The sequence below is a fragment of the Falco rusticolus genome, chromosome 13 (genome assembly GCF_015220075.1).
Source record: "Falco rusticolus isolate bFalRus1 chromosome 13, bFalRus1.pri, whole genome shotgun sequence".
Taxonomy (NCBI): Eukaryota; Metazoa; Chordata; class Aves; order Falconiformes; family Falconidae; genus Falco; species Falco rusticolus.
The window spans coordinates 21,423,282-21,495,370 of record NC_051199.1 but is presented as its reverse complement, the minus strand read 5'-3'; the positions used below and the strand labels follow the sequence as shown (position 1 = coordinate 21,495,370).

The 72,089-nt window shown below is 39.0% G+C and overlaps 2 protein-coding genes and 1 long non-coding RNA gene across 5 annotated transcripts; 2 read left to right on the top strand and 1 right to left on the bottom strand.

The window, feature by feature from the left end:
* Positions 1–11,368: 11,368 nt before the first annotated feature.
* Positions 11,369–20,850, top strand: TTC14 (tetratricopeptide repeat domain 14). Its single transcript, XM_037406202.1, is given in 11 exon segments — positions 11,369–11,787; positions 11,980–12,179; positions 12,569–12,653; positions 12,735–12,864; positions 13,551–13,703; positions 14,374–14,445; positions 15,715–15,834; positions 15,919–16,041; positions 16,736–16,853; positions 18,829–18,938; positions 19,387–20,850. Coding segments are annotated over 11 exon segments (2,460 nt in total). The 5' UTR covers positions 11,369–11,429; the 3' UTR covers positions 20,378–20,850.
* Positions 20,851–21,044: 194 nt separating this feature from the next.
* CCDC39 (coiled-coil domain containing 39) lies at positions 21,045–44,740 on the bottom strand. The gene is made up of 20 exons (XM_037406192.1): positions 44,606–44,740; positions 44,055–44,174; positions 41,849–41,995; positions 40,710–40,868; positions 39,645–39,737; positions 39,431–39,559; positions 38,066–38,257; positions 36,288–36,391; positions 35,817–35,949; positions 32,510–32,704; positions 31,647–31,811; positions 30,221–30,358; positions 28,677–28,885; positions 27,306–27,429; positions 25,876–26,035; positions 24,694–24,800; positions 23,300–23,440; positions 22,963–23,139; positions 22,633–22,721; positions 21,045–22,003 (listed from the first exon to the last, which is right to left on the bottom strand). The coding sequence occupies exons 1-20, from the start codon at positions 44,714–44,716 to the stop codon at positions 21,838–21,840; spliced, it is 2,859 nt and encodes a 952-aa protein (XP_037262089.1). The 5' UTR covers positions 44,717–44,740; the 3' UTR covers positions 21,045–21,837.
* On the top strand, positions 21,998–51,919 carry LOC119156464. 3 transcript variants are annotated; one of them, XR_005107151.1, is made up of 8 exons: positions 21,998–22,111; positions 33,492–33,548; positions 36,968–37,052; positions 46,339–46,441; positions 48,035–48,256; positions 48,342–48,410; positions 49,962–50,027; positions 51,881–51,919. It is a non-coding gene; the product is annotated as an uncharacterized LOC119156464 (long non-coding RNA). The 3 variants fall into 3 exon arrangements; XR_005107150.1 differs by having other exon boundaries at positions 48,035–48,410; XR_005107152.1 differs by lacking the exon at positions 48,342–48,410 and having other exon boundaries at positions 51,881–51,913.
* The last annotated feature ends 20,170 nt before the right edge of the window (positions 51,920–72,089 follow it).

Below are 72,089 nucleotides of genomic sequence, written 5' to 3'. Positions count from 1 at the left end.
CTGGGAAAATAGAGTCACTAATAACCTAGACAAAGAAGTAAGTCACACGTTAGTGAAACCTCCCGACTGTGCTTTGGACGTACTCTGGATGAGTTATGAAAAAAAGGATAGAAAGCAACTGGGAAACAAATCGTCTGTTTCTTGGAGATCTTAAAAGCTTGATGAAATGCAAGAAAAATTTGATTCAACATGGAAAAATGCCAGCTAATCTATCTCAAGAAAAATAATTCAAGTTGTACGTACTTACTGTGATGGACAAATCTGGAAAGCAGTAATGTGAAGGACTGAGAAATTATTGGAGTGCTTGTGCTGATGCAACGTGAATAAAGAGGTAATTGTTCTTCTCCATACAAGTCTGACAGAAGAATACATGCATTTCTAGGTAGCTCATTACAATAAACAAATTGAAGGTCATTCAGGACAGAAGAGAGAAGATTGATCAATATTTATAGGCTGGTGAAAGGAAGGTTAAGTGGCTGAGAATCAAACTTGCCAACAATTTACAAATGGGATAAGCAGCAAGAAGAAAGAGGAATTATTTAGGATGTTCTGAGGCAGAAGGAAGGGAGAAATTAAAATTTAGGCTGAATACTAAGATAAAAACTCTGCTACCAAGATGAACTATACAGTGTAAAATTCTCCCAGGGAGCTATTTAAACCTCATTGCTTGAAGATTTGGACAAAGTCTTGACTAAACATATTTCAGCAAATAATTTATTTCCATTAGCATCAGGCCGTGACCTTCTCACAAACTCCCATTAACTTGGGTGCATTTTGTATGTGCCTTACAAAGTGGCAGCAAGGACCGACCAGGCTGGCTGCTAACACTTGGCTGGGGTACAGCAAACTCCAAACAAATGCAGTTCAGACCCATGACAAGACCTGGGACCAGTCCAACCTCTGTGTAGTTCTACATTGAGTGAGTACTTCCAAAAGACTTTCAAACTTGTAAGTCAGGTTATATTAGAATATAAACTACAGTAATTAACTTCTTTATCTATAACCAACTCTGAAGTGAACACAAATCTAAAAAAAAGTCTGTCTTCACTGTTTGTGAGTTTGCAGGTTGTGTCTTTCCTTCCAGATTTACGTTTTGACAGCTCAATGACTTTCAGTTCTGGTCCTTAGGAATTTTTTTCATTGGAGCACTAAGTGTCTCTGCCTTTGCAGGCAAAGCTCCTTACTGCAATTTTCTCATTCTTCTTTTTCCCGATTGCGCCAGTGAGACATCTTCACCAAGCAGGCTCTGTTGCTTCATGGGAAGGAGCAGTCTTACCATGGGCTAGATGGATCCATAGAACTCGACACACTTTTAAGGAATATTTGCAGACAGAGAATGCCCAAATCAAACTCTTACTGTCCATTGCAACCTCTCACAGTACTCATATCCCACCTGTAATTCTGACAGGTTCAGACAAAATTAAAAGCCTCTTGACTGTTTGGTAGCATACCTGAAAGTAATGTGACCTCAAATCACAGATGATCCAGATAATGCCAAAAGCTACTGCTGCACCTGGCAATGACAACTCTGTTGGAAGTCACAGGTATGTTACACAAAAATGAACCAAAGACAGATTCCCTACAGAAGGTTTTCCAACCCAGTAAGATACTGGTGTTGGGGAAGTTTTTGCTGATGCTACCACAGTGTGCTCATATGATGCCAAGACTAAGTTATACCCTTACATTCACATTATTATTAAATTCAGTAAATAAAAGTCTATGGAACTATATCCCAAAAGATTTGGGGTGACCAGTATGAAGTAGCACAAAATTACACTACCTTTCTAGCACAAAATTACACTGCCTTTCTGCTGGTTTTGTGTTCTAGGACAGATGAAGAGACCGTTTTCAAATGTGTTTTGCCCTGTAGAAATGTCCTCTGGTGTAGTTTGTTGCTGGGGTTTTTTAATGCCAATATGGGAATACAGTCTGTCTGGGAGCGAATAATGACTCTAAGATGATTAACATATTATTAAACTACATGATAATTGCTATCCTGTCAAGTCTTAGTGCATGCATTTCATCAGCCCCCACATGATGTGGCTTCTGCTCTGAACTCCCAGTAGCTTTCCTTGATCCAAGGAGAATATTTTTCATGGTCAGCTGCTGAATGTGACCACTTTGGAACTGAAAACAGCATAAAGAAAACAAAGGTGGATAAACACTACTAACATACCCAAAAAACCAATACTTTTTTGTACCATTTGAAGTAAGCCAAAGCTGACTTTTCAGACGGTAACATACTGCTGGGACCAGTAACAGTGTCAAGAAATATAAATAATTCTGCTTTTCAGACTGGCAGATGAGTCACGTACAAGGAGGCCACCTGCATGATGAAATGGACCTGTACCATATGCTACAGCTGCTTTTGCAGTGGTCAAAACGCAAAGCCTGAGTTTGTGCCAGTGCCTTGAGAGCATGCCCCTCTGGAGTTTAGTTGGCTGAACTAAGGAGTTTAGGGGGCTAAGACCAGCTCCTTCGCTGACAAGAACTACTGTGAAGAAAAGGAGAAGTGAGGGCCTGCCCTTCATTTCCCTCAGAAGCTGCTTTTAAACTGAGGGTTTACTATTGCTTTCCCTGTGTTACTTCACAGCCGTGTTGCAGCTGTCTGCACCAAGCTCTGACCTCCAAACTTGGACCTAGACCCAAAGCCACTGGCTGGTCTTCCCAGCTTGGAGCTGCCTCGTCACCGGGAACTCACTGGGCAATCACTGGGCTGTGTCTGACCCTGATCACTGTCCCCAGCCCTGATGCCGACACTGACTTGCTGATCTACATCCTGGCTCCTTGGTGGGGTCACTGCTCCCACTGGCCTCCTTGTGCTCACCACCCAGCTCACCTTCCCTTCCATGTGCTGGTGGCCCTTGCTGCTCTCTGATAGTTTTGTCACTTTACTGATTTCATGTACCTGAGTAACTGAGTTAACTCTCTTCAGTTTGGGGGTTCAAAATAAAGTATGTGGACTGCCATAGTAATTGCTTTCTAAGGTCCAGCACGTTGCATAGTCAACAACTGAAGTACAATTTTTAAGTACTTCTGTATTTTACCCAAACAGATGAATGAGACTGAAGGCAGCTAGAGATACCCTGTTCAGTGGTATGTTCAAACGACACTTCACCTGCTGAGAGACTTTAATGTCTACCATCCTGCAGCTGTGTCTTTTCAGCTGTGAGCCACCATACAAGATAAGAGAACAGTGGCTTTCTCCACTGAAAAAAACTCATTTATTTTGTTTTTTGGGTTTTGCAAGGGAGCCAGCATTTAATCACTAAGATGTGTCATGCTGCTAAGCTGCATGACAGCTTGATGCACCAAAGGATGCTCCCCACTGAAAATGTAAACTATTTATGCTGTATATTTTCCTACCTAAGTAATCTACAGATTTTTGCTACTAATGGCTTTCCTTCTTTCCAGTTAAACTACAAAAAAGCGTCTGCACTTCCATTCTGGTATCAGTGAAGCTAAACAGCTCTTGTACTCTTATCTTACTTAACAATATATTTTTCTTCTCTATGATTGTTATTTTAAAGCATGAAGGCAATAATATATTTTCCCTGTGAAAAAAAGATTTGAGTATCACACTAGCCAAGCTGCCGCTTTCTCCTGCTCTTTCTGGCTTCCAACATAGCTCTTAAAGAGACCAAATGATTGTTTCATCTCCCAGCTGTGCAAGACGCAATTTCTGAAGTAGAATACAGAGGATTATGGCCCATTTTTGGTACCAACAGAAACCTACTACTGCTCAGAGTCTGCAATTACATCCTAGACTTCTCATTATAGCCCTAGTTACATTTTGATACCTCTGTTTGGCCCTATGGCAGATACTATGTATATTAATCTACTTTTCCCCTATAATTTCCCTGTCCTACATCCTCCCTTGTTGTTGGATTTTGGGGGGGGTTGACAGCACTTTGCAACAAATGACTTGTCAAAGACTCTAGATGGTTTCTATTGTTTCTCTGCTGCCCACGCCTTACAAGATAACACTGCTAGCTCTGGTTGTATCTTGGCACTCAGTGCCAAATAACCCTTGCACTCTGAGGAAAACCCCTTCTGACATTTTAGATTTTCTAAAATTTGTCTGGATTGCAGGACCCACAATGCTTTTGGATGCTGTACGTTATTTGAATTCACTGATTTTGAAGAAAAACTGTTCCTTGTATTTTTCAGATATACTTTGTGATCAATCTTAAAACAAGGCAGTCTTTTCCAGTTTTAGAGAAGCAAAGCGCTAAATTTGCATTATAAGATTAAAAACCAAGTTAGAGAAGTGAAAGATAAAAAATGATGGAACACTGCATTTAAGGACCTGACAATAATCTATTTCCCTAGCTGTCACTTAAATTTCTCAGAGGCACATTCTGGCAGTGGGAGCCGACAAGACAGTTCAGCCACATCTGCTTGAAGTGTTCCTTTTCAGGACCAATCTTCTCCTGGACTATTAACCTTCTGTTTAAACTTTTGATTGTACATATGCTATCTAGCATTAACCAAGCCTTATAGAATTTTTGAAAGTGCTACATCATTTCCTTCCAGCTTCTGAAGGAAACATTGTATTGGAGCTTTCATTAACCTCTCACTGTCAGTGAAGCTGCAGGTGAGGACAGACTAGAACTTGACCAAACTGAATTGTGTTTATAAGGATTTTGTTGACCATTTTTAACCGGCAGTATGTTGACATTTTGTACAGATGGAAAAATCTGGATTTCTTTCTCCCACTTGCTGTTCTCCTACACATGTACACACAGTCCCTCATGTATATATTTGCCAGTTTTAGAAGGATCAGATCATCTCAATTACAAGAGGGGAGTTTTAAACACCAGTGTTTTAAATTTGTGTGTTTATTCCTCTCTCACAATCAACTCAGCACAGAGCTACCTCTCTAATTAGTTGTGACAGCAAACAATTTCATTTGCATATGTAAGAACTTCATTTGTGGTACTAATTATCATCCTTTCTTAGGGCAGAATTTGCAAAGGTATTTACATGCCTAACCTATGCCTTTTTTTTTGAAACCTTCTTATGCACTCATCCTGTGACTTTAGCTGCCAATACCTTTAAAAACAGAATTTGCTATCATTGTCATAGAATATGCTACAAAAGAGCGTGAATGAAATGCATACTTTTCATTTCAGTTTGTTTCTGTATTTGGTTTGGGACACAATATTAGAGGCTGTACTATTTTTTTTTAAGATAATTTAATTTTTAAGAGAATTTTTAAAGAGCTACTGGCTCTTGACGTACTTTTGACATGGGTCCCTTCTACTCTATGTCCATGATTGTTACCTGCTCACATACACATCTTTCTTTCCACAGAAGTACTGGTTTTTTCACATTTCAAGCTACCTCCTCTTTTCTCATTTCTGCTTTAGATTTTCATTTGTTTCAGAGCTTCTGTTCCCTGTGATTATGTATTTGAGTTCAACTGCCTCAGTAAGACAAGAACCTAGAGAAAATCAACAGATGTGTATTACTTACATTTCAACAGCCCCAGCCAAACAGTGTCTGGACTCTGACACTTGGTTGCACTGATGTGTTGTGATTAATGCTTTCCTAATTGTAGACAGCAGTGCAAGCACAGAAAGTTTAATGACTGATTTCTGACTTTCACGCTTGACCCGAAATCTGCTGAAGTCAATAGAAGCCCTCAAAAGCCTCCATCCAAAATCCATCAGAGGCACCACATTTCTCACTGAAAACAGTGGCATTTGTTTCTGGCTCAGCCTTTGTAACTTGTTCACTGAGCCAAAAGGCAGACTGGAACACTAGGCAACAGATTTTACTTACAGATTTTATAAGTTTTATGATACAAATTAGAAACTTCCAATAATACATTATAAACCTCTAAGGATATCATAACATGCAGAGCAGATTTTTTTTCCCTTTTTTTTTTTGCCTTTTTTTTTTTTTATGGCTTGTTAATTTACTTGCAAATCAGTCCAGCTTTCTGGATTTAACTCTGTCAGGAATTCACCAAATGTTTAAACAAACAAATACCAGATACATACATCAGTTTGGCATTTCACTATTCCATTTGGCCTCTTCTTTTGGTTGCTGATTATGTAATGAAAACAAACCTGATCTGTCAGGAGAGTAATGAATGTCTACACATGAGGGTCCCTACTTATAGTTATTAGTTATTGGAATTATACCATCCAGATAATACTGGAATTAACTTCTCTATTTGCAAAAGTTTTTGTTAATCAGTGTATTTCCAGGCAATTCTTATTGAGATAAAAATTAATTGGAAATCATATCACACCAACTCAGCTTGTCAACTTTAATGGGAGTTGCACCTGCTTAGGACAAAACTAATTTTTTTATATGTTTTATTTGGTTTAAATAAAGGTATGTTCATGCATTAAATGGGAACAAACATGAGACAATTAATCTTTATTGTGAAGTTGCCAACTATTTTAACTTCTGTGAGTTAATTAAAAGAGTTTCAACTTTTTAATTTTAGTCTAGTTTAAACAGTGACAAATTTTAGAGAAATTAAGAGGATGCTAATTAGTTTGTGACAATGGTTACATGCCTGGTTCATTGCAAGCAATTAAAAAAACAACTTCTGATATTTTTAAGCGCTCTTTAGCCAGTATTTATTACATATGCTGCACAATGGAATGTTAGAGCAACCACCCATGAGATACAAAAATAATTAGCTTGTTTTACCAGGAATAGAAGAACTCCAACCAGTCTATAGATATTCAAAACACTTTAGAGATTTCTTTGAACATGTTTGGAAAGTTCACATATGTGACATGAAAATTTAGAAAGATGACAATTGCTGGAAAAAGAATTTTACAATGAAAACATGAATACTGCTCTGCTATGGATAAGAGACAATAATTGAGAGGAGTTGGATGCTTAAAGTTAAACATCATCTGGTAGTGCTTGCAGACTTGAGATCAAATATTCTTACTGTATTTTGCTATACACTGGAAGTAGAATTTTAGGTTGTAAGCAGTGATCTGCTCTGCTGACTGGGAAGTTGTGGTGCTGACTCTAAGTTGGCATGACTTACTCTAAAACTCAGAAACCAGGATGACCGTCCCTTGCTATAAAGCAGTAGATACTTTCAGTCTGTGGAGTGTTAGAAACTGGAATATTCATAAAAAAACTACAAAACCCTGCCTTGCCAGCATGCCTTCTGCTGGGTCCCTCATGTATCTCAGGAATTTGTTCTGTACGCAGGATTTCTAGATCTGTTGCAAGCTGTACAGGTGGGTGTACACATATTGTCTGTGTCATGTTTACCACTAAGTTGCCTGACTGGTGTTCCTGTTAAATAAGCAAACTTTCATTCACAACAGCCTGTTTTTTTCACATTTAGGAAAGAAAAAGTCAATGCCAGTGTTTCCTCCAGTAACGTTTTTGGTCTCACCTGAAGCCTTCACACATTTGTCACTAATCTGCAAGCAAAAAATGCTGCACTAAGAGCACAAGCAGTAATCCTTATAGCCATACAAAGGCTCAGCAGTGCCACTGCCTGCAGTTTGACAGAAATCACCAGAAGTCAGAGGGGGTTCTCAGCTGACATTTCTTAACCATTATTGCTGTTGTATTCCAACAGGGTCTAATTGCTGATTCAGAGCCTGGGCAGTTTCCACAGTTTGTCTTTGCGTATTTATTACATGCAACCGACTGTTCTTTGTCTACACATTTCCAGAAATCTGAGAAGTACAAAGGTCCATAACACCAGAAGCAGGTGCTCAGCGTATCTCCAGGTGAGTCTACATGTCACTGAAACCGTAACTCTCTCACAGTTTCTTAGTTGGACTTAATGATGAACTTGTTAAAAAGGGAACTGCTTGAACGGACACAGCCTGGGTTGTTCCATCACTCAAGAGCTTGTTGTTTCCATACCTCCTTCATCATATTTGCTGATTATGCCTGCAGACATGTTTTCCTCAAAGTAAAGCTACTAACTGGCTAGCAATTATTTTGTGCTGAACTTCCCTCTCATTACTCTTGAGCTAAAATAATATCTTGAATATCATGTCATCTTTGAACAATCCCTTTGCTGCTTAGTAAATTAACAGGAAGCTTGGGCAGCAGGGCTGCTTTTGACAGAATTTGTCAAAAATCTGACAACACAGCTAGAAGTACAGCTCCTCATATTAATTCTCATTAGTACTATTAGTTTTATCTTTCTTTGTCCAAAGAATGAATTTAGTTGAACATTTCACTCCTGTCTGCAATAGGCTAAAATTTATCTCAAATCTGCCCAAACTTTGCAGAAAACAGTGATTTGACAGACATGATCTTGGAGGATCTAATCTTTTTGTCAGCGAAAAAATGTGGGTTTTGTGACAAAATCCTTTCCTCCATAGGATTTTCTTGTAAGCTTTATCACTGATACTGGATACTTGGGAACATTTGAAAAGCAGCTTGACCTTGTTGCATTCAAACTGTGCTTACTGGAGTTTGATGAAAATCTGCTTAGTATTTCACATATCCGCTTTGAAATTCCATCATGCCTATCAGTTTTTTGGGTTGTTCAGCGGCCCTATCACTGTGAGTTTGACCCTGGGTTCAAAGCCAGCTTGGTGTAAATTCATAAGCTTTGAATTGTGGGAGTTACAGCTGCATGATGGATTTGGGGAGCTGCCTTTTTACCATGTATTGACCTAAACTGTCGGAAAACTTACATCAAACTCATTCAGACGTGTCTGGTTTCAGAGTATCTGCAATGCTCCTCTTGGAGTAGTGCGATGTGTTGACATGTATCACTTTCTCCTGCAGAACCAGGACAATTCCTGCCCACCCTCTTTGTTTATTTAGCATATGGGATGAAGCACTATTCATCCAGGAAGTTCCTAATTCAATGGATCAGAGGATTAATGACATCGTAGCATGCGGAGCATGCCCTCTCCTCAGGCCTGGGGTCTCTTAAGCTGTATATATACCTCAGGGTTTATTCTATACTGTTGTATTTAGCACTATCCCTGCCTGAACTGTGGTGGCTGCTATATCCTTTTATCAAAAATATTTCCTATTCGGTAACTGAAGGAAAAGCAAGCAAAAATTGAAAAGAAAGAAAAAAAATCTGCCACTGAAAACACGCAGAGTCATTTTTAAAAGCACAGTGGCTATCCAGGCAGTATCCCATGAAAGAAAAGGATGGGAAAGGCTTTTGTGTGCCCTGAGTGACGTGGAACAATGCCCAGTATGCCATAGTCTTGCTTTGCTTCTGAGTTCATCACTACATCCTAAAAAATAGGACAGAAAACTACAAGTTCATGCTCACATACCCTGCTCTGGCAAAGTTTTTTCTGAAGGTGGAATTATTTGGAGTACTTTGTTTGACTAAGATAACTTCAGAATCTGTTGGGCCCAATTAAAGAAAGGATCACTTTAAATAGGAAGTTAACCCTCACATTCAGGGGCAACTGATCTACATTCTGTGTGTTGATGTGATATGAACCACTGAATTTCCTAAAATGCAATTCATTTCCACTCATAGAAGAAAATGTGTGTAAGAAGTGTTCATAATTATAGGTGGTTCAGCTTTTGCCATGATTCTTTGCTGGTATATTAAGTCCAGAAGCTACAGCACATTTAAAGTATTTATTCATAATGTCTTACTTCTTGTACATTGTGTGTGTGTGTATCTGCATATTAGACTGGAGAAATGCTTACACAAGCAGAGATTGTGCTTCAAACAATTTTTTTATTGCTAGCTCCTTCTACTTGCTAAGCAACACAAATTAACTCTTCCCCAAAATACCATTTCCTCAAATAAAACTGTCGTTATTTACAATTGTGCAACACAGTTCAGGACAGGGCACTTGCAGTGTGATTCATCCAGGAAAGGCCCCCTTTCTGCACTGGGGCTTTGCGGGTGCATTAACCTTTCCATGGCAATCTGTCTCTGATCAGTCCTAATGTTCAGAAATTTTTGTCTTGCATTCTTTTTTTTTTTTTTTTTCCACCATGGTAACCAGAAATCTAAGCACATACCTGATCTTATACAGATCAGGGAGACTTTAAATCAAAATCCTGACAGCTGTTTGGTGCATCGCAAGTGTTATGCCTCCTTTATCTTCTGTTATATTAAAACAGGGGAACATGAAATGAAAATAAATTTGCCCTTCTAGTGTCTTCCCCAAGTCTGCTAGACTAGCGATATCCCTGCCGGCTTTGAAGTGAGCTTCTGAGACCTGTGTCTTTGATACGATCCGTGCCCTCTCAGTCATGCTGCTTCCTAGAGGAGTTGTGTCACTGCTCTGCTGACAGCAGATTGCTATTTTTTCTTCAACGTTGTACTGAGGGTGGATGTGACATTATGCCGTTTGCAGTGGGGCTGTGGGCTGTTTTTTTCCTTCCCTCTCCCTTTCAAAATGAATTATTAGATGTGATGCCAGGGACAAATTATTCTTAGGGACTGAAGAACTGTGATCTTTCTAATCGACTTGGATTAACTGCACCTGGGTTGAAGCACCTTTCTCCATTAGCTAGAAGAGGTGATTATCGTGAAGAGCCTCCCGAGTTAAGCGTCTTTTTAGCATTTGAAGTTAGCGCTGGCAAACCGAGCTGCTGAACCCTGCACGAGGGCCGTGGTCACCGTGTGGCCTGTGCCCGAGGTCACCGCCTGTTTGCCCCCTCCCAGCACAGCTCTTCTGGCAAAGCCGCTGCATCTCTTGCCCCCACGCTTATTTTTTTCCCGTGTATGAGCGAGTTCCTGAGGGGCAGCCCGCCCGAGGGCAGTTCAAGGGGCAGCGCCATGGACGTGGTGGCTGTTGGCGGGTGCCTGTGTCCCCTCCGGGGCGAGCTCCGGCCCTGCACGGCCCCGGGCGCTGGCGCTCCGCCGTTCTGAGTGCGGCACCCGAGCACCGGCCGAGCACTCCCTGAGCGCCGGGTCCCCTCAGGCCGGAGGAGCCTCTTCCCTCGGGACCGGCCAGGCCTCGGCCAGCGCTCGGGGAAGCGCCCAGGCTGCGCACCCTCGGGCCGCGGCGAGGCGCAGCCCCGTCCCTTCGAGCGGCGGCCCCAGCTGGGCGCGGCGCGGCACCGCGGGGGCGCAGCGCCCCCTGCCGGCACAGCCCTGGCGCCGCCGCCGCTCCCTGCCGCTGCCGAGAATTCCAGTCTCCGTATCCGTCACCTTCCAGGGTTTTACCGTTTCTTGTTCTCGCCGCGCTTTGTAAACGCGGGCAGCGGCCACCCTGGCCCGGGCCCCGCAAGCTGAGCGCGGGCCCGGCCGGCAGCCGCTGCTGCCGCTCCCACCCCCGCCGTCCCGGCGCTACCCGCCCCCCCGCCCCTGCGGTCCCCCCGCTACCCCCCTCCGCGGTCCTCCCGCTGCCCAGGGGGCGCTGCGGCCGCCCGCGCGCACCCCGCGCTTGGTCCCGCCCCTCGGCCTGGCGCGTGCGCGTTGCCGGGGCGCCGACGCGGGGTGTCGGGTCGCGGGTTCCTGTTCCGGGCCCGGCGGCGGGATGGACCGGGAGTTGCTGCGGCAGGCGCTGAGCTACCACGGCCCCGCGCTGCTCTCCCTGCTCCGCGCCGAGCAGCACGACAACCCCGACTTCCGCGGGCTGCTGCCGCCGCCGGGGACTGCCCTGGAGCCGCCCCGCGGGGCCCCGCCGGGCGCCTGGTGAGGGGCGGCGGGTGGGTGCCGCGGGCGGGGCCGCCGGGGCTCTCACCGGATCTCACCGGCTCCTTCTTCTTCCAGGAAAGAGGATGCGAGCCTGGACCTCGAGATAAAGCGCTTCATCGCCAAAAAAGCCGACCTGCTGTTCGCCCACTCGTGGAAGCCCAACGGGCCGCTGGCCGACGTGATTGAGGAGAATGAAGGTCAGGCCGGGGGCTGGCGCTTGGCATTAGCCCCCCGTAAAACCAGGGTGGGGATGTCGCCTGCTGCTTTTTATAGGCTGTGCACAAATCGCCTGTTAGTCCGGTTACACCAGGTTTTCAATGTTTCGCTATCGCCGGGTGTTTTGCGGTGTGCCTTGGCTGCTGTGTGACTGTGCGTGCCTTGCATTGCAGAGTGTTACGCTGTCATGCCTCCCCTGGAGCGATTCATGGAGGTGCCCAGGGAAGAACGAAGAGAATTATTTTTTCAAGACATCGAACGTGGCGATATCGTGATCGGGAGGATTACATCTATTCGTGAATTTGGCTTCTTCATGGTGTTGATTTGTCTGGGCAGTGGTCTCATACGGGAAATTTCAGATTTAGAAATCACTGTAAGATACGGCTTTGATCATTATTTTGTTCTTGTTAAGTAGAAGCTTTTTAATGTATTAGCTATTTCTTGTATCTCTTAATGGAGTGGTATATATAAAGGTGAAACTGAACCGTGGGATGGTGGGTGGCATCTGAACCTGTGGACAGCTCCTGATGCTCTGCTGAGACAGCACGTGCTTCCTTTTATGACCCATACTCAATAGTTATTGCTTTGGAGTTGAAAAGTTTATCATTTATGGGTGCATAAATTTTTATTTGAACCAAACCATGCTTTTAACTATCACGGTTCTGCTGTGCATGGAGGCTAATCTTCTGGTTTAATCTTGGGGAGAAAAAACCAAACAACTTCTGGCTTTGGTCACAGTATTCCTGCTTTTTTCTGTTGCAGGCTCTTTGTCCTTTGAGAGATGTGCCTTCTCAAAGCAACCATGGAGATCCTTTATCTTACTATCAAACTGGAGACCTTATTCGAGGTAAGTAACTGCAATAGCTGTCAAAAATCTGTTTGGGGTTTGAGACACTTCTGTAATTTTATCTTAACTTTGTTTTTGTAGCTGCAGTCAAGGATGTTGATCGTTACCACGAGAAGCTCACAGTGTCACTTTACAGCTCAGCCCTTCCACCCAATCTTTCCAGTACAAAACTAGGTGTAATTACTTCAGATGACTTCCCATTACATTATAGGTAATACTGTGCTGTTCAGCCGTACTTGCTAGGTGTATTCAGTGTGTCTGAAGAGCGGCTTTGACAAAATTTGACATTTTTTTCTTCAAATTTGTTGACGGTGTTTCTGATTTAATTGGATGATTACATACATCTTGTTCATCTCTGTAACATGCTTGTTTGTGGATATGTAATGTGTGGTTGGTCTTTTAGCATCTTTCCTTAAATGTAAGAAAAGCAAAAATCAGTGTGAGGTGTCTGTCACTGTGGGACCTTGTTAATGAAAATAAAAAAATTAAACAACAAAAAAAGCCCTGCTCCCCGCCCCCCCCCAAAAAAAAAAAACCAACCCAAAAAACACACAACCAAGAAACAAAAACCTTGGGAGACTGGAATACGAAATTCTTACATTTTTAAAATTGTTCTTAGAAGACAGAAGGACACAGCTATCTGTAATTTTTATAATGTTTTTGTATGTCCTGGAGATAAATAGATGGGTGTCAAAATATATTTCAGAAGCTCACTTAAGTTAAAGGATATAAGGGTTGCTAACTAGTGGGAAAATATATGTCTGTAAAAGAGAACAGCTTCTGAGCAGTGATAAATATTGGTATAGGCATTTTTATTTTAAACATAAGCATCATAAAATAGAGTATAGCATCTGCGAGGTTGTGTTTATGTACACTGGCACTTTTATTTTTTGTAAGGCGAAGCATGGAAGTTGCTAATACAGCAGAGACATTTGAAGAGGTTTTGCATCGTTCCCCAGGATTTGCTAATCCATCATTAGTTGAATATTTAGCAGAAAAGCTAGGACTAAGTGAAACAAATCCACCGTCGTTGATGAGAAGTCTTCAAATGTAAGTGATTTTTACATTATTCCTATCCTATAGCTTTGTGGAGATTACTCTAATCCTTTGAAATAGACTTGTGAGCGGAAGTCCTAGACCACTTCAACCTTTTTCGTTTTGATTCGCTTGACTGCAGCTTACATGTCCTTAAATATTTAAAAGCAAACTCCTCTAGAGTAAGAAATCTACATGTGAAATTCTGTAGCTCTGAATAAGAAAGGCATCTTATCACACAAAATGTTTGATACCAAATAGTTCAGGAATTTATTGCTTAGATCTTGTTGACAGCTTTGGATTGAAACGCAGGATGATTAAGTTTTAGTGGTTTTTGTTAGGTGTTTATTTTAGTAATAGATCTGACCACTTTAGTAAAATAGGCTCAAACATACACACCAGTTGATGTTGTGAGCCCCCTATGTATTAGGCCCCAAAGCAGGTGTGAATGTGGCGTATTCCTGTTAAATGGACTGCAGCTGTACTGGGTCAGTTCAGCACTTCTAGAATGGGTTGGGAAAAACTGGTTTCAGAAATAGGAAAGAATATTTCTGACTGAGTGAGGGAGAGCAGTAAGGCATTGTATAAATAATATTTCAGCTTGTTTCAGCTGCATTATGTATTCTGAGTTTAGTTGTAGTCTCAGAAGACCAACTTGATGTTTCTATTTGTTTTTTCCTTAAAGGAAAAATTTCAGTGAAGAAGATTTTGCCCCTGCATTGAGGAAAAAGCAGTCTGAATCCTGGGCCTTGAAATGGTATGGCAGTACTTGCGTCTTGTCAGAGGTCTTTGTCTGGTCAGGTTAGGTTACAGTTTTTATTTCTTAAACAAAAATAAATGTTGAATCAGTTTTTCCACAGCATGCGTAGTGGTATAACAAGGAAGATCTTCCTGGAAGTAACCCTAACTGCCAAGTGGGTGTGTGATAGTCTCAAGATTCAGTTCCAAAATATGTGTTAAGTTTGAGGGAGAACTTCTCAGAGTATTTATAACTAGCTGGTCCATTGAGATGAGAGTAAGATTTGTTACAATACCAAGTACCCAATTTTCCATGTTATAATTGGGTGTTGAATGACATACTACTACTTGTCCTGCCACTTAAGCTTCAAACTGTAGATTTAACAAGTGCGCTTGCTGTCTTTGAAAAGGTAAATGTGTTTCCCTGCCTGCGTTTGGAACAGCAGCTCTGGATAGGTGCTATTGCTTTTACACTCTGCACTGTCCTTGGGCGTGCTACAGGGTGGGGCAGGCAGAAGTAAGAGACACTTTTTCTCCTAAAAGGGTACATTTTTTGTGGAAAAACTTCTCTTGAATATACTAGTTCAAAAACCAAAATCTGTGTGAAGCATCAGAATTTCTGATTTCTGTATTGACAAAGAAGTGTTTTTCTTAAAACAATAGTGTTTTGCAACTTTGATTAATTGCAGAAAACGTTGCTTGTAAGTTAAATCAAATACAATTTTTAAATATATTAAATATAAAATATGTTTTATGTTTTTTAAAAAGTCTATAAATAAAACTTCTGAAATTCAACTTATCAGTTCTCTTCCAATAAGTTAACCTCCTGGTAAATGCGGATGAAAAGTTTGGGTAATAGGAGATATAAAACTAAAAATATTTGAGTTTGAACTGATTTCAATTTGAACCATCTACCCGTCTCACCTCATGCCATTGGTCTAATGGTGATTATGGATGGATGTAATTAAGCCTTTTCCAGTTTAACCGTGGTAGGTCGCACACACAGGCTTTTGTGCAGAAAAGCATGCATTTCTAAATGTTCATTCCATAAGAGAAAACCTGTGTAATGTAGTAGTACCATCTGCAGAAACGCTCTGTGGTGCCTTAAGATTTTGGATTAAAGACAATTATGTCAATACCACATTCATCTGATATGCTAGTGTTAAGTACGTGATAACAAAGTCAAGTTTTATTACCTGTCACTCATTTGGAACCATAATTTGTGAGTATTTAACAGTATAAAACCAATATAGGGTAACTGTAAGATTTTCTAAATATTTTTCTCTAGTGTGAAGGCTGGGGTTGAGTATTTTAAGGTTGGGCGTCACGTGGAAGCTATGAATGAGTACAACAAGGCTTTGGAAATCGATCCACAAAATGTTGAAGCTTTGGTAGCACGTGGAGCTCTGTAAGTCTGCTGGTTTCTGTGGGTTTTTCTACTTTGTGAAAGAGAAACATCACTAAAGTCCATGCAACTTTTCTGTTGTTCTAGCTATGCAACAAAAGGAAGTCTGAACAAAGCCATAAGTGATTTTGAAATCGCTTTAGAAAACTGTCCTACCCATAGAAATGCAAGAAAATACCTCTGTCAGACACTTGTGGAAAGAGGCGGGCAGTAAGTGTTGGGGTTGGGGTTTTGTTTGGTTGTTAACAATTTTTCTCATAGTATGTTTTTTTTATTACCATACTAGTTAGGATACAGAATAGCCTTTTTGCTTCCTTGCTTTGTGTTTTAAAAAAATGTCTCTGGAAATGTACCTGCTTGTGCAGTTGATTTATGCTTTCTCCTCTGTCGGAGTTAAAATCCTGGCAAGATATTTGAGGTTTCATCATGGGTACCCTACCAGTGAAAGGGTATCAGGCTTGCATAATGTCTTGTGAAATGTTTGAATATATTCCAATAGGTTGTGTTTGGGTTTTTTTTAAAGGAGGGGCTTGTACCAAAATTACGTTCTGTTACTCTACTGAAATACTGATTAACTACTGTAACGCAGAATTTTGCTTTTGAATATTCAGGCAATAATTCTAACTGTGTTAAGAGGAGAGAGACACTGATTTTGAAACTGGAATTGAAATTTTAAAGAACAGTATTACTGATGGTGATTAGGAGTTAATAATGCATCAGAAATACCGTTTTACTACTTCTCTGAGGTGGGCTAGTATGATAGAGAGGGTCTTGGAGGGATTCCTCAGTGCTGTGATAAGAGTGGTAGTGTCATAGTGGGAATAAGAAAGGTGGTCCTAAAAATATCAAAAACCTGTCACAAATGTGCAACTGAACTGTACATGAACTATCACTTGAATTTTAGGTTGGAAGAGGAAGACAAGCTACTAAATGCTGAGAGTTACTATAAAAAAGCCTTAAGTTTGGATGAGACTTTTCAGGAGGCAGAAGAGGCCTTAACGAAACTCCGTAAGCATATGCAGGTGATTCTTTACTTTCTCTTCAGATAGTGTTCTCAATGGCAATAAATGAACATCAAAAATCGTGTTAAAGATTTTGAACAGGGAGAATTTAAGCTGATGGTTTGTCTTATTCTCTGCTTCCCTTCTCTACAGTAGATATTTTATAGTGAGCATTATGGCTGTACCTACCAGAAGAAAGGTACCTCTTGATGACTCCACTGTTTTGAACAGCATAGTAAAGAAATGCCAAATAGTGGAGACAGGGAAAGAGCGAAGCCTCTCAGCTAAAACAAGGATAAGAATATTGCATCGCACAAACATGACTGATAATGTTAAATTAAAACATTCTGTGAATGCAAACATGTGAAGTGTGAAACACTTGTGCGGTATTTATTTTCCTTCCTTACCATCTTGCTGGTCAGATCCTTGTCGTTTGGAGTAATGATGAAAAGATAGAGCAAGACCAGCCAAAGCTAACTCACAGAAAGATCACATGAGAGGGGTAATTAAGAGGTAATTTAAAGGAAAACAGCAGGAGGTGGAGGGTGGGTGGGCAGGCAATTTGAATACCTTGGCTTTCTCTGCTGTTTTTTTTCCTCTCTTCTCTTGCATGCAGCTTGTTTCCCAGGTGAGCCCTGGTGGGTCTCTGCGCTGATCTGAGTTGTCTTTTTTTCTTTTATTTACCTCCTCTACTTGTACTGTCTTCCAGAGAGGATCAAAGAGTAAAATAGAGCACTGAGGAACAGGCTTGTTTTGTTCTATGCTTCTGCATGTAAGGAAGTAATGTAGACTCGTGTAGATGGCCTTAATCAACACTTCTTCAGTTGGTGGAGCCATAATGCTGACAGGTTGTGTTGAAAGAAGGGGAAGAGGAGATATGACAATCTCCTTAATAAACTGAACTACATCGTAGGCAAACTGTTGCATGGTATTTGAGCACTACTCATATTTGGCTGCTTTAGAAAGATGTGTTGGCTTGTTAACATGATAAAGAATGTTCTCAGCAAGTAGCAGATAAATTTTTCTCTTCTTTAGCATTTTCATAGCATAATGGGTCATTGATAGAGCAGATAAAAACCCACAGTGTTAGCTATGGTTTGGTTTGCATAGCCTTAACTGCAATGAAGGGTTTCTTTTATTGTAACTGTTAAGACAATTCCTAAGTTTTGAAAACGATAATCAGACTTTCTGCGTGCTCTTAGTATCAGCAGAGCTGTTGTTCAGGGCTGTAGATGGCAGAAGTCTGTTCTCTTAAGTAGTTTCAAGATTAATCATCTGATGAGATGCTTTTCTGCATTTACCTGTATTTTAATCCATATGCCTCATACTATCACTGTTGTGCTAGAATGGCTGAAAAAGCACTGAAGGATGTTTTCCTGTAATACTGATTATGTGTTTTTCTCCAATGCATTTTCTTCTGAATTGGACCGTTGTTGCTGTATCTGACATCTGGTGCTGCTCATCACCCACAAACCCTTGGAACATGATTTCTTACGTAAACTATGCATCAAACTGGTCTGTGAAATTGTTACAAAACGGTTTGTATTCAAACATGGCCAACTTGAATACATTTCAAAATGGGTTCTGCCATGTTTTACTTGTAAACTCCAATAATGATACTTTCTTTCAAACCTATTGGGTTTTTTTTTCCCTCTCCTCTTCATATTGGTAATTCTGCGGTTTTTCTTGAATATTCTATCTATGCCTTCTGGCCTTCATGCTTCACGGCGTGCTGGATCACGGGTTCCACTGCAATGGCTGGTCAAATGTATTTTTTTTAATGAAACAAAAACTGCAATATGGTCCTTAATGTAAACCTGATTATAACAATGGCCAATACCAAACTCCTGAACAATATTAATTCTTGATCTGGGAATCCTGGTAAAACATCCCTGGTGTAATTATATATTTGAATGGGGTTGGGGGACATGGGGGAAAAATACCCATGTTAACACTTTTAATGTAATTTTTTTTATGATGCTTGGGTTCAAAAAAGAAATCTTTGGAAATGAGGGAGAAACAAGCTGCCAAAGAAGAGAGACAGAAAGAAAAGAAAGTAGAAACAAGTGCAGAAAAATTGCGTAAGCTCTTAAAAGAAGAAAAAAGGTAACTTGTTATATTCAGTATCCTGATTATGTGGCAATAAGTGCAGATAAGGCTGTGAGCAATCCATTCGCAGACAGTGTGTCCAACAGCAAGCCAGGTAGAACATCTACCTAGGTAAGCTGCTTTTCCTCTGGAATTTTTTTGTGGGTTGTGTCCTTTAATGGAGATAGATGTGGAACAGAAGTCATTTAAAAATACTTTGCAATGTGAAGTATTTGTGAAGTGTAATGCCATACTAAAGTGGGAAAGATGCCTTTTACAATGAACAATTTGGTGGATTTAATCTTATTTTTTTTAATAAAGAAATGACATTTGAAATTGTCTGGCCAGCTCAAGCTCAGTTTCCATTCATGCCTTACAGTCAAATCTCAGCTAAATCTGGGGAGTGCAGTTTTGCTTGCTATGTATAATTTTTGCCTGATACTGAAGATTATCTCACATTTTCTAGGTTGAAGAAGAAAAGGAAAGTATCAACTTCCTCCTCCTCCTCCTCCTCCTCCTCCTCCTCTTCCTCCTCAAGTGATTCTTCATCAGATGTATCAGTTTCTTCCTCCTCCTCTTCCTCTGATCACAAGAAACATAGGAAAAAGCGTCGGAATAGATCAGAGTCTGCCCGCAGCTCCAAAAAAAGCTCATCTAGAGCTTCTTCCCATTATAAAGATCAGATTAGGAAAGAGGAGTGGTATTCGCCTCCGGCTGATACCTCTGCTTCTTTTCTTAACCAAAGTTTTGAAGTGGAAAAACTGCTGGAAAGGCAGGACAGCTTAGTGTGTCCAAAAACAGAGGTAAAAGAGAAAGACAGACACTGTTCTTTTTCAAGGACTTCAGGTGATGATGAAGACACTTTTGGAGGTAGGTCTGAAGATTCAAGAGATTCTTACAGTAGTAGCTCCAGAACTCTGCCAGGTAGTAGCAAAACTGAAACATATGGTAAAACGGATAGATTGTTCTCAAGTCGGAGGGGTCCTTCAGGTTCATATCATAAGTCAGATGACAAACCCAGGATGCATTATTTTAGGAAATTCGAAAGGGATGTAGAGGGGAGAAAAGAGCAGTTTAAAAAACACGGCTCAGGTCAAGACAGGTATTACATGTCTCCATCAGGGTCTGACTATTCTGGCAAGTCAGTGGGAAAGCACAGATCATATTCTGGCACCTCCTTACGTGAGGGTGACAAAAGTTACCGTAGTGATAGGCATGCGTTAAGTCAGCATAAAAATGAAAGTGACTCTAAGAGTAGGAAAAGAAGGTATGAGGAGACTCATACAACAAAGGAACCAGATGAGGAAATGGCTTTAAATGTTTCAAACCCAGGGCAAAATGATACAGAACAAACAGAAAGCGGTGTTAAAAGAAACCTGCCCCAGAACTTAGTTAACATATTCAATCAGATAGCTGAGTTTGAGAGGGAAAAAGGAAATAAGCAGAAGAAACAATGAAGTACCTGGGAAAACACTGTTCTGATGAGTGTAGTTAAATGAACTTTGATCTGAGTATCTCTTGAGGAAATACATATGAAGAGTGATAGAAATGCAGAATTTGTTCTGTCTTGCAGAATGTCAGAGAACTCTAAAAGACTGTATGGTGGAAAGAGATGAAAGGGTATCTTACATAAAATATCAGTTATTATTTAAAATCTTAAGTTTCCTGTGCTTTTAATTTGGGGTGTTCCGGTACAATATTCTGTTTGATGGTTTGAAATCCTTTGATACCCTGGACTTGTAGTTAGCTGTAACTCGCATCAAATCTGCACTTTAACAACAGATAGGTTTTGTTTGGTTTTTCTTGTCCCCTGGAGTACTATTTTGTATCAAACTTAACTTCCAGCTATAGCAAGGGGATAACTGAATTAGTCATGTGCCATCAATGTGTATAGTTCATTTGATCATTAAATTTTCTTAATTTTTCTTAATTTTCTGTCTTGATTTTTGTTAATGCTGCTGTTTTGTACTGGTGCACTTGTTATATATGCTGCTTAAGTGAGTGGAACCCTCCGGTATCTGTGAAGGCAAGTATATTACATACTTGAAATGCGTCAAATATCTTCTCTAATGTAAGGAAAAAAAAAATAAAAACCAAAACAAAACCCACACAAAACAAGCCAACTGAAGTAGAAGAAGAGTTTTAAAAGTGTTTATTGTCTAGGTAAGTTCAAGTGTGGGCCTTTTTGGAGGCCTGTTTTTCTGCTGTTTTCTGTTTGCTTTACAAGTAGCTTTAAGGCAGTGGTTGTGTTGCTGTGGAAAAAGTTACGCACTTCTTACAATGCGATTGCCAAAGATGTTGGCAGAACATGTGAAGGAGCTAACAGCCGGCAGACTACACAATACCAGTTGTACTTCAGCTGCAAGATTTCCAAGTAATTCAGTAGGTACAGGTCAGGTACAAAAAAAGGTGCTCTGTAATTTTGAATAGAAAAAGCACTGTTTTACTGACTTAAATCATATGCTCTTATATGACCTGAGATGACTATTTGATTAATAGTCGAGGTTGATCTTGAAATCAAGTATGCGTTTTTGTTTCCTGGGCTGCTGCAATGTAATCTAAAACTTATTTTGACAGTGAAGATACCAATTTATGAAAACTAATGGCTCTAACAACTCTTGTTTTCATTATAAGAAAAGCGAATTAATGGCTTCTGAAGCGTTTTGCAGATCTTTAGTTCTCCAACAGCAAAATGAGAAAATAAGTTAAAGGTTAATTTATTTTATCTAGAACTTAAACCAGATGTTTTATGTAATAATGTATTGCGTACTGTAGAAGAAAGTTAAAACCTACATAAAGTTCTGATAGAAATTAATGCTAAGATTGCCAGTATACCTTGGTAAAGAAGTTAAGGCTTCTTAATTGATTCATCTGTAACTTAACTAGTGTGAAGCCTTTACTATGGCCTTCAAAAAAATTACTTAAGTCTTTTTTTTGTGTTTACAATGCTGGAGGTGCTAGCTCTGCTGGGTGGCTCTGAACCGCCAGCAGCCGCTTCTGCAGCGGTGTTGATGGGCAAGCTCAGATCTATGACTGTCAGCGACGGCCTGTGACCGGACCCTGAATTTGTGCTTCTGGAGGATCTGAAAGACAAAACATTGACCCATGAGTATACAGGGAACTCTGTACCTAAAATACAAGTTGCTAACGGTGGCATACAGTATAAACACTAGTGCTCAGTAGCTCTCTAGGTAAGATTCCCTGCAAAGATTGTTGTAGACATTGCCATTAATTGCTTAAGTAACCTGTGGGAACGTTAATCACAACTGACTTGGCATGTCATATGCACTATTAGTTGAACAGGGGAAGAAAGTATCAGTAAAAGCATACATGTCCGTCTTCCCTTTTTAATTAGGAAAGGGAGCTCACACTACAAAATACAAAATGTGGCTGGAGCTCAAACTTGTGCTTCTATATAATGTGAAACCACCTCTTAATTAGAGCATGGTTAGCAAAAATCCATGTAATTATTCTGTAATTACTGTTTTATAACTGATGGACGCTGAAGTAAACTTTGTGCTAGAAAAATTAGTAAACTTAAAGTGGGGCAGTATAAGGAGAAAGTTTTATAGAGTGTTCAGGAAGTAGAGACAAGATTGAGAAGGCCTTTAGGAGTCAGGAATTCTGTCATTTAGGGACTAATTTTACTGGTTTAAACTTTAACTGTAAAAAGCAAAAAAAGCCCCCCCAAAACCCCATTGCTTGCACATACCTCGTAGAAGCTAGTGAGCTTTGTGTGGATGGTGATTGAGATCTTTGACTACCACCAGCAGAAGTAATTGTAGGAAGCTCTAAACTAGACTAGAAAATTTAGGAAAAAAAAAAAAAAAGTTGACCTAACGGTTGTATAATAGGACTGGGTATATCAGGAGGGTTTATAATCCTTTGTATTAGAAGACATGTTGAAAGCAGATGAATGCTTTTTTCTGTCTTACAGTAGATAGAATTTATGGTTGAATTTAGGAGTTGCCCTTGAAAGATGCTCATCAGTAGACTAGAGCTACTGATCAAGATTTTGGTGGCAGTTAACTGGAAAGCTCACCTGGTGAAAGTACATTTGAAAGGGTGTAGTTAAATCAGGATTTGCTTCTAGAACATCAGCTAACAATTTGTCGATGGTTCTATTGAAGCTTTTCAATTCACGAAGATCAATGTCTCCTTCCTGTGTTTCTGTGTTAGTTTTCTTCAGAGACTGAATTTCTCTGGATAGTCTGGAACACTTTTAACACAAATATTTTTAAAGCATTGCTATTATGAAAATGCAACATACTTTCAGAAAGCTGCTAAGCTTTAAATTCTGTGGGTTTTAATTGTGCTATTGTTTATAAACATACTACTGTCTATGAAGTTATTAAGTTGTCATTAATTAACATACAAACCTGTTTTATTACCCTTTCTAGTTTTGGCTTTTGTTCTTCTGTGTCTTTGTTCAGCTGCAAAATAAGAGCTGCTTTTTCCTTCTTTTGCTCTTGGAAGAGGGCCCCCTTCTTCAGTAATACATCAAAATCTTTTTCCATGCTCTGCAAATTCATTTGAACAGTTTTAGTTTATAAAGCAGTTCTGTTATCCTATCTTGTATTATTTGGTGGAAGGGCCTGTTATTGCTACTACTTGTTTCTAAGTGTAGCTCAAGCAATTAGTACTAATTACAACTCAAAACTTTCTGCCTGTTTAGTGTATGAATACCTGGATAAAGAGACCACCAGGTAGTTTAGATATCCTTAAAAAAACTACTTTAAAGGTACTGTGAATTAAGTTCTAAGTAGGTATTTTCAGATGTGCCTACAAAGGATTGACTTGGCACAGTACCAACTTCCCAGTGCAAGCTATCCTAAGAAAAACAACATTGTTTCCTGTGGTAAGAGATGGAAATCTTTAAGTGGAATTAATAAAATCAGCTCTGTAAGAGTGGCTTTTCTTAAAAAATAAATGAAAGGGTATGCATTAACACCTCATTATAGCCTAGGACTTATTCCCTGATGAAGATGTGTGTCTCGTTTCAGAGATGCTATTTCTTAAGGTATATGTCTGTGGTGGCAGAATAAGCAATAGGAATGTTTGTTGACCTGTAGCCAGTCACTTGGGGCTTAAGAGTCATCATGTGGGATATAACAGGGTGCCTTTGATTTCTTCTGCCTAAAATGTCACACATCAGCTGTTATTCCTAAGGGCCAGGTGGGCCCTTTGATAACAAGGGGAACCAAGAGTAAGTCCTTGAGGAGGAGCCTGAACCCAAGCTATCCTTTACGTGCATTTAGTGCTCAGCCTGCTAAGTTGGGTCAGCTGGCTCTCTTGAGCTAAATTAATACTGTTTAAACTGAAGTATCCTGAATGCTAATAAAACAGAATATGTTGCCCTAGAAAAATCCTGGGACATGGATGCCAGAGGACACAAGGAGTGTGAATTTTAATCTCTGTGGTACGAGGCAGGATGATACAATAGTGGTGTATGTGCACAGAAATACAACTGCTTTCTTGGCTGCCAAAATAGAGCATCTCAGCATGCATCTGGGATTTTGAAACTTCTAGCTGTATGTGTCTAAAAAGCCAGAAGCCTCATTGTGATTTAGAGGAAATGCAAATAAGCACTCAATTTCTGAAAAGAGAGGTACAGCATTCTAAAAAATTGTGTCTGTTCACACAAAGCATTAGATACAAAAAACAGGCAAAAATTTGTCCGAGAATTTCCTATTCTTTCAATAGGATGGCTTGGATGGATTAAGCTATGTGCTGCAGCCTTGTCTGTCTGGTCAAACTTTTGCTTGTATTTTACCTCAAGATTTTCCTGAAGTTCCTTGATCTGTCTTCGTTTGTATCTGTATTTTTCATCAGCAGCCTTTTTCTCCTCCTCTAGTTTCAACTTTTCCTCATATTCCTCATCTGTGATCCCAAACAATGAGGCAGCATTATTGCTGGACAAGCAGTGTATACAGCTCAATTTTTCACTTCAAAGTAAGTTACTTTAAAGTGCATTACTATGTTAGTGTTGGCAGTATTACAGAGACCTCGAGGTTTAAGGTTTTTTTGAATACTGTACTACTCTTTCCAAATCACTGTGGAAAACTGGCTTCATGAGAATGATTTAAGAGCTATTGTTTCCAGAGCCAGCAGAGGGCACAAAAGTTTAATAATCAAATATTTTCTAGACGTTTATGTCATTTCTTATGGTGATACTTTTTATACACTCAGCAAAGTTCCCCTGATGGCAAGCAAGCTCATGAGGTCTAAGTGGCAACAGAAACAACAGATGAAGATACTTTCCAGAAATCTGAGGAATTTCCAATATACAAAAACTTGCAGTTACATAGTGTGTATTCTAAAATCTGCTGACACTACGCTACAGTAGTGCAGTTTGTTGTACTCTTACTCATCGTTTTCCCAGGTGACAGGTTACTACTTTTTTTTTCCCCCCACTTCCATGTGAAAATTCGAGATAATGATGGCGTAGCTAAGGGATCCACCTTCAGCACTACAGTACACGTACCCAGGCTGCCGGTATCATTGCTCTGGGTATAGTTTTGTGCCCCAGCTGGCTCAGTCTACTGCAAGAAGGTCAGCAGTGGCATGGCTTGTCCTTCTGAAATCTGAATTAATAACTGTGATGCATCGCTCCAGAGAAGGTAGTGCTTTTTGTACTGTGCAGTTCTATCCCAGTAATGGCTTTTCTCCCCCCAGTAATAATCTATTATGCTTTGCCTCTTCTGAGTGTTCCTACTTAGGACTGTTCACAAAATTTATATAATATACTCTTAGAGACTGTCACATAAGTTGTATATACACCCTACTGCATTTTCTTCTGTGCTTATTCTGATGGACTAATCACAGCAGCATGTGAATCACCTATGCTTTTTGCTGCTATTGGTTTAGTCTCTGTACGATTCATTCTTTTGTGCCAGGTATATAGTTGGGAAATTCCAAGAGTTACACAGCAAATAGCAATTTCTATTTTACATACTTGTCTCAGTGACTTCCCTGAAGGAGTTCCGGTAATTGCTGTTGCAGTTATTGAGTACACACAAAGTGTTTTCCAGAGCTACAATTTCTTTTTCAGCTTTGCAGATCTTTGCATTTAAATCATCGCCTTCACGCTGTAGTGCTTCCTTTTCCTGTGCAGCCTGAAAATAAAACTGATATTTTAGGTGACTGCACGCATACTGAAAATACTAGGACAATTGTACAGGGAAAAAAATACCTGCAATATATAAGAGTTAAAATCCTAGGCAGAATATGGGGCTTATCTGTGTTGTCAGGCCTGAACTGAGATCTGAGTTACGAGGTAGCTGGAAGGAGTAATTTGCAGTAGTGGAAGTTCTTTGAGGTATTTCATCCATGTGCATTTTGTTGTAGGTGTCTGCCTGTCCATCTAAGCTCACAAAGCCCTGATTAGCAGTATCCACACTGTGTACAAAGCAGCCTCCATGCTTCGCACTGCTGATGGGAACTGTAGCACACGCTTCACATCAGTTTCCTTTACCCACAGAATCCAGCTAAGAGTTGAGATTGTATGTTGTATAAAAACCACTGAAAAAGCGTCAAGTCATCCAGTTTGTCTGGGAATTACTCACTTGAAAGTCTTCATTTATCTGATCAGTGAGATTTAATAAACACAGCCAGCTGGTGAAGGGAAGCAGTTTCTATGGCCCTTCAGAACATCTGATACAGTGAAAAATCTGTGTAGTTGTAGAGGGTACACACCCCCAGTGACCACTGGGGTTTCACCCAGGGTCACTGCTGTGCTTGATCTCACAGTAGCACAAATACCATCATTAAGAAATTTAACACTTAAGAATCAGAAAAAGGTGGACTTCACAGCCAAGATCACAGCTAGAAGCATTTTGCTTTAAGAGGAACTCTGAGAATTTGAGGAGATCAAAAATAATAGATTGTTGTTCCAGAATCAGGGTATTGCATTATGAATAAAGACTGATTTCATTTTTTTTCCAGTGAAAAGCTGAAGTATGCATAGGTGATAAACCTGACATTCTTCAAGGTATAAACACTATATGGTAAAATAAATACTTAAAAATAACTCTGAAATCTGTAGAAGAATTTAAGATCATGTGAGACTGTGATAAACTACTTTTCAGTTTTTAGTGGATTACCACATACGTGACCAGTACTACTTATGCCTTTATAAAAATTAACAAGCACTGAAGTGAAAATTTTCAAACTGCTCAAGATCAAGGCTCCACTGACAGTAGGAGTGACCATGGAGATTCATGTGAAATTGCTGTATCGTTTTAATAACCAACAGCGTCAGATAGGTAAAACAACCAGACTGAAAGTGAGCAGTAGGCAAGGAGGTTGTCTTATTTACTTGAATAGAGCCCAGGGAAATCTGTATCTTAAATGCTTGAATTATAATGAATTATGTTAATAAAATACCTTAATTGCATAGTAGGTATGAGTTTTCTCCTCTTCTCCTTCAGGTGGCATCATGACAACAGTAAGAATTTCATACCTGCATCTCAGTTTATCAATTTTGTTTAGGCGATCTTGAAATTCAGCACTGATTGATTTTGGGAAAAAATAAGTGGGGTGAGAGAGTGTTTCTGTGGGCAATTCTTGCTATAGCAACTTTACTGGTGTTATTCCAGCAGCCTGCCCGTGTACCAGGAGGCAGGCAGGGCAGCAGTTGTGCAGCTGCTGGTTTTTTGTTGCTTTCTACGTTCTCCCAGCCACAGTCATTTGTTTCTCTGGTTACCTACGCTTCTCTTGTAGTTCTGAACTGAGTCAAATTTATTTTCATATTCCAGATCTCTGCATCCTGGGAGGCTGTGCCACAGTCCTTCCCAAAAATGTTTAAAGGTTTGGCATTTAAATCCTACAGCTGCACAAGCTGCCCCCTGCTGCTATTATCTGAATATTGCCACTATAAATGAGCATAAGCAACAGTAGGCAACAACCCCAAATCAAATTACATGGAAGTATCAATTAGCTGTGTAATTATCAAAGGAAAAAAGCCACACAGTCTGTACTCTGGGTGTGCAGTTAAGCTTGAGTCACACTAAATCACTCTAATTTCCTATTGTGTGGGGTGTGGTTAGCAGAGTGGTGAATAAAAAGCCTGCCAGATTTCAGCAGTTCAGCTGCTGAAGGGTTGACTTTTGGCTGGATACAGATACGGGGATTTCAAAGCTCAAACTGTCCCAGATAACTTTTCCCTTCTGTCATCAGTGCAAAGTATGTCATAATGCGGTTGCTTTAGAAGACAATACGTATATAACTCAGAAGATTTAATTTTTTTTTATACGACACATAAGGGAGAGCTCATTTGTTAAAGGCAAAGAAAACCCTAAACAGACAGACTTACTGTACCAGTCAAAGAAATTACAGTTTTATCAAGCAGCTGGGAATAAACTCTCTTTAAAAGCATCTTCTGTTTCACGTACTTTCTTATACCTCCAGACATATGATTGCACATTTCACGATTATTTTTTAAAAAGGCAGGGTCACACACGTGTCATTTACTTTAAGAAAATGTCTGCAGCTGAGTTTTCCTCTCAGTACTGCAGAGGATCCTCCCTAATGGAATAAAGTGTAATCTCATGTTCACCAAGTACTTAAAGCTGTGGGCTGGACTTCAGAGAAGGGATCTCTTGCTAGCCTCAACTGTCCCAGTACGTAACTTTGAGCAAGATTTTTTTCATCTTCAATTTCTCCAATTGGTGAAATGAGGTTAAATGCTTCAGTTTTTCAGTCCCCATATAAAATGTACTCAATAAAAGTTACAAGTTTAATTTATATAATAGTTACCGTATACGTTGCCGCTCCTGATCCACGAGTCTTATCTGGGAATCCAGCATTGCCTTATGAATCTTAATTTCCTCAGTTCTTTCTGCTATGGCTTTCTTTAACTCCAGTTTTTGTTTTTCCAGTGTTAAAACTTTCTCTGTTTTATTACACAGAGCATCTTGAAGACGGTTCAGTTCTAGTTTTAAGAGATTATCTTCAACCATCATCTCCTAAAAAATGCCAAAAAGGTCTCAAAATAAGAAAGCATCGGGTTTTGTTAAGACTATTTGTAACAGTTAATTTTTTATAAAGCATCTGTTATTTTATCTCTCATATATGTACAACTGTAAGACTCATTTTGCTCTGCATTTAGAAGCGTTCTCACTTTCTCATTTGCTAAACAGTTTACATGGCGAGTGCAATAGAGGTAGACTCTGTCCTACATAGTTTTATACAAATTCATCAGACTTTCTAATTCAGACCAAGTTATGGGTGGGTAAGACTTCCATCTACAACTTCCTTTCAGTTTAGGTGGCTTCAAAGAAATTAAGCAGACCTTAGAAGGAAATTTCTGAAGCTGTTAATATCTCACTTGAACATTAGGACAGTCTCGGAATTTGTTTGATTCGGTAGGTCTACAAGTAGTGGTGTTAGATAAGCAAATTTTTATCTACCAAAGCTTATGAAAAGCAGCAAGAACTTCATTAGCATGCAAACACTTTGAATCATTTTTTGAAAAATCTCTTACGGATCCCAAACTCTGTATCATTTTTTCTCTGAGTTCTTTTATGCCATCAGCTTCTTTCTTTCGTCTCTTTAAATTTCATCCCCAAAGAAAAATTCCAGTTTAGAGAAAGAGAGAGTTTTCACTGAGGAGCGAGTGCACCAGTTAAGTCAATAGCAAAATTCTTTCCCCTGCTGCTTAGCCCCTGTATTGTTCTGCTACCTTAGTGCCTCCTTTAGGGAGGCTAAAACTTACTGCAGGAAAAAATATTCAGCAATTAGAGCATAGGGACCAGGGAGGGGATGGGTGGGTCTGTTTATCAAAACATGAGGAAAGGACTTCTATTTTATTTCAAATTTCTTAAATTGGAATATCAATAGATCCAAACCATCTGCTGGGGGAAAAAATTTCACAATTTAATAACAAAACTGTGCCAAACTTATTAGCTGGCATCACACATCAAGAAAAAAAATACAGTGTTAATTAAAGATGTCCTTGAACAGTAAACACATTTCCTATTTTAAAGGCAGGGAAAATATCCACCTGACCAGGTGGATATTGTGGTATAAGTAATGTGTGATTAAACTGATAACCCAAACAAACTTCATGCTTTATACCGGGGAGAAAAAAACACTGTGCCTAGTAAGGTAACAGTGATGAAAATAATTGCAAAGTTTGGAAAGCAAGGTGTAGTCAAGAAACTACAGAGAGGGTTCTTATGGATATAGTGATATATAGCACTGTGGGAGGCAGACAGCAGCCTTCAGATTAAGTCATGAGTTCATGTTTTAGAAAAAACAAACGTGTCCTGTGTTACTAATGTTATGAAATAATACTGTACCTGCTTAATGGCTTTAGCTTTTTTTAGTTCCTGATCTGATCTCTCATTAAAAAGATTTAGTTCATTTATCTTGATCATCACATCACTTGTTTCTTCTCCTGTCTTATCCATTGCTCTCTTGATGAAATGGACATCACTCTGTTTTCAAATAAGTTAATTTATTTCAGTGAATGTAAGTTGCAAGAAAAGCTACCAGTTCATTTTAAATGAGATATTTTTAAGTCCTGGATCACAGGAACCACCATCATCTTCTGTCCATATACTGCTCTGCAAACAGTGCCTAGAGTGCTGTTGCAATATTAAAGTCATTGCTTGTTTTATTTGGAGCGTAGAAACTGTTATTTATACAGTATAGATCTTGCAGCCATTAAGGCAATTCTGATACAATCATGTATTTTGGTCTAGATGAAAAAAAAAAAAAATCCTGGCATGTCTGACCATGACTTTTATGTCTAGAATTCATCTTCATAAACCCACCTGTCTTTGATAACACTCCAGAGTATGAATAAATTCCTGGAGGTGTGTTTCAATGTTTGTCAATTATATTTGCTGCTCAAATTGTCTATCTCCTCAAAACTGAAGTGTGGGCACCGGTTGCCCGACCTTAAATCTTGTTATTGCATGGAACTGCAGTTAAATGGCTCTTCTATGTGCAGGTTTTTCCCCTCACTAAATAGGTCAATTTTTTTCTTAACTATCACTTTGAGAAACCACTTGGGTATGTTTCATTAAAAACCTGACTTTTGTCTCTGTACGGTTTCTCTTTGAAAAGAGGTTTATAAATGTGCTAAAATGTAGCTGATCAAGAAACATACATTTTTTATGAAAAGAAATTATAAATTGGCTACAGAGTAACTGACTGGTTCATAGCTACAAAAAAGGTAAGGGTATTTTTTGAGAATTAATGAGGGTCACTGGATAGTGGAAAACCAGAGAACAAGCATGCATATGCAAAATTTGCACACATGAATAAAGACCAAAAAAATAGTATTTCTGAACCACGTATCAGGATTGGGGTCAACTAACTCAAATGCTGTTACTTTGTACAATTTTAAATGCAACTGTACTTTTTTTATGAAAAATAAAAAGTAAGTAGTAGCATCACAGAATAATATTCTCCTATATCTACATGGTCCTAACAATAAACTCAGATGTTTCCAAGCAGTCAGTCACATCTTGACATGAAAGCTAAGCTTGCCTTTCCAATGTTTCAGTGCTTGTCTTCATGCTAAGGTGTCTCAGTTGTGCAGTAATGACCTATTTTTCTGGAAGGTAGAGGGAGCATACAAAGTTTTCCACACAGTTTACACAAAATTCATTTATCTGTTAATCTAAAACCAAGGTATTAATTTATAAGACCCAATCTACTTAATTCACGGAAGTTTCCAGATGTTACACGGTCAACCTGATGTTCTAAGGAAGCTACCTGAAGTTTCTTGTGCTGTGCATTTAAAACATTGTACATGTTTTTCTTTTCTTCTAAGGTTTTCTTAAGTTCAGCAACTTTGGCTTCCAAAACTTGTTTTTCATCTTCATTAACCTCCCCTTCTAACCGTGACAGCCGTCTCTGAACTTGCTGAATATGAAAATCCTGTTAAAATAATTTTTGAGAGAATTCATAGTCTGAGATAAGCAATTACAGCCTTCCTATAAAGCTAAAACACTGGATATAAACTTGGATCTAAATGTTGGCTTTAGGACAGTCACCCAATTAAGCTATTGTTTTTATAATAATTTATGGCTTATAGACCTCATTAGGAGAATATTCTTAGTTGACTGATGCACAGTGATGGTTCAGGAGTAATCTTCCAGAGCAGTAACAAAGCATACTCGGCACAGTCTGCTGTAGGGAGGCTTACAGTGGAGTTGCCATCTTGCTGTTACCAGAAAATGCTTATATAAAAGCAAATTTTCAAAGTGGTGCATAGGAAATAGACACAAAATCCAATTAGTAAATAACAGGATTTTGGCATGTACCTCTTGTATTGCTTTAAAAATTTACCCTGAGGTGTCTGTGGTTCAGAGGGATCAAAGTAAAGAACTGATTGGAGATTAGTGGGAAAAGCAGCAGATCCAAAAAATAATGAAATACACAAGCGCATGATGTAGGTGATACTACAGAAAGTCTCCATTTTATCCATACATGTAGAGACAGGAATAAATGCAGACTTCAAATCATACTGCACAGCACTTCCAAAATGGTAAGATGTAGACAAACATTACAGAACTCAAGCTATTTATTCTTGTTAGACCCAAGAAACAATGATGGTATGAATGTTAACATTTTACCTGATTATATATCAATTCTTGTTGTTTTAATCCATCTGCATCAAGTCTGTGCAGCCGACTTTTAAGATTTTTAAGTGATGTTCGACTTCCCTCAATTTCTGCTAGAACACACTTCTCCTTATCCTTCTGCACCTTTAACTCTTGAGTCTTCTTGAAAAGTAGTTCTTTTAACTGGTTCATTTCTGTTTCTTTTTCCTGGTGACAAATCAATAATTAGAAGTAAGTAAGTAATCACATCAGAAGTAATTTCTGAGGAATTACTTGCCTTTATTAAGCATATATAGGAAGATTAAAAAATTTCAATATTATATCCATTAATATGAACATGGAATTTCTTAAGTCTTCAGAATGGTTGGCAGGAAAAGTCTTTGATTTAAAATTATTTATTTTTTAAAAAAAAATTTGGATCCTACCCCACTATTGCATGACCTTTTTTCCCCATTATAGGAATACTACTGATTTTAGCCTTTCAGAAAACTAAAATCCTGCCACTTTTTCCAAAAGACCCCTCCTTATTGCTTCCAGTATATGTGAATATTTGGAGAAATACGTGCCATTTACACCTACGTCAGTGCAGGAAATTAGGTTTTAGTAGGGTTTGCTACAGTAAGACAATGCTGAACATTTCAGGTAACCTGAAATGTACTGAAAACAAACAAAATTGAAATTATTTTCTTTCTATAACCCTAACAAGGAAGACAATGTCAGTCTTTCCCTCCTTCCACCACCACACCCCCCCCCCCCCCCCCCCCCAAATATCAAAGACCTTCTAAAGCTCAGGCTGTGCAGCATACTAGCTTCCTGTAAGGTACATCTCTAAAACCAGTGACGTGACATCACAGTGCTGTTCCAAAAGACTCATTTATGTTTAGCTCAAGCCTGGTACAGAGTTTGAAGATGCACGTTTAAATTAATATAGCAAAACACCTTAGAATTCACATTTCTGCACTGATTAAAAATGTGCTTATTCTTGATTTTATAGGTATACATGGTGAACTTCGCTTGCGAACCATCTTGCTGGTTTTAACAATGGTGAAAGGTAAGTCAGCTCCCTCTCTAAGAGTTTGTAATCACATTCTACCAAACAGATTTTTTTTCTTGTATTTGAACTTGCTGTAGGTCAAATTCCAAATCCAAAACTCAGGAAGTAAAAAAGCAGGTGTAAGTTTAATATTAAATTGTTTATAGCCCGTAGCATTTCACACTGATGTCAGTGGGCTTTAGATCATGCCTGAACACAGGAATTTAATTTCAGAAGTAAACTGTTCTTATGCATGTGCCCAATTCTGAGCTCTTTCTGAAGCTAATGACAATGATGAATTTGTCTACTAAAACTGGATCACAATTTGACCTTCATTTCATAGTCTTTCTTGCGTATCTAAATCCATTTATTTAATAGAAATTGTTTCTCTCCCTTTAAGTGAGGTCGTTAATAGAGATAAGATATTCAGTAAGCTTCACTGTGCTGCACTGCTTTGCCACAGATTGGAGAGAGAGAAGTATCTCAGAACTAAAGCGCAAAATGGTGACATTTCATCCACATTGTTCCTTAAATATCCTTTCACAGTAAATTAATAGATGCAGCAAATAGCCATGTGTGTCTAATGGTGATGGAAAGCATGTTTCTGACTAATACATCACAGACATTGTTCAAGAACAGTTCATTCTAGTTAAAATATTACCCTGAAGCTGTGGAGCTGCCAGGCTCAATGTCATCTTAGGTTATCCGCCACAGACGCAAGTAAAGAAACTCTGCTAATGGTTTGGCCACCCTGGTAACAGTCTTAAGGGGAAGCAAATAAGGCTTTTACTTCCATAAATCGTTATATGATTACAATTTGTTTTCAGATTATCTGAAAAACCAAAACAGTGAGTAAGGCCTGTAATTCAAGAAACTCTCTGTAAAGAAAGACATCCCCTCTCTAGTTTCTCTAAGTATATTTAAGATGTACAGCTAATGCCTGTGGGGTTACTAAGTTTGAAAAATAACAGTCTGCTGCAAGGGATTATTTCACATACATGCCACAGGAAACAAAATAGGGGGGAAAAAAAGGTATACAGTGCTATGCACAGACACAGCTTTATTGTCATGTGTCGGAACACCTGCTGACATGTTAATTTAACGTGGTCATTTTACTGTGAAGAAGGCTTCAGCATATCCAATACTTGAATTGTCCAGCAAAATGTAAAAATAAAAAAATTGTATCAAGTTCAGTCAGAAGTTAAGCAGTAGAATATTTTTAAGAGAATTAGTAGCAAAATAACAAAACAGTAGAAACATTTTCTGAGATGTGGGAAAGTTCAGATCATTGCATTACAACATTGCATTTATTCAAAAGCCCTTTGCAGTTAGTCACGTGATAATTAATTAGGATATATTTATTCCTATACTTAATTTGCAATGTAAGAAAGAAGTGGGTTTTGAATTTTTTTTAATAAAAAGTATTATTAGACATGTTAAAAAGCAGACACCATATTACAGCTTATGCTTGTCAATTTCCGTATCAAAAATTTTTACTCATCGTGAAAATGAAATCTGAAGTGAGCCAGTAATTCTTTAAATGTCCACAAGTTAGATGTATCAGAGTATCACGTAGTAGAATTAAAATAATGAAGAGGAGACTAGGCCAGCCAAATTGGATTAAAAGATTTCAAAATCTTTTTAAACGTCAGTTTGCCAAAATTATAGTTCTTCACACGTTTCTAACTTTCAGTGGTGTTTTACTAAAGCCAAGAATTGTCAGTGGTAATGCTACTGAAAAGTCATTCTGACAAGATGAAAAGGAAGTTCAAGGACCCTTGTTCCTCAGTAGTCCATAAAATAGAATGTTTAGAGGCAAATTCCCCAAAGGGCTAAGCAAAAATACAAGATTTTGAAAATTTTCAGTATTGTTACAAAGCAGAAGCAAAACATTAATGTGTCTTTATAACAAAATTTGCCCAAATTTTATTTCAGTCAAGCCGAGAAGTTGTAAGTAGCTTTTAGGTGATGTTAGAGATAAATGCCTGTTCAGTACACTGGCAGAGTCAGAATTCTGGTTTTATATCTGATCTGTGCAATGCCAGTGCCAGTATCATATATTAATATATGGGGACATCATCTTCTGAATTACTAGTACCACTTATTTTCCTCCAGTTTCCCCAGCACAGATACCAGCTTATCTATATGCACATTACTTCATCATTTGATGAAATAGCTACATATCATATTAATACTTAAACATTTATGGATTAAAATGAGTGTCCTAGATAGATGTTGCAAATTCAAATGAAACCTCATTTGCAGAAACCATGAAAAACATCTCACCTTGACAATTTTTTCTTCTTCCTTGAGTATTTCTTCCATCTTCAAAGCTTTGTCTTCTGAACTGAGTGTCTCCTCAGTCACAAGCTTCAGCTTATTGGAAAGACTTGCATTTTTTCCATTAAGAAAGCTTAACCTAAACAAAATTACACAATTTAACAAGTTAAATGTACATTGCATATACAACACTGCCAAAAATAAGCAGCATACCTTACTAAGCAGTTGCCTAATAAAGCAAGCTAAACTTGAACCTATGATAACCAAGGCCCTAACTGATCTTTTCATGCCCTTCAAAAACAAGGATTACCAGGAGTATTTCCTAAATTCCCTGGTGCCAGAAACTGTGCAGAGCATAAAGTAACCAGAAAGTTGGAGGCTTTAATCATGAACATTATTTAAGGTTCTTTGCTACCTCAAGGATTTGATTATACTATTAACCCTTACAAATGGTACTTTTGAAGGTCTGTTTCTTACCTGGCTTGTTTTTTCTGTATTTCTTTCTTCAGATTGGTTACTTGTGTTCTCAAAGACTCTAGATCAGAAGCAGTTCTGTCCACAGTGGATTTCAAAGCATCCAGCTAACAAATTACAAAATGGAGCAATTGGGTTCTTTATTTACTTTGGTACATGTCAGGATATTTTACATTGTAAGGGAGCTATTTATTGGAAAGTATTCTGTTTCTTTTTAACAGTGTTTTCCATATAGGAAGTGCTGCAAATTCTGAGGTGCTGTAAATCAGCACAGCTAGTAAACTCAATAGATTAATTTACTTAATCTGAATACTAGGACAAAATACTTAAGAATACAGAATGAATTACAAAGGTGCTGTGGGCTGCAATTCTTGTCCAGCAGCAGCTGCATAAGTGGAACCATGGTTTTATAGAGCACAGCTGACTGATGAGGGTCTTTGTAAACATGGGATACCCTTATATAGCTAATAAATATTTCCAATTCAAACTTTGTTGGGTACATAAAATTATTTTGATTAAGATAAGGGTACACTGTGACAAAAATAGACAATTAATTTGGTAAAAAAATACATGACAGCATACACTTATTAAACAGGATAGGGATACTTTGCAATCGGTAGGTAGCTCATTAGTCTTCACAGTATCACTTAACAATGGATGTGTAATTGTCTTCACTTTCACAGATGAAGAAACCTGATCAAGGGTGTATGTAGCTGGTTTCTCTCTGTACCAGAATGAGGAACCAGGAGGTCAGGCATCTGTTGAACTGTAAGTCTGTTTCTTTCCCTGTTTCTCACTTGCATGCCACAGATGTTCTAACACCTAATAATTGGAGACTGTTCTCATTATCACATTATGTAGTTTTAATTGTAAAAAACTTCAAGCAAGAATCTCACAGCTTAGAGATGAAAACCTACCAATCCTGTGAACCCTCAAGTTTGTGTGAATTATAGGGTAATCTAATAGCCTACACCTTGTTTGAGCTACCTACAGTTTAATTAGGGTATCAGTTTGAAGCACCTGCTACAGAAAAGGTATCCAAAGTTAACGCAACAGCAGGTGCATTGTGTTTTTTTTTAAATCACAAAGCTTGCTAAGTAGCCCAGTGTTACCATTTTCTTGTTAACAGAAAAATGTACTAGATGATACGAGTGTATCCCTTCTCAACAGAGCCATGAGATTTGAATACCTCTTAGAAATACTTATACAGATATTTTAGTAATTAAGCAGTGCAGCTCATTCCTAGCTTTAAGTGCAGATTAACTACAAGTAACAGAGTAAGTACAAACAGCAGCAAGCATGGCTTGTTCACAGGGCAGCCCTATCCTGCTGCCTCTTGATTAGAAAGCCATATGAAAGTAAGTTGGGTTTTTTTTATTTTCAAGAATTTTAACCTGACTACAAGGGCCATCAACACTCACTTCTGAGAGCACAGGATAGAAAATGTTTGGAATCCCGAAGAGCTTTCTCTCATCTTTATACGATACTGCAGTCCATGTATGCTGAAGGCAAGACATGCCTCCTTCTGAAGCATCTAACAGTGTTACACCATTTAAAAGAAAATTCATCCATTTTATACCAACACAACAGAGAATACAAGCTAATCTCTTCACCAGTATCAATGACAGAATTAAGCTGAGGGTTCAGATCCAAATTATCATGAGTACACTGGGAAAAACAGACATTTTGTTGAATTAAAGCCAAAGAAAAGCAAATGCTATTCCTGTATTTCCTCCATCTATTCAAAAGTTATACTTTCAGAACGGTTTGGTCATCCTTACCTGATCCTGCAGCTGAACCCTGTAAGTATCCTGAGTTTGAGACTCATTTTGGAGGCTGGTAGCTTCCCGTTCAGCAGAAGAAATTTTCTTCTCGTATTCCACATTGTTAAGAGTTTCATTTACCAAAAAGGAATTCTTCTCTTTCAGCACAATTTCTTTCTTTCTGATCTCCTGTTTTATCTCTGTTATTAGCTATCATGATAAAAACATTTCAGATGGCTTGCACTAGTTAAGATGTGTTAAATTAATAGAGTACAACCAGAAGACAAATTGCTATTAAGACTACTGCTTGCATTAGACAGCCCATATATCACATCATCCTTACATCCTTAAATTACTTCATTCTGGTCATATATCACAAAAACAAATACTACAATTGTTTGGATTGGCAACTTCCAAAATATTCCAGTAACTTCTAAAAAAGATAACACTATGAACTTAGGTGAAATAAAAATAGTTTTTGATTGACTGAATAAAGAAGAAAAACAAGCTATGTGAACAAAACTTCAGATAGACTTGACACAGAGGAAATGTAAGAGGAAAATTACCAATAGTAGTGATGCTTACTCTAGCTGACAGATTTACAGCTATTCGATGAAAATTGTTTATTTTGAAGGGTTAAGTAAAAGATAGCTACTGGGAAAATTAGAGTGTAGTTCTAGTGTAAAAGAACAAAACAAAACTGTTTACAAAAGCACCAGTGGGACTATTCTATGGACTACTGTATATGGGAGATTGGCCACTGCTGGGGTATTTTTGTTATTGCTTTTTTATATCTGTTTGTTGTTTGTGCTTTGCAGGAACCTTCTGACCTGAAATACTATGAAATCCAAAATACTTCAGCTAAATTAGACCCTTATATTTTGTGTTTGGTAGTATTTCTTCTGGCTTGTCATTCTTCTATTGTTACTTTATTTTTTTAGTGTTATATCTTAAGCCTGTTTAAACCATGTTTCTGCTCAGGGTATATGTAATACCCGTATGGGCAACTTAAAGCTGATATTCTTTCAGCAGGAAAATATCATACCAGCAGAGCTAAGGATTTAGGTAGAGCCTTCTTGTACATGCAGTTATGCTTTCCCCCACCTTCAAAAAAGCCATTGTTACTTTGGAATCCACATTTATAAAATTTTTCTTTACACTGATCCTTCAAGCTTTTTCTGGTGCATCTGTTCTATTGCCCTGCAGCACTTTCAGTAATACCTGAACTTGGAAACACCTTAATAAAACAGAGGTAAATACAAAGAGAACACTGAACATTAAAAGACCCAATCATTCTACATGTGAATGGCAAAATCCTTATGAATATCATAGACACAAAAGTAGGCTGATATACTGATATGGATCAGTTAACAGCAGTGTTACCAAAGCACAATGATCAATCTGTTGATCCCTTTTTTGCATCTGTTGTACTGCATTCTCCCACTGCCTTATGACTTCTTGCCTTTCTTGATGTACTCTGCGAAAATCTTCAACTGTCTTGTCAAGCTCTATCTGTTCAAAAGAAAGCACCCTCATGACTTCTGATATTAAAAATTCCACATGTAACAGGGTATCTTCAAGAACCTTAAGCACAAACCTGTGCTGTCATGGTTTCTGTAAGCTCATTATCAAGAGCTCTGCGCTTGTGATTTGCTTGCACGGTCAACTTTTCTACTTGAAGGGTTAATGCCTAAAATGAAAAGATATGAATATAAAATGTATTTGAAAACAAATCTATAATGTCTTATAAATTCTTAAAGCTCTGCTACATTTAGGGGTGGAATTATTGAGCCATCAATTTTATTGTGTTTTAGAGAACAAAAAACTGAGAATCTTAGCTTCCCAAATATTTGGTCATACAAGAAGCCAACCTCTTGTCAGCCCTTGGGACTGGATTGCAGCAAGGCCAAAGTAACCCTCCACTGTGTATAAATGTGGATGTGGTTTCCTCAGCATCAGGTATTTCACTTTACTCTTCCCACTATGCTGTGTGACTTGCTAATGTAACTGATATCAGTGAGACTGTGCAAGCTAAAGTTTTTAAGTATTTAATGAGTAAAAATCAAATTTCTCCTCCTTGTATTTAAAGGCTCAAAAGAACATTAACCAGGGTTACTTATCTCTAAATTAACAATATACTTGAGAACTAACCCTTACAAAGTCTGAACTTGTGACTGGAGTCTCTATTTATACCATCTTCCATTATTCCAGACAGCTTTACTGCAGTAACTGTACTTTTTTCTCAGTAATATTAACAAATTCAGTTCTAATGGGAAAGTCCACACTATTTGTCCATATTTGGCATGCACTTTTGAACAAAGTCCTCTCAATTCAGTAGCAGTTTTCTAGACTTGATTATCTATTTGTGCACTTTCTCAGAAAAATTAAAACTTCAATTTTACCCAGATGACCAAATTAATGTCTTCCACTTATGCCTTTCACCTTTTGTAAAACCTGTTGTCTCTGATATATATCTGATCTCTCTCTCTTTATAAAGAACCTCATATGGAATAGCACTGTTGTGCTAAGCAGAAACCAGCGTAAAAGCACTGTTGTACAACATCTTGTCTCAGTCTTAACCTGATTTGACAACATAACAGGTCTTCAAATGCTAAAATGGTTTTCTGTTTTGTCTCGGAAAATTGCTGTCATTTCTACTTACTCCTAGTTTCCCTTCATCTTGTTGTGCATACTTCTGGATTGTGATAACATCATTATCTTTACGATTTGATTCCTTTATCCAACTGTCCAGAACATCCTCATGACAGTTCATCTGTTGTTTTAAATTTTCCAACTTCTTAGTGGTTTTATTTATAGTATTCTAATAAAATTAGATATAAAGAGTTAATATTAAAGTGTCCAATATTTTTGAATAGCAATCAAAACAACCAGTTCAAGCTATTTTCACACATACTGTTGTCAACAGAATTGCTAGTTTCCTTTTTTATTAATTGTGTGTTACACTTGAGGAACACCAATAGATGTCCTGTTCTTAAAGAAGACAGTTATCACAAACTTAAAAAGCAAATAATACTAAACAGAAAAGTCAACCTCTGGTTATTCCACATAATAAACTGATCTGAAACATCATAGGTTAAAATCTGTCTCTCTTACATTGAGGCTCAGTTCTTAGATCCTTATCCTGCATATCAATTTACAGATGGCCCTACATGACAAGGGACTTCCTGACACAAACATGAGAGAATCCAGACCCAGCTGAATAGCAAGGATATCTTCATCCTGCTACCCATTCTGAGAAACTGGAGTTTACAGACCTAACAAGAAGAAAAAGAGCAAATAAATTAAAAAGTAAACATAATTTAAATTCTTCATAGAAAGAAAAAGAGATAGTTCCATTAATCAGGAAAAAAACTGTAATTAGATAGCATTAGATTGTTATTTTTTTTTAACGTAAAGCAAATTTTTGATCTTGAACTCATGCCCCAAGTATATTTTATGTGGAGAAGAAGATTTGCTACCAACAATTTAATTTTTAAACCATAAAGAAAATACCTGCAAGAATTAACAAAATGGTGATATGGATGTATCTGGCATTAAGAACAGAAGTCTTTCAATATCTACTTAATATTTGCTAAGTCTTGTCCAATCTATGCAAGGAGATCCTCAGTGTCATACTACTTGCCTACACATGGAAAAGCACATCCAGATCATCTATTATAGTTTAGAAGTCTTAATTATAATCAGTTATTCTGGACTTGTATTTCTGTAAGCACAAGCGAGCACAAGTCATAAAATCTAATTGCAATATGGGTGTTGTCTTACAAAAATTGTAAACCTTACTTCTTGACTGTTTTTCTTCTCTCTTAAGGAAACTATCTCATCTTGCAGTTGTTTAATCTCACTTTTGAGGCGTTCGCATTGTCTCTCGGCAAGGACTTTAAAGTGCTGTTCAGTTTCACTTTCATTCTCTCGAGCTTTGTAAAGAGACTAGAGAATAATACATACAGTTCAGCATTTTACAATAAACAATAGGCATACATCATAAAAAAATCCCTCTTCTTACATACAACCAAATCCCAAGAGAATGGTATGATATCATCATGTAAATATGGGAATTTTCAGAGCAAATTTATCATTTGGATTTTAGTATCTCAAACATATGTATTCTAGTATTTGTATAGGCACACACATTGCATTGTATCAGATATCCATAGATCAACCGTTCGTAGTCCTAAAAACTGAATTGAAGGATTTTTCACCCAAAATTCAGAATCTTAATCTTTCAACATCAAAACCTTAGTCTCTTGATAAACAGCAAATTTACAGCAGGTTCAGGAGGCACAGCAAAAGAAATAATTTTATTGTTTTGTGCTGAGACAGACCACCACCAGGCTGCCCTATAGCAATATCTCTGTACTGTCTAATTGTTCTGACAAAAGTGATTTAAAAGTGGGGGTTTCCCCTTGTATAATAAGAAATCTATTACTAGAAGCTTCGCTTAAATCATAAAATCATAGAATATTTTGGGTTGGAAGGGACGTTTAATGGTCATCTAGTCCAGCCACGCTGCAAACAAGCAGGGACAACTTCCACTAGACCAGGCTGCTCAGAGCCCCCCCATCCAGCCTGACCTTGAGTTTCCAGGGATGGGGCATCTACCACCTCTCTGGGCAACCTGTTCCAGTGTTCCACCAGCCTCATAGTAAAAAATGTCTTTCTTATATCTAGTCTAAATCTACCCTCTTTCAGTCTAAAACCATCACCCCTTGTCCTATCACTACATGTCCTACTAAAAAGTTTGTCCGCATCTTTCCTATAAACCCCTTTAGGACTGGAAGGCTGATGCTCTAAGGTGTCCCCGGAGCCTTCCCTTCTCCAGGCTGAACAACCCAACTCTCAGCCTGTCTTCCCAGGAGAGGTGCTCCAGCCCCCGATCATCTTTGTGGCCGCCCCTGGGCTCGCTCCAACAGGTCCATGTCCTTGTTATGTTGCGGGCCCCAGAGCTGAATGCAGTGCTCCAGGTGGGTCTCACAAGAGCAGAGCAGAGGGGGAGAGTCACCTCCCTTGGCCTGCTCGACATGCTTCTTTTGATGCAGCCCAGGAAAAGGTTGGCTTTCTGGGCTGCAAGTGCACATTGCCAGGTCACGTCCAGTTTTTCATCTGCCAGTATCCCCATGTCCTCTTCTGCAGGGCTGCTCTGAATCCCTTCATCCCCCAGCCTGTACTGATACCGGGGGTTGCCCTGATCCAGGTGCAGGACCTTATACATGGCCTCATGAGGTTCACATGGGCTCCCGTCTCAAGCTTGTCCAGGTCCCTCTGGATGGCATCCCATCCTGCAGGCATGTCAGCTGTGCCACTCAGTGTGGTGTCATCGGGGCACACTCAAACCTACGGCATTGATGAAGCTATTACTGGTGCCAGTACAGACCCCTGAGAGACACCACTTGTAACAGATTAAAAGTTTAACACTTGAATCTAGCACCAAAAATATTTAAAGTTGTTCTGCTGCAGGGAAGTTTCTTCAGACTTTTTCACCTAGGATATTTTACATGAAACGTATGCAGCTTTGACTCAGGACTCTTCAGAAATCTAAAGGACCCAGTATGGCCAACTAGAGTGTAAGCACAGACTTACAGCCTTAACCATTTCACTTCATTTTGCATGTCCATGAATTAACTCTTCACTCACATTTCACAACTAACTCTTGACCATTAAAAAGGCTATACATCTGGTTTTCTCTTTACACTGGTTAATGTTCCCTGACCAATTTTTTTCTTATCATCTACAGAAGTCCCCATTCGTAAGGGATTCAAAAATGCATCCTTCTTGGCCTTCTTCTAGGTACAGTCATTGGATCTCGGAAGGTCTTTTTAATAATATCGCCGGTACACAGTGTAACTTGGGTTTCCTGTGAAAATCCTAGAATAAAGGCCTGACAAATCTCTAACACAGCTGGCGAAATGTATAGCGATACCAACCACAGAAAGACACTCAGGTGACAAGTCTGTCCGGTCAAACGGATCTGCTAGAGGCAGCAATTTACCTGGGTGAAGCTTAACTCTTGTCTTAGGTTTTTGGAATGAGATGCCATCGCTTTTGTGCGCTCTTCAAAGTCAGCCAACTCATTTTGCAGGTCTGCCTTTTCCTTTTGCACCTTCTGCAGCTATTTAAAAGTTAAAACGGCCAAGAGACTAGTTTTAGTCGAGTGCTATCACCTGCAACTCCTTAAAAACAGAGCCATTGCAATTACTGGTCGCAAAATACAAGAAGCGTGCGCCACGTTCCGTGACAGACTGAGACGCGGGCGGGAGGACGGCGCGCTGCTGAGGGAGCCCTGCCCGCCCGCTGAGGGGCGAGGGCTGCCCGCGCCCCCCGCCCCCCGCCCGGCTGCCAGGCCAGGGCCTCGCTGCCTCCTTCCCCCCGCGGAACCCGGGCGGCCCTCCCCGCTCCCCCCCGGCGGAGGAAGCTGCGGCCGCCCCGCGCCCTGAGGCGGGCGGGGAGGGGAAGGGCAGCGCGCCGGGGCCCCCTCAGAGCCGGGGGCACGGCCCGCGGGGTCCGGGTCCTCGTCCTCCCCGGCCGCAGCCCCGCGCTCACTTCGTCCTCCAGCGCCTTGTTCTCCGCGTTGGCCACGGGGACGGCGTAGCCATCGTCCCAGCGGAGCTCGGCCAGCACTGAGGCGGCGGGGCGGCGGCCGGCGCTGCCCATGGCTGCTGGCGGCGGCAGGCAAAGGGCAACCGCGGCCGGCGTCGCCGGGCGCTTGGCAACGGCCACCGGCCAAACGGGAAGTGGCGGGGGCGGGAGGCGGCTGCTGCTCCGCCCCGGGACCGGCCCTTCCCGCCCGGCGGCGGCTCTGCCGTGCGGCCCGGGGCGCTGCCCTGGGGAGCGGCCGGTCTGTGCCAGCAGCAGCTCCTCAGCAGCGGCTGGCGGGGTTACCGAGCCGCCTGTAGCCGTCAGGCCCGGTGCCCGTGGCTGGCGTGCGGCCGGGCAGCTCCTTAGGGGCCCGCGCCAGAGCACCGGGCAGTCACAGCACCGGGCTGGTCACAGCTGCCGCAGCTCGGGGATCAGGGCCGCTCACCTGTTGCTGGTAACACCCAGCAGCAGGTTTCTCGGAGGGTACGTGGTACGTGCCCTGCTTCTGAACGGGCCTCTGGCCTTTTCTTCCCAGTGACCAACAGGTGGGTTTCTTGAGCCAGACTGCCTTTGGGTGGCCGTAAATACTAATGGTATATCGTTCATGAGTTTTACTGTTACCTTTTTGAAATCTTCTGTACTTCTGGGTTACAAATTCTCCTGTACCACTGAGTTCTATCATTCATAGATGGAGAAAGGCATGCCAGGTTGGGCAAGAAGTATAGCCTTGCTGCAGAAACCCTCTGCTGGTGACTGTCTGGCTGAAACATCTGAAAAGGCATTAAAGGAGTTATCAAAACATAATTTAAAAGTGTCTGTTGCTTAACAGAGCAATGAAACAGCAATAAGCACTGAGGAATGGTTGGGGTATGGTTTGGAGAAGCAAGGAGTTTGCTGTGAGGTTTGTTATAAAATGTGGGCCTGTGGCATGGTAGCAATGCTGACCATAGCAGGAGATGTTGATCTTACTAGATACCTGCATATTTTCAGAGAATTAAAAATAGCTGAAGAACAGTGAAATTCAGACCTGATGAGGATGCACCAAAACGGCATCTTGCAGTGTTGTGCAGATTATTGCTGGTCTGTCATTGTTAGTCGCTTCTGTGAAAAGTCTTATTCTTAAAAAACTATTCTTTAAAAAGTTAAAAGTATTGAAAGAAAAAAAACAATGTGAGGAGGCAACCTTGTTTCTTGAAAATAGAGGGATGGTATAAGGTTCAGTGCCTCAAGCTACTTGTGAAACAAACACAGAGGTCATGAGGAAGATCTTTTTTGCCTCTGTCTTACACTGTGTGGTAGATAATGGATGGTTCTAAGATGTGCTGAATAATATTTTTGAAGAAGCGAGCTTAGCAGGAAAATGTAGTGGCTTAAGATGGTAATTGCCAGCCTCCTGTCACCTTCTGTTTGTCTGCTGGGATGTATGAAGTTGTGATGGCCAAAGTCCTCTCTTGATCACCTTGCTGTATGCTTTTACAGTCTGTAGCTCAGGGGTGATGTCCATCTGATTGTGAGAATAGTGTGCAGAGTATAGTTAGTGTCTTCCAGAGGAATGTGGAATGATTGTGGAGTGTGGACAAGACAAAGATAGTCATCTGCAGGAGGAGAAAAGCTGAAATATATGGCAATTAAGAAAAAGGGAAATTTCTATAGGCAGAAAATCAGGCTTCTTAAGATCTGTGTATTCTTGATTCTAGCATATGTGGAGGAGACTTCTAGAAGATTGATGTGTGAAGACAGCTAGCTTTTCAAAATGAATTCTGAGGACCAGCAGCGCTCAGCACTGCATCAGAAATGTGGGTAAGCACAAAAGGCATCGGTGCAGAGGTGATGCATTGGTGTGATAACAAGGCGGAAGCTTCAGCTGTTTGGAAGGTGTCAGGTGAAAGGGCTGCCTGCTAAGTACTGTGCTTTTTGACCCACTGGAGGGTAGCGTGCCAAGAGCAAGGTATTGCAGAGTGCAGTTAGGTGACCTGACTGAATGAAAAGGTTGAATTCCAAAGACACTACAAGCTACTAGAAAGACAGCAGAGATTACAATGGCGCATCACTGTGTACATATTAGGGGCCCCTTCCTTTCCTACCCAAAATGAGAACCTTCTTTTACTCACTGTATGTGAAAAATAAATGCAACTCACCTTGGAGGGATTTTAAATTAAAATCTGTAATGCCATGTAGTGTTGTGGTGATGAGCACTTGATAATCTTACGTTATCCAAGCAAAGCTTGTGTGTTAAGTAACACATGAGCCTGAGAAGAAAGGCAAATTATCGGATAGCTTTTTATTATTAGGTGAACAGTCAGTCCTATTCACTAATTAAGATGGGCATCCAGTGAAAAAAATGATAATTTATAATCATGTACCATAATGATACATGCAAGAAACCAAATTAAATCAATCTTGATGTAGTTATTTAGAACACATACTGAACTTTTGAAATTTTGTAATTGTGTTCTGTTCGTGTTTTTATGAGTACAGTATGTACACTTTATGCCTGAAAAATGTAAAGTGTTATATGAGTAAAGAGTATTATTTCACAATTATTATGGAAATGCTATACTCTGTGATTTCTCTTGCCTGATCCTGACTAAACAAATTTCCATGATATGCTTTTGTTTGTATGGCTTTTCCCTTCTGCCTGTGGCAATATATTCTGTAAATGCGTAAGTGCCTGGCAGGCGTGCTGATCCAGCAGGTGGTGCTGCGTGCCTGTGTATTTCAGGGTGGTTTTTTGGTTGTTGTGGGGTTTTTTGTTTGTTTTTAACAACAGTAGTTATGGACTCCTCAGTTAAAAGGGAATATGTAATTCATATTCTTAAATATATATACACATACAGAGAAGGTTTTTCTCTAAATTATGTGTGTTATTTTTAAAGCTGTTAGAGAAACAAAAGTAATTGTAACATGAGAAACTATTTTTCTCTGTTAACATTCCTTTTGGATTGACTTTTCAATTATGTAGACCACTGTGCCCTTTTGTTCAAATTATATAAATGTAATCCTACCGTTTCTGGCCTTTAAAAGACTTACAGCTCCTCTTGTGCCTGGTAAAAAAAAATAAAATAAAAAATCATTTCTTGTTTGTTTATGCCCCAACACCTTAAATGGTTATCTGTGTGAAAACAAAGATTTCAATATGATTTGCTTTCTAAGAAGTGATACTTTTGTTACCTAAATACAGGGAAATGTTTTTTTCCTGGCTATACATCTAAGCCACCTACTGAAATAGGACTCATTTGAAAGGTTATTTGATTATTTATGACTAACCCAGTGTAGCCAGTTAGTGTCATTTAACCATTGTTTATAATAAATTTCTCACGTGAACCTTTTCCTCTGAGTCGCAGGGTGTTCGATAATGGGGGGTAATGGGCCACATTGTATCTTTTCTTTCAGATGGGTGCACTAAGACTGATAACACAATAGAAGAAGCAAAATGGGAAGAGAGATTGAGGGGACCAAACAAGTATGAGATCAGAACATGCAGGAAGTCTGATGGATGGAGAATCTGGCATGATAATGACTTATGTATTGACTACAATCTGATGTCTTGAAACCTGGATCTCCTGACATAGGAAAAACTTGGTTGCATAAAAAGGAAAATTGCTCATAATCCAGGTCTGATCTGTTAGCAGTTACATGTAGTTTACTGCTAACCAGTGAATGATATAAATTGACGCCAAGTTTAATACATTGCTCTTAGGAAAAAAAAGACAAATATAAGCCGAAATCAAGTACCTCTGAAGTCTAAGGAAATTTAAATTTGTCACCAGTAGGTTCTCTTTGGCCCATTCTATACTTTTTGCATAGTTGTGCTGGTAAAAGCTGTGATTTATGCTGGTACAGTGCTGCGGGCATGGGCTTTTGTGTGGTGGATATGGGTGCAGAGGAGAAAAACCCATCCTTTTGTGGCAATATTAATTTGAAAAATTACTATAAGCCATACCAACATAGGGTAATATACTTGTCCAACCTGAGTTTCACTAAGAGGCTGGTAGGGTAGCTGTTAACAACAAATCCCTTTACGTATAGACAAAAGCTTATTTTATGTCGGTGGCGAAGGGTCGGTACTTGTACACCCCCTTTGAGCGTCAGACAACAGAGGGCGCTGCAGCCAGCAATCTGAGCGGTACCCAGTGGGCTAGGATGTGCGTTTTCAAAACACTGCAGAAAATGTTCATGTAAAACCATTACTAGGTTTTATTTAATAACCTCATAACCCGCCCCCCCCCCCCCCTCTCTCTCCTCCTCCTCCCCTGTGTTCCTCTAATGCCTTTTACAGCTCGTGCTGCACAGCATGAAGCCTTAGAGCTGTATTCATCAATGACTCACACCCTTGCTTAGGGGCCAATTTTCATGGAAGCTATACAGGAAAATTTTGAAATGCACCTATCTCATGCAGGGCACAAGATGATTTCTCTATTCATTACTATTCCAAAAGGACTTGTTGTCCTTTGGAAACGTTCAGATATTACTTACATTTGTGTGTGCATGCATACATGTGCAAAGCGAACTGGCCTTTAGATTTGAGTATTCTAAAAATAAAAAATTATTGTTATTATCATTGACACTAGTCAGCTGAAAGGTAACTAAGGACCTGCTTACACTGGGTGGAAGCAGGAAAATGCAAAAGAAAAGCAGCACTGTGCTTTAGATGAGCAAATCCTACAGACTCGAGCACAAAACTTGTTAAAAATCACCCTTTTGTTTGATGCTATGATTAGCAGCCTTCTGAGGAATCTGGGAGTAAAGCCAAGGACTTACTCTGAGAAACTGAACTGCACTTTTGCTTCCAGAAGTTATTAGTGTAGGTCAAGGTTATACTACATCTCTAAAAGACCAGAAGAAAACATGTTCCTTTCCCCTAAGATACCATGTGTTAACTCAAGCTTTTAACTTTGTGGGGGTGAGGGAGATAAAATCATAGAAATTATTAGCCAAAATGACCTTTCTGTTTAAAACCCATCTGATGGGAAGGGAGTCTTTACTGCAAAGTTGCCAGTCATAGAATAATTATGTTCTGAGGCATTGCTAATTATAACAAAAATTATTTTAAACATTTTTGGGGAAGAGACTGAGACTTAACTGTGTAGCATAACACAGTTTTATTTACACAGTACAAAGTAGCTTATACCCCTACAGGATTAAACTAATTGTGATATTTACTGTAAGTTGTAAAACTTGTGTGAGGCATTGATGAACCAGAACTGGTAGGAAAAAAAGAGGATAAAATATACTTTTGCATTTCATAAGTTTTCTAACTTGGGTATTTCAAATTGTAATCCTAAAACCAGCATCCTCCGTCTTTTTGTTCCTTAAACAGGATGGAAAAAATTTCTGCAGATCAGGCCTATTCAATGACATTAATTTCTACCTTCAGTCTGCTAAGGTGAGTTCCTCAAGGATGTGTTAAAGATCAGATTTGGGTTTTCCCTATTTGTGGATATTGTTTTGCCGAAGTGAGTTTTGCTAAAGTAACTTTTCGCTTGTCAGATAAGTTTTTTCCATGTTAAGATGGTCTAATGAGAGAGCATTGTCTTACAAGAGTGCACAGAATTACAAGGCTCACGTGTATGTAAATGTAACGGGAAAATTCATGACCCTATCACATCCAAAAAATCGGCACTGAGTCCAATAAAGGCAGGAGCATGTTCCTTATTTTAAAGATGATGAAACAGAGGCACAAAGAAGTTAAGCGGCTTGTCTCACATTGCTCAGAATACAAAGTAGGAGATGAGGGGTTTTTATTTGCATTTTATTTTCAGGCACAACTTTAACACCTATATGAAATAATTGCTATTTTGCTTACATAGGGTAGCCTGTATCCAGTTCTTTCTAAAGTCCGTTTGTGCTGTAGAGAGTATGTAGGGATTGTGAATGTACTCCTAAGTAGCATTCCACAGTTGAACTAATTGCCAGGCCAAGCGAGGGACCACAGTAAATGGGTGAATAATTTGATCCAAGATGGATTTGTACTCTACCAACACAGCCTGAAATCTTCTAATGCTTTTGGATTTGACTGTGAGCTGTTCATTGTTGTTTGAGCCTGTTCTTTTCTATTACCGTATTTTCTCTGGATATCGTTTCTGTGTACCTTATCTTTGCATAAAAGGCCACATCTTTACCATATTTCCAGGGACTAGTCAGTAGAAGCGTACAAAATTTACTGCTGCAGACCAAAGTATGACAGATAAAGGTAGTGCATTACAAAGTTCTTGCCCTCAATCTTGCAGAAGGCTCTCTGTGCCTCTGAGAGCAGTGGTACATATGTGGCTACGCTGTAATGGGAGAAGGGTTAACGGCAAACCAAGGTGTTTTCTGCAGCAAAAGGAGATGGAATCTTCTCTAAGCAATTACCTTTTATGTAATAAACAATGTCAGTGGTCAATAGAGGGAGTTTTCTTACCCTAATCCCCTTCCATTTAACTTAAAATAGAAATGCTATTAGTTTGACTAGTAGGTTGGTGTATCGTGAAGCCTGGCCATACATGGTTTGCGTGTTAAATTTAACTGCCAGTGGAAGGGTTACTACAGTAGCCTTTGTCTATCCTTTCCTTGAATAAAATACAATAAACAAATAAAATGCATGCTAGAGCTTCAGTGGTCTTAGGTGCTTTTGGCAGACTTGCCTATAGATATACTGCAGTCTTTTTGGAATACAGAGTGCATTGCTGCTTTTTTTTACAGATTTGATTGGCGTCATGAAATTGTTCATAGTTCTCCTGTACTTTTCACTTCTTTTGACTCTGAAAATCCAGATTTAATTACTAATAGCTACTTGCCAAAATAATTTCATTTTACTGAAGGACACACATAACGGGTTATCATTAGGTATCTAGTGGCAGTACAGATAGCTTGTGCTTTGACTGACCCCTAAAGGAGGGGAAGGTTTAATAAGAGAGAAATGCCAAAAGCCATGATACATGCTTAAGGTAATGAAGAATTTAAAGATTACAACAGCATATCTGTCTTTCTACACACAAGCTTTGACTTCCAGTGAATGTGATTTTCCTCATGGTTGTGGTGAGATTTTGGGTACAAAGTGACCACACAGCTGAATATTCCATAGCTGAATGGCCCCTGGCTCAGTTACAGGATACACCAGAGCTTCGAGGCAACATGTTTATAGTTTTCTCTGTTACATAGAAGCAGCCTCTGTGTCCACTGTTCTTTCTAGTAGAGTGCAGCTACTGTGATCTCTTTCCTGACCATCAGTTTTCTGATGTCTTCTTTTTTCTTCAGAAATACACTTGAAGAAGAGTTGCCTTCAAAAAAGAAAAATGGAGCACAAAATTAGAGGTAAAGAAAGTTAGTGCCACTTAATATTATGAAAGGTTATATGCAAAAGTAGTGGAAATTGCAAATGGGTCCTTATTTTTTTAGTATTGTTTTTATATTGTGGGTTTTAAATCGCTTTCTTTATAAAAGGTGTAATGGTAAAGCAAGGGCAATGCCATGGAAGGCCAGTGGCCTTACAGTTATAGGAAGCGGATCGAAGAAGAGCCTTAGCTTGACCTTAGCCATAGCCATTCCCAGTGTTCTGCTGGTCTCAAGTAACTGCGATTTTCTTCTGTTCCCCATTTGTGTCTGTGAATCCTCAGCACTTGAATCCTTCCGCTTCTGGCTTATAAAATTCTGGTCTGTAATAAGATTCTTCATTTTCTTCCTCATTTTGGCAGTACTGAGGGAATCAGAACAGTAGTTAATTGTTTATTTCTTAGCAGTTCTGGTTTTTGTGGAAGGAAATTGGGCTTCCTCCTACTGGCATATGTGGAGCCAGAGAATGCCCCAGAGTTGTCAAGGCAACAGCTTTTGCTTGGGGAGCCTTAGAAGAGAAAGTGACAGGAATGTCCTCCAGAGAACCAAGGTCTTTTGTTGTATGTCATACAAATGTGCGTGGTCTCTTTACTGCAAACAGTATCTGTTTGTGGCTTATTGAAAGTAGAAGTTAACACACGGTGCAACATAATGAGATGGACCTTATGCTTCTGACAAAAACATTCTAATGTATATGCAGGAACCCCAGCCCAAACTGGGGTTCTCTTCTATGTGTTTGTTCTGTTGTGCAAGGTCATTATGTGGCCATGTTAAACTACTGGCATAAATCAAGTATTTTTTACAGTTTTGGAAGGGAAGGGATGCTTGGTTTTCTTTACTACCTAGAACTTCTAGCAAGCAATGCATTCTGCCTAGTGTTTTTACCACTATTCAGTGCTCCAGAAGAAGGGTGTCTATTGGTCTGAACTACTAACTGGATTCTTATGGTGATACTCCTTGCCTTCACCCGGACATTTGTTTTGCATGCTGGACAAACTTTAAAAACAGTGAACCAGATCCTTAACTAGTATAAAGCACATAGCTCACCTGAAACAACAGAGCTATGCTAAGTGCATCCGGTGCAGACTGTGGTCTGCCTGAATTCAACATGAAAAATGCAATTGCAAGAGTGCTAGAAATGCCTGTAACCTAGCATTCTGTCACAAGGGCAGGATCCAAGGATTCTTTCTGCACTGTAGTATTTCTGGAATTTCTACTGCCTCAGCAGCCAACAGTTAGAAAACTTTACATCTCTATGTTATAGTTGGAATAGTGAATGCATATTTCTATGGAGACATGAAAAATGATACATTTGCCATTAGACATACAATGAGGCTGTCAAGAGTTTAACAACATATTTTGTATAGGGAGATCAGATGATACTAAAACTTGTTGCTGTGCTCAGTATTGGCACGCAGTGTTACCATCTTCATGCAGTGGTTACTTGATGTCTCTAAAGTGCCTATTTGCTGTCATGTTACTGCTATATGTATAGTAAAATAGTATATAGGACATAGCATAATCTTATTTGATATTATTATCCTGTAATTTTCTTTAAAAAGATTAATCCTGTAAATACTGTACAGTTGTATTAGGAGCTGCAGTAAGCTGTTTAAGATTTATGTGCAGCAGCGTTATTTATATTTATAGTCGATGACCTTGATACCTTGCACCTACAGTTAAGTTGAGATATTTTTCTGTTACTTTGTTTCTTTATTTTTCTTGGCCTTGGTTAAAAAGAAGCCCCAAAATACTGTTTGATTTTTGATTTACAAAAGAACTTCTGAACTTACTTTCACAAACTGTGATACACATAGATTTTGGCGCTATTTTAACACTTATTCCCATTTCATGTAGTCATTTATGTCACTGGGGAGTGAGTAGGGTAGACCTACAGATACAGAATATTACCTATGAATTAGGCTCTTTGAAATGCATTTCATTGCAGTATCAGTCATTGCAGAATAAGGTTCTAAGCCTTAATACACGCAATCTCTTTAGAAGGCAGAATATTTGAATTTTGGTTGCAACACAGGCAGTTGCATGAAATGATCTCTCCTGACATGTCAGCTGAAATATCAGAAATCCTATTTCTAATCCCTTCCATGTAATATGGCATGGGGACACAGATACATATCAGCCATAAAGAGAAACAGCACAGCCTTTCAGACACACTCTGCAGGCTGCCTATAATTCAGTCCCCCTTCTCCAGCCTTTCTACCCACTGGTTGAGTCTCTTGTTGCCCTTCCAACACCTAATGCACTCCTGACACAATGGAGGGAGGGCAGGAGCAGTGTGGTGAAAAATTAGACGCTGCAGACAAAAACTTGACAGACTGTCTTTCTCCTAGTGTCACAATATGAACTGGCCAAGTGAAAAATAATGGCCATTATCCCGTCTCACTGAGTGACTTAAATGACTCACAGCTACATGCAGAGAAAGTTCTCTGGACTATTTTCATGGGGTTTTTTTAATTTAATTTGCACGGTAAGATGTACAAGGTAGGTTTTTACAGTTTAAGCACCTTCACTTTTCTCTGACCCCTGTGTAAAGTAAGGATAATTTCACTGAACTCATTGGAGTAATTTTATTATCAAATGGATGTTGCAACAGCACTTTCACAGTCCTTAGGCAACTTTCCAGTTGTCACTTCTCTATGCTGATGATAAGCTCCTATTTACATCTTCCCTAAGACTGAGGTTTCTAGGCATGCTGGGCATTCAACCAGCACCGTACTTCTGACTTTCTTGGGAAAGATGGTTCTTTATGAACGGTGTTAGTGTTGTAAAGGCCATAACTTGAGTCAACACCCAGGAGTCTCATGCCCCCAAGCACCTTCTGGTAACAATCTGGAAAATCTAGATATTTTGATAAGTGCAATATTGTATTTAGAAATTTACAAACACTGCCTCAGGTTCACTTGAATGTTTGTCTTCGACATTCCAGGCTGGTACCTATATCCTGGGATGCTGGCCAGGTCTCTCTTTCTTACCTTTGTCAGAAATCCTGTCTTTGACTTGAGATACTTTTCTCTCTGGAAGTTTCACTAAAACTGCTAAACTCCTGTGAAAAGTTTCAATTCTGAGAACAGTTTTCTTGAAGAATTCCCAGCAAATTCTTTACAAGACCTGTGGTAAAAGCAACTGTTCTCTGCCTCCATGTCCAGTTACTTCTGCTAATTCAAAAGCATAGCCGCAGGCTTGAGAAGAGCAGCTGTATGAGCAAAAGCAGCCAGAGTCTACACGTAAGGGGAAAGGAGAGGGACCAAGCATTGTGTAATACTGTAACTATTCTATCCCATGGGAATCTGAGCCACAAACCTGACTATCCCCTATTGTGTGCTACAGCTTCTGTAACCTGACCTGACCAATAAATCCTTTCATTACTTACAATTGGGTCCATACTTGTACAAAAGCTAGGAGAAGACTGCTTGTACCTACTCAACCAGTTGCTGTTAGCGTGCACAGCTTTTAAAAAGCACACTCAGAGAAGTCAGGAGCTTCATGTGCTTTCTGAGCTTTTCTTCTTCCATCCACGCCAACTGCTGTCAGGAGTGCCTACAGAAAATGTGTGCATGTTGTGTTTGGAAGGCCTTCCAACACACCAAGGCACTGCATGTACTTGATCATAAGGCTTTCTCTGGGTGTGCCTGAAGCCATGCTTATATGATTAGTATGTCTGGTCTTGAGAGCACGTTGGAAGTATGGCTTGAGAGGCAACAGAAGGTGATGTTTGTCTTATTTATTGCTAATGTAGATAAGATACTGTAAATAACGGCAAGCCAAAAAAAAAAATCAGATTGTTCCAAGTGCAACATGCCAGAAATTGCTTTCTTCCCTTTGCAGCGGAAATGTGTTTAGCAATCTCTTCTCATTTATTGTTTTTGATGGAAGAAAAATCTTACCACAGAATTAGAATTTCATATGCCTAAATATATGTTCATTCTTCCAGCAGCACTCTCCATCTTTTCTCACTTCTTTCACTTTTTGGGAATTTGTGGTTAGACAGAGCAAGGTGTTTTCTCAAACTTTATTTTGAAAAATCTTACAAAAAAGTCTCATCTCTTCCTGGATTTTATTCTCTCTCAAAAAAATGCATACTGTATTTTGTCTGCAGGTACGGAAGTGGAATAAAACCAAAAACCTGCTGAAATGAATATAAAACTATGAAAGTTAAGAACATGAAATCCAGTGAAGGAGTTCTGCTTCCATATTTAATATGCATAAGAAATGTGAATTTAGTTTATAGTAAAATAATATTTTTATGAATTATTACTTGCAGAAAATCAAATAATGATGTGTACTCTTTTTCCTTTTTTACCTTTGTTCCAGTGTGCTAAAATCATATTTTTTTGCAGTGTAGCACTCTGTTGATAAAGCCTGAAGTACATGACAATATGACTGAAATTCATTATCAAGCAAATAGTGTAGTGAACTTTGCAGCAAATCAATGCAAAGTAATCTTCCTTTTCTCTCTGGCCTTACTCTGAATGTGATTTGCACTGTTACAGAAGGAGGACCTTGTGCTGGTTTTGGTGTTACGTACAGATGGGTTTGCTTTCTAAAATTTCCATTATGCCTGTTTAGTAGCAGTGTTACTGATTCAGGCTGTACTGATTTGAAAGTAGAAGTCTTTAACACTAAGCCCCTTCCAAGTTTCTCATAAATTTGTGGCACTTTGCCAGCATTGGTCACAAAACAGCATAGAGCTGATGGAAGGAAGTGCTCCAGCTGCAGCAATAAGTGGAGCCAAAAAATAACATCCAAATAGGAATTATCCAGTTCATGATTTTGCTTTGATCACCAGATGTTTGTCATGTGACTTCAGCATTAGAGAATACAAGAGGGGAGAAAGTGGATGGTGCGATGCTTTGCTTAAATCTAACACAAGAGCTCATAGCTCAGTAATAGGTATACACAGTTACTGGTTTCATTCATTTTGGTTGAGACGTTCCTAGTTTTATCATGACACGGGTTACAGCAAACTGTGTCCCCATGTGAAGTTTTGGGTTGGTTCCTGAACTGTTTAAACTCTGAAAGACTATGGAAGCAGAGCAAGATGCGCTCCAGATTAATAGTATAGATTACTCTGCTTTGGTTGGTAATTTGTCTTTATCAAGAGCGTAACTCTTCTTTGTTTCCTGGTTTATAGTGATGTTAGTAAATCTTAACAAGTACTATTCTGGGATCCTAAAGGCTGCAGAATTAGATTCTTATCTTTTTCCTGGTTTTAGCATTGGCATTCATTTGATTTAACTTCCTCCAACACAGTGTACTTGAAAGAGCTTTTTCCAGCTTCTCTTAGTTATGAATTAGTTGAGCCATTTCAAATGCATAGAATTGAAAGGACACTTTAGAGTTTTCAAGTCGTAACCCTTTATCATCTCTGTCAACCATCTCGTATAATGCAAAGTACCATCTAAAATCTCCTTATGATTTTTTCTCTTATTAACCTCACAGGATGGCTGACGCAAACTTTTGGTACTCTAGGGATTAAAATGTTTCTTGAAGTGTCCATCCTAAACCTATTCAGGATCTGTTTATAGCTACTTACTCTCATATTGGAAAAATTATACAATGCATGCCATAGAATTTCTAAGTGAATTTGGATAAATGACTTGATCTCTACGTTTGACTTATCCCAAAGCAGGAGTCCTTCCCCGCCATCCTCTCCCATCTGGCCACACGTTTGTCCCTTGCTGCCTCAGGTATTCGTCAATTCCTTTACTGATCTATGTCTCTACCTTAGTCTGGCAAAAGCATGTCAGTTTTGAAGGGCTGGTTTTATGCTGGAACAGTGAACCAGAGCAGCTCTGCAAGTGGCCTAGGAGGCACATAGAGAGGGGAGGACAGAGGCATGGGCTGGAGGTTACATTTCAGGTTTGGGTTGCTTTGGAACTATAGTCTCAATTGATAAAGCTTCTAGATTGATAAAGCTATGATAATTCTTTCTTTTCCAACATTTTGTCCATATTATATGTTTAGTTTTTAAACTGTCCAGATCAAAGACTGTATCTTTTAGTGAATTGCACAGTGACAGTTGCAGTGCATCCCTGCATTTAGATATCAAGGCAGTACTGATACAAGATCACAATAGAAGCAGTATGCTTTTTTTGATTGCCTGCCTTCTGTCACACTTTCCATGTTGTACTGCAAGTGTATTCAGCTTTACTGAAAACAGATTACTTTTTCTGCCGTTTACTTTCAGCGTATTATTTATGATTATATACGATATAATGTGAATTTTTAATTAGGTGGACTTTGTTTTTCAGTAGTAGACAGTGTAGATTTCATTAACCATATAAAACCCCACTTTTCTTTAACATGAATTTTTTTTTACTTGTGAACTTCCTTGACCTACTTAGCGGTCCCAACAGCAAATAGTATTGAGCCCTGTTTCTCTGTTAACCTCTGGAGTGTGTGACATAGGTTTACAACATAGGTTTTTAAAGTAAGAGAAAATAATGCCACCTATTAGTTTGGCATCTGGACTAAAAAATTGATATTTTATAATAGGTGCTTTTATGTGAAACAAAATATTCTTAACATTTTTGAACAATTTCTGAACATACTGTCTCTACCCTTCACTGTAGTATTTTGCATACGTCTGGTATTTCTGGGTCTGTTTCTCACAGCAGTGTTGAGAAAATTTCATGCTTTCACATTTTTCAGCTGTAATACTATTTACTTCGAAGAGAACTGAATATCCTCTAGTATTCTGCAAGGTCCCTCACTAGACTTCCACACTGAGGTAGTTTTATTTGATCCTTTTATGCGAAAGATTAAATTTCCTTGTGTTGTATGGTGAGATACCACTGCTTATTTTCAGGGAATAATCTCATGGAACATTCTGAGTTCCAAATTATTTGCACTCAAATCCAAAATGCCAGTAGCTTTTGTTTTAGTGACAGAACATCTGATTTGCTCTCATGCTGCCAGGGAAAGCCCATTTCCCAATACTTATGTATGTCCTCCATCTTTCATTATGGGGCCAACCTCTTAGTTCTTACTTCAAAAAAAATAGAAGTAATTAAGAATACTAATATTTCAAAGATAAATGGATAAACTTACATCGAGTCAAATGATGGGAAGGAATTTACCGAGGAGTTCACAGTTTTAAGTTTCAGGGTATATGAGTTTGAACCGTGCTTAACACGTTTCTTCCTAAACTTTATGCAATTCAGTCATTCTGGAATTTCTGAAATGTTCATTTAACTTGCCATACAAATGCTAGAGGAGTTTCAGAGCCTGATTGCACTTTCTGTGTTCAGACAAATATCCGCTCTCTCCAACGAGGAATTTTACATTGAAAGAGGTTTCCCCTGTGATAGGAGTTTTGCCTGAAGAGAGGAAGCTGGATCAGTTCCACATGTTGTAGAGACTTAAAATCAGGAATTAATATGCAGTAGAGCTATGACAGTGGCTTTAATTCTACTCACATTAATTTTCACTGTTATTATTAATTAAACCCTGAAAATCAGGGATTTAATGGAAACTCTGACAGACCTTTAATTATAGCATTTCAACAGCCTTATAGTATAGGATGTCCTCTACTAGTGCACAGGACATTCTGTACTTGAGAGGGTATGGAAAGAAGTCATAGTTTTTGGTGTCCTTTTTGTTTAGAATGTTTTTAATTCATGACAGGCTTTTACTCAGTGTTGTCTGCTGCATCCGGGTAAGTTATATAAAGTGAATACTCTAATTGCTGTGTTCAAGAACAATTTGGAAACAGAGGGGTTTAATTTTTTTAAATGCAATTGCTCATTATTGTTCAAAATTATCTGTCATTGTTATAGGACAATGTGTTGCAGTCTATGGATTCCTCACAAGCTATTTATGTAGCTTATTGTGTTATGCTCACAGATTTGTCTACAACTTATATTATTTAGGTTGCAAACTTTTGGCAGGAAGAATGACCATTTTTCTCTCTGTTTGTCTAACATCTATCATAGTGGGGTCCAGACCCACTGTGTACACCCATAACATAAGACATAAATTACAGAAATTCATCACAGGTGGTTTGTATCACTGTGCCTAAAACCTTTGCATTATGTGTGTTCCATTAAGGCATCAGGATGAACTGCCTAGGCCTTGACTACGTAGGGTCAAAATGTATGGTGTGATTTACAGATACTGAGTTGTCAGGAGGGATAGGAAACTGCAGGGGATAATCAGATATTGTGGACAGCAGTGTTGTGTAAAGTTTAGTGCATTGCATTTCAATTTATTCAAGCATACAACCATATAATATACCTTTTCTGTGTGTGTGTGAAACTCAGTATTACAACCCTACCTGAAAATTTTTACAATTTTGTCATAAATTTTGCAACATGTACTTTCCATTAAAGAACATTCCTCTATTCACAAGAATCTATGATAATTGAAATTGTCATTGAAGGTGGAGGGAGATGCATGCAAAGTTTTAAATCTGGAGACTATGAAGTACAGTCTAAAATTCTCAAAATCAGAGACAAATTTAGTAGTATTTGTAGCTATTAACAGTATTTATAGCTGAAACATTGAATTATTTTTAAGGAGCTGAGTAATGAGTTTTTAAATGTTTTTGATATTGGTAAAAACTGGTGGTTTAGCCACTTGTCCTCTTGATTAGATAACAGAACTTTAAGAAATGAAAGCAAATGTGTATGTTTGAAAATTAATAGGGAAAGGAATTTGAGGTTGTTCTGTATTAGAAAAGATTTCAACTTTTATGTGACTTATTCTGAGATTTCCAGAGTTGTATAGTATACAGTAATGTTTGGGTCTGTACATATGAACCAATTCTAGAAACATTTTAGGCAGTTAAAAAAATACTTTTTGCTAGGAATATGAGAAATATAATATGCAATGGTTTGCATTTGCATTGCACATTCCAAGCAGAAACTCTTAAAGATTCGTAATGTACCTTGCACAACGTGTTTGACTTATCCTGTTTCTATAGAGCTACATATGTAGGAATATGGATTACTGAATAGAACCAGCCTCCGCATTAGCAACCACCACTGAGCATCAGGAAGCACTCTTAAGAATGAAAAACTTCTGGGTTACTTCAGGGATGATAAACACATGAATTCCTGTGATCAGAACTTGTTCTCTGAGATCCCAGTCCCAAGCACTCTGCTTGGCTTTTCTCACATGATTACCCTGAGTAAGGCAAAAGTTACTGACGAGTAAAGCTTAAATGGTCGTATTTCTTTATCTGCCCACAAAGGAAGACCCACTTTCATTCTCCACAGACAGTACTTCTGGTGGCCATGCATAAAAGTGGCTTAAACCTGAATTTAAAATCTTGAATGCTGGCCCAGGGGATTACATCACCAGAGGGCAAGCTTGCCAAGTCCAAAAAACCACCAAAGCCATGCCACTACATTCTGTGCCAACTGCCATAGAGAGAACCCAATGCTCAGCACCTCCTACTCGCTCTGTGTTCACATGAAATTAAGACCCGGAAACCAAATTTACGTAAACTGTTCAGCTGATTCTCTTTTTCGTTACTCAACTTTATAAAGAACAAAGTCTTTGAGTTTTGGTTCCAGCAGATTTTCAGAGCTCTGCAGTTTCTTTGCAATCTGTGTCTAGTTTTACACCTACTGCTAATTTTTCATTCTCCCATCTGTCCAGAGCCTTTTTTTCATAGATGGACATTTGAAATACCTCATTGAGAAACCATTTGTTCTTCACCAGAATTCAAATTTGCTAAGGACATCCAGGGAAATTGTTTTCACACATCATACCTAAGTTAGTCTAATAGCTACCTGCTGCCTAACAGGGTCTGCTCCCCCTTCCCTTTGCCAGCCGTATGCTGTCTCCGCTTCTGTTACCCCACTCTGGCATTTATTCAGACCCCTGCTAAACCAGTTAAGGAACCTCAACTATCAGAAAACTAACCTTACCAAAACCAGGGAGGCGGTTTTCTCCTAGTTTACTTCTGTGAACTGCCTCGCTGGTGTGTTCCCCTTCTGTGAACTGGGAGCTGGTGCAGTGGAAGTAGAGGAACAACAGGACGGCCCTCCGCAGTGGCAGGTAGCTGTTAAGATTTGCAGGGTTTTAATGTGAAACAGCAGCCTGGGAGCTGGCCAGCATTGTATGTCTCTAGTTCCCTATGAGAATGCAATGTGAAATGAAATAATACCTGTGGCAGATAACAAACAAATATGCATTTTATGTAAATTTAGTGAAAAACTCCTCTGAAATAATTGCTTGAAGTCATTAGGAAAGCTGCTTTAGTATAAGAACTGCAGAGACTATTTCTTAGCGGTGCCAGCATTGATTGGCTGGGTTTAGCAAAGCGCTGTGGATGTCAGCTATGGACAAAATTGTTGTTAGCATTAGAAAATTGCCTGCTGTGTGGACGGGCTTAATGCACTATTATATGGTATGGATGCAAATTTAATGGGCTTGAAAATAGAGGGATTGAGCCTGAAACCTTTAGGGCATGTCCTTGGCCCAAACTAACCCACACCACTTCTAATCAGGAGTCAGTCTACCGAAGTGGAAGGCATTAAACCAGTACCTGATTAGAATCAGCAACCAGTTACTTCAAAGGGAGCTTTGACTGGCCAGGTGACCACAATGGCTTTCTGATTTTTTTGTGTATTTGTATTTTTTTCAAGGAGCAGAGTAGCTATCAGTTTAAATGCACATGAAATACAAACTCAAAGTGTTAAAATGACATTAGAAATAGCATAATACAGACAATATTAAAAGAATGCAATTTGAGGTGTCCTTCCTCACACAGTAATGGGATTGCCACTGTTGCTCAGCACATCACAAGAAAGTTTTATCTTAAAAGAGCAAAATAATATCATTAACAGAAAATTAAACTTAAAGTCACCATGAACTATGGACTTAAAAGACCCTCAAGAAATGAAAACCAATTGTCTGTTGGAAAACCAGGAGGTCAAGTACTCATTGACCAACCAAAAGCTGCACCGATTGCTGAAATGTACAGTACTTTCAAATCCAATTAACTGTTTCAAGCAGACAGTCCTCATTTTCTCTTTCATCAGAAAGGGAAATTTGCAATCATATATTCCAATGAAAGTTAAGTTGTTTTGATCTGATAATTGTCAGATGTATTTATCTTAATTTGTAAGTTTCTAATGCTAAAGCTCCAAGCTGTTCAGATATAACAGAAGTACTGGGAAATGAGGTACAAAATACTGGAATTCAAATTAACCAATAAATATATTTTAATATATATCAGCAGGACTCTAGAGGATTCCATTAATGTTGAAAAATAGAAAGGATTTAGGTTAATTTGGTAAGAAGGCAGGTCAGAACGTTTACAACAGTGGCATAGAATTGTATAGAGATGCAAAATTTTTCAAGAGAGCAGAATTTTTTCAAAAACGCTGACTCTAGCTGTCACAGCCCTGCCTTGGTTAAATCCAGTGGAGAGATATGAGGACTTTCTAATTTGCTTTCCCTCTATTTTAATAATAGCTGTGCATAAGTAATTTATGAAAGGCCAACCAGGCAGTGGGCAACAGAAAATTAAACTCATTTTATCTGAAAGCAGGTGGATTTCTATATATCATTAGCATGCATAGAATTCTCACAATGTTATTTCTCATACTGATGGAATGTAACCAAATAATATATGAGTTTTTTGCTTATGCACGAGTGAAATTTTTAGATAAAAGTGCCAGCCCCAATGGCAATTTTCTGCAAAACGAAAACTAATTCTGCGAAGCTTCTTATTACTGGGAAGGCTCATTTGGCTTGCATTAGAGACTGACATAAGTGACTTTAGGATTTTACTAACAGATTAGATGAGATGTGCTATATGCAGTAATATCATTAGAGAATGTAGGAGCAGGAGCAGAAGAGTTTGAGGCACTTAAGGACACTGGCACAAGTAAATTGTTTTCATTTATGACAAGCTTTTAAATGATTTAATTTTTTTTCTCCTGATGAGAATGTTTTAGTTTTCAGTTCCCTCACCCTTCCCCAAGATCGGAAAAAAAAAAAAAAAAAAGCTTCTGCCTGAATTATTCCTCATGTTATTTCACCCACTGATACTAAATCTATTGTATATGGCTGCCTTATCACCTGTATCACCTTGAGAGAGGCTAGATCTTTATGAAGAAAACAACACTAAAACTAAATAAATGTATTGTCAGTGTTATTCTAATCTAAATGAGGAGAGAGAAGCAAACCACCTATTTCTCTGCTTGCTGTATTTTCACTATTGATTAGCAGAAGCATGCCTGGAATCTTTGCACACATTGTTCAAAGTATTTTAAAACAGCAACAAATGTGCTACAAGCATTTCAATTAACCAAGTGGACCTTTCCTTTTCTTACCTCTGTTAAGAGTTTTTTCTTTTAATTCTGATGCCCAAAGGTACATCATGCATAAGGCCTTTTTCCACTCTTACATCTTGTTTAACAATAAATGGCATTTGCTACACAGTCTTCTCTGAGGCAAGGAGAAAGAATACTGTGCTAAATCCATATCTCATAAAATATTATATCATGTTTTACAAAGAGGATAAGGGAAGAGCCAGGTAGTTTGTCTCAAAGTGAAACTTTCCATTTTATTTCCTTTTTTAGTTCAAAAAGCAATAGTAACAGCTACTGGGAGTTAGCAGCAGCTACTCCTTTAATGGGTTGTATTAGTTCGTACTGCCAACTTTTTAGTTGGCAATATATTTTCTTCACATTTGAATTTCAAAAAAGACAGAAAATATGACTGTGTTGTTGGAACCAATAACACTGACTGAAGTCATATGACAGAGATAGTAGTCCTTTGTAACCCTGACCCATGTGAGGTGATTCTGTCCAGCTGTTCTTCAGCTGCTTTTTCAGTTTCTTGTATCAGCACTCATGTATTTCACACTTACATGACTTTTTTATATTACATGATATTTTCCTTGGTTTACTCTGATAGCAAAGTTTATATTGTCCTCCATATTCAGTACTTGTACAGTGCTATTGTAACTACTAAAGGCCCTAAGAAATAGGAAAATAAAATCCTCAGGTAAACTGCATAGGTATAAATGTAGGATGACTATGTTGACTTCAGCGAAGCTAATCTGAGTATATAGTGCTCTACTTAAAAAGCAGAGTTTGGCCCAATGTAGCCAATATTGAAAACAGACTTGATATTAAAGAGAACCGTAAATTCTCTTCTTGGGTGATGCTGGTCTCGACCGTACAGAGGCAAATGCAAAATAGTTCTGCTGAAGTCAATAGATTTCCTTCAGACTTTACTTAGCACGAAGAGGGACAAAGTTTGGCTGTGTTGTGACAGGGACTTAGCTAGTGTGTTATATAATGATTAGAATTCAAATGGTAACATTCAATCAGATAGGTTGCAAGGCTCTTCACTCACTGGTTCATAAAGTCCCTCCCTGTTGCACTCACTTGCCACTGTTAGCAAATGTGTAAAAGAGAGAGAAGAGAGAACTGAAGAAATATAAAAACCTGAAATTTCTGTACCAAGGTGCACAGACATTTTGCCACCATCTCTTGAGATCTGGCTCCTGCTAGCATGGGAGAGCTAAAATATAAGGACAATATATATATTGTCCTTATATATATTTTATACATATATATATATATATATAAAAGAAAATATAGGTTGTCGTTCCAGATCAACCCTTCTCTATTCTGTGTCATCTTGTACTCTATCAAATGATCTGACCAGTGCTGATTTTTATATGATGCCAACACCTAGCATAGAAACTTAGGTCAAGACTATCTGAAGCATCTTAGACAACTAAATCTGTTTCTTGCAGTGACAGATGTGTCACATAATTCTGATCATAAATATCTCAAATTCCATCTTAAAGCAAGTTAGGTTCTCTGCCCCCACATTCTCTATTGGAAAGCTGGTCTAAGACCTCCATCCATGAAAAATTTTCATGACAAACTAAATATAACAGCAAGTTTGTTCCTGTGCTGTCTTCTGTGGCTTAATTAGCTGATGTCCTTTTGTTATCTTACTTTTAAATCCAATAGTAGTTATGGAAGACCTCCACAGTAGACCTGGAGCTCTGCCCTGCTATCCCATTGTCTGCCCAGATACTTCCTGAGTCTTCTGGCATTATCCAATTGTACATTCAAAAAGGTAACTCTTAGAAAAAACAGTTCAGCTCCTTCAGTGCTAGGAAATACTTTTTCCTATACAATATTCCCATTTCATAGCAGCCTTCCAGTATCTAAAGGGGGCCTACAAGAAAGCTGGAGAGGGACTTTTTACAAGGGCATGTAGCGATAGGACAAGGGGTGATGGCTTTAAACTGCAAGAGGGTAGACCTGGATTAGATATAAGGAACAAATTCTTCACTGTGAGGGTGGTGAGGCACTAGAACAGGTTGCCCAGAGCAGCTGTGGCTGCCCCATCCCTGGCAGCGTTCAAGGCCAGGCTGGACGGCGCTTTGAGCAACCTGGTCTAGTGGAAGGTGTCCCTGCCCATGGCAGCGGGGGTGGAACTAGATGACCTTTAAGGTCCCTTCCAACCCAAACCAGTCCATGATTCTATGATTTACCTCTGATGCTTAACAGATATGTATGCCAAGTGCTCTAGGACTTCTGGCCTTAACCGTAAGACTTCTGTAGGGTAGTACAAAGTATTTAGGTTGATTATAACAGCGATTAGAGCATAAACAAAAGACAGAAGTGAGAGCAGAGAAAGTAGATGATATGGTGAAGAACATTAGAATAATTTTTCATTGCAAATGGACTAAAAGAAGGTGTACTTTTTTCTCAGTTTGCGTCTTTTTTTTTTGGTCGTATTTTATTTCCTACTTAGAACATTAAAGTCAAAACAGACACATGGATATGTCTTTATTTTCCCCCATTTTCATTTAAATATACAACATTTGAGGGCATTCAACCATCTGCTTTTTATTTGCAGCCAGCAATCAAAAAGTATTTTCACTGTATTATTAAAAACTGAAAAATAAATACTATATTTTTAATCTTAAGCGTTTTAAAAATGGAAGGAGATACTTTTCCAGTAAGTGTCAGTAAGTCTAGCTCTAAGTTGCTTGTGTTGACATACTGCTGAAGGCTAAAAACAGCTTATACAGATTTTATTTGTTTATAGGGCAAATTATAAAATGTTCCACCAAAATAAGTAATGACAATTTTTGTCTACATAAATGTGCATGTAAGTGTAATGATGTTTGTTGTCATTTCAACATGACTACCATTATTGAAATAGAAGAGCCAGTACTAATTCTTGCTGTCATATTCCTTAAAAAATGAAAATAAGGCATTTAAAGAAGCGTCAGGGTTTTCAGTGTTGATCATTCATCTCCTGCATGCTCTTAGAATAACACCCTCAGCAAAACAGACAGACAAAAGCTAACTAGAGTTCTGCTTTCTAATCTCTTTAAGAAACATACATTTGAAGATATTTACCAACTTCTGAGTGCTCTGAAACTCAGTGAGACCCTAATGAATAAGATGTGAAGTTTTGTCATCGTCTTAAAGGTTGTATAACCTGAGCACAGGCTAAAAACCTGCAAAAGTGCCTTTGTTCTCATCAGCCAAAGGAAACCCTTATCTTTTTTAACTGAATACTTAGAGGTTACAAACTGTGCCGAGGTGCGCTCTCACGGTGAGACTGGCCACAGGATAATAAATGGTCACAAGATTCAGGCCCAAACCCCCTCACCATTGAGATTATTTATGATATGAATGTAGCATTGTGTTTTCAAGCTCCTTGGAAGTTCCTCTCCTCCCCGTCTCTCATCGGTATCTGCATGCCGTCCCCTGTCAGCAGTGGTTCAGCACACGCGGGGGAGGGGAGCGATGCTCTGTCCCTGCAATTACATATGTTTCCTTTCGGGCTTTAGAGAAATTCAGTGCTGCTCGCTTAAGAAAAACCGAGCATGCGGCAACTGATACTGTTTAAAACTTTTCAGAAGTTTAATTTCTGAGTTTTGTCATGATTCCTACAGCTGTCATCCACCACTCAACTCGGGCTGGTAATATTTCGCACTGGCTGCTATATAGAGATGCCCTGCTCTTTGTGGGAATGTCTTACTGCGGTCTCTTCTGATTTGGCAGAAGGCTACAGCATGATCAGGAATGGAACTGAAAAGTATAATTTTATATTATATCATGTCGTATTATATTATATTCATATAATATTATATTCATATAATATTCTATAATTATAGTATATAAATTATATAATATAATCATATATAAAATAGGTTTTATGGCTGAATAGATTTAAGAGTTGAAAAGTCCTGAATTCCAACCTTGCCTCTTCCACCAAAGTGGCACGTCACCCCAGGCAGGGGGGGCAGGGAGAGTGGTGTCACCTGTTTTTTAAAGGAATGGGTAATTTTTTGTGCCTAACTAACCATGCCTTTAAAGGCCATGAATATTCACATGCCTTGAAAATAACTACAGCTTAAAACTGTAGACATGCAAAGTCTTTGAAAGCAGATGCCTCACATGTTCTAGAAAGTAAAAGCTAGTTTTGAAACATCTTCATTTCTTCATGCCTCAGTTTCCCCCAGGTACTAGCAGGATGAGATAGAAACTATGATGTGAGGGTAAGAAGGATACTAATTTATCAGTATCTGTGAGGTGCTTTGAATATGTGAATGGTACTAATTATTACCATGTGCTTTTCCATCCTGAGGGCTCACAAAGCATTGGGCAATGGGATAGGCAGGAGTCCCTTGTACCACACTATGACACAATTGCAATGACTGTATTCTGCAAGGTAGGGGCTGCCTCCTTCCAGTGACTTTCTGCAGCAGCAAAGCAAGATCAGGGAGACAAGGATGTATCACTCACAGGGCAGAAAGGTGGAAAATGACAGGCTGAAATTGTAGGTTCACATGAATCCAGGAGCACTGTGCAGGATTCTGTCTACGTTAATTCAACAGATCTTCTGCAAACTATAAAACACATCTCTAAGAGAGAGGCAAACACAAAACCAGCAAGCTACACAGCATTATGAGACTATTTTGGGGTCCTACTATAGGTCCTAGACATAGCTGTGATCGTAAAACTCTGGAAAATATTGGAAAACTTTTCTTCTTCCTTTTTTATTGATTGAATCCCCGGACACGGCTTTCATGGCTCATGCTCATGATGTGGTATTTTGTTCAGCAATTTCTGAGAAGCCAGCACCATGGTATGCTCACCAATTGTTACTGTCGTCATAAACTTTCCCACCATCTTTCTTCTTATGTAAATTTAATTCCAAACACACCACTTCATGCTTTATTATCTCACAACAGCAATTGCATTTGGCCCTTTGATTCATCTGTGGAGAATGCATTATGAAGCAAAGCATAAATATCATAAAATGGTTAGTTCATGGGGCTTCTAATTTCAGGAACATCACAAAATGCTAATTCATAGTCTTCATACTAGCACAAAAATATATTTCAGTGGATGTCGTGAGGGTAAATCCCTGCTCTTGTACTTCGTAAACGCTGCAGCTTAAAGAAACTTAAAAGCTCTAATAAAACTTAGAGCAAGCCAACTTTCTGGAGTGTTCGTCTACACTTCAGTGTATTCTGAGTAAAAAAACCAACTAAACTGTAAAGAACCTTCAAAATAGTGTAAATGCAAACTAAAGTAATGAAAGAAGAGGTTGCATTTTCTTCTCTTTTACCTGCTGTATATCATGGGGTGCAGTTGCTTTCCTGTTGGTGGACTTCATCTTAAACAGTGGTGAAGTTGCACCTTCAAGGTCATTTGTTAATTGTAGTGGCACTAAACCACAGCAAAATCAACGTGATTTTACTGTCTATGGCTCTAGAAAGAGAAAAGCCAGCCCATTTGGGCAGAAGCCATAGGCATCTGTGTGCATTTTCAAGCGGGGAGTGTATGGCAGAGGTGGAAAATCTGGGCTGCAAGAGAGGAGAGTATATTGAGTAGACAAAACATGAAACACACTGCTTACAAACCCCGCTTTTGGTAAGGATGGAGGAGGCACGCAGTGCTTTTTCACTTTATGATATGCATGTGTGAAAACTTCATCCACAGATGTTATATTGCTTTGTCCCTATTCTCAAGTATAATTCATCTTGAAGATTCATGGACTAGGTGGATACATAGATTTATTTTGGCTTATATTTAACACCACAAGTAGCACAAAAAGTTTAGACATTTCACAACTGTTAGAGCCAAGTGTGGGGTGTGCCTGTGTGAAAGAACAAGAGGGCTGAGAGAGACTGAAAAGCTGGCTAGGCTGTCTCTAGGCAGCTCTAGCGTGCACGACCACCACTTATACAGCAGATCAATGGGTCTTAGTGCCTTGTGAGAATTTATGAAGTGATCGTTTCCTCTTCAGCAGTTATCAACCCAAGACACTGAACACTGCTTTTCAATTTTCTGACATATTTGCCTTTTAAGTCCTTTTTTTCCATATTTTAACAAAAATGTTGTGTTGTTTGGTGTTCTTTGCAACTTTCCAGCAGCTATGTAAGGTCATTTCCAAGATCAGAAAAAGCCCTCTGCATATGGAACAGCTCAGTGCAGGCTAAGGGAATGTGCTTTCTTACAGGAAGGCTGAGTTGCTGAGACTCCTGGCTGCTGCCCTACGGTGCTCTAACAGAGCAACCTTTCAGAGCAGCTCCAAACATGACACACTCCTTATGTCTCATTTGGTCTAGTCACCTGTGTTGTGAGCTCTATGCAAGAGCGTGCGGGCAGAGTGCTAATAATCTGGGCGTACACAAGAACATAGGACTCATACGCTGTGGAGGTTGCATTTTGGTTGTTTGCCATTTGTCTCTGTAACTGGTAGGCAATTTGGGGCCTAAGGATGGTGCAGAAACAGCGAAGGGCTCATTACCTTCTGCTTTTTTTGTTCATTAATTATAAAACTTTTCTAACATCAGAATTAAATTTTGTCGCACAACAAAATTTGTCAGGTATTCTTGTCTCACCCTCCACGTCGGGTAACTAGCACAGCAAGTTCAGCCTGCTGATGTTTGTATGGATGTGGTCCTTTCAGGAAAAAAAAATAAAATATGGAGGTTCACCTACTTAGTTCGTATTTCTGGTAGTCTAAATCTGAAGTAAGCTGCTCTTAACTGTAATTTTCAACAATGAAAAGAGCATTGTTTTCTAGCCTGTGCTCAGAATTACTTGAAAAGTCATGAAGTTAGATTATCAGCTGGTGCAGCAAATTCAACCTACTTTTGCTAGGCTGCACAGAGACATATTGATGTATGTCAGTGAGGATGTAGTTCGTTGTCTCTCAAGGCTGTTTATGCAGCAGGACTATTGTATTCATAGTAGGCATTTTGATAAAAGCACATCTACTCCTGCTATCCTGCAGCCAGTTGGAATTATATATGTATGCAGGAAAATACTAGCTACTCCAAATCTTTTTTCTTTTTTTTAAGTTGGGAGGATAGCAATTGGAATAGGGAAGAAATGGGATCCCCCACCTAGTACAGGCAGTGCTATTTTTTCAAATTTTGGATTGCGCTTGCTTAAGATCAGAACATTTCTTTGTATAATGTGGCAACTTTGATTTTTGTACTGGCTATCAAAACTGTTCAGTTTATGAATTTATTCTCTGCAAATCATCATCATTATTTACTCTTAGATTAATAATTTAGATATGTTACTTTTACGAAGACTGGCAGGAAAATTGAGTCTGTATCTCCAACACCAGCAGAGAGTTTGTAAATTGTATTAGGATGGAGTTTCTGAAATCCGGTCAGTGCTGTAGATTATTTTATATATGAATGCAAAGGAGTAAAGTATATTTATTGCAAGGTGCATTTAAATTTTCAAACCTGTAGGTAAACTTTAACTTCTTAATATTAATAACATTGCACTGGTAGGAAAACAAACTTGCTCACCTTATGTTTTTATATTTTCTTTAATTTTGGATATAACAAACAACATAGGCATGGAAAGCCATAATAGCCCATGATTTCTAATATTGGGTAAAGCACAAATATAAAATATACTTGAAGCTCAGCTCTAAGTAGATTATAAACATTTAATATAGAATGTTATCATAATATTCAGAGCACCAAATTGCAGACTTCTGTCACCCACTTTCAGGCATGCTTCTGAAGATCATAGTTAATTCTGCTGATTTATGGTAATGCTGTAGCACTATCATATGCAGCATCAGAAACCACTAACAAGCTTAGTATAAGCTTGGACTGAAATGGTTTGAG

Excerpts from the sequence above, each read along its gene's own strand:
- CCDC39 (XM_037406192.1), bottom strand. The coding sequence starts at position 44,716 with ATGGGCAGCGCCGGCCGCCGCCCCGCCGCCTCAGTGCTGGCCGAGCTC. Across the intron at positions 41,996-44,054 it reads AAGAGTTAAGCTTCACCCAG|TCTCTTTACAAAGCTCGAGA; the intron begins GTAAATTGCTGC and ends ATTATTCTCTAG. Across the intron at positions 36,392-38,065 it reads GGGTTCAGCTGCAGGATCAG|CTGGATGCTTTGAAATCCAC; the intron begins GTAAGGATGACC and ends GTAATTTGTTAG.